Here is a 60,948-nt window from a genome sequence, read left to right on the forward strand (position 1 = left end):
AGGTAGCTTTCCTTCATCTGATGGTAGCCAATGAGCATGAGTGTTTAGAGACCCAATTAGGTGTCATTTTGTTTTGGCAATGAGCCAATCAAATCACAGGATTCAGTTATTGACGTCATGTATTGAAGCTGAGAGGAGGACATTTGTCAGTGTGTTATGTGATCGCTGTCAAGTTGGTTGGGTTTTTTTGTGTTCTTTCATTTAGTGAGCTTGTAAAACGTAATAAAATTAAAGTAATGGTACTGGTCGCCCAGAAAGCGATGTAAAATAGTATTATTAAGTGAACAAGGCTACAGTTATAAAGAAATCAGAAGAAAAATTGGTGGAAACGTAACCAAAGGCGGCATTTCTACTACTTTTCCCAAAAGGTTTCCACAATTTTGGCCACTACTGTACAAATTGCTTTGGAAAGCTGCATTGAAAAATATGGTAACACACTCCCCACCCCCCAATTCTCCCCATTATCTGGGGAGTGGATGAGAAGATACTCTTTTTTTCAGAATGCATTTGGAGAGGTATTATTAATAATGCTAACATCTGGATAGGGACGCGATGGCTCAGTGGGTTAGGACGCTGAGCCTGTTGATCAGAAGGTCGGCAGTTTGGCAGGTCGAATCCCAAGTGCCGCATAACAGAGTGAGCGCCTGTTATTCGTCCCAGCTTCTGCCAACCTAGCAGTTCAAAAGCACGTAAAAATGCAAGTAGAAAAATAGGGACCACTATGGTGGGAAGGTAACAGCGTTCCGTGCGCCTTTGGCATCTAGTCATGCCGGCCACATGACCATGGAGACGTCCTCGGACAAGCGCTGGCTCTTCGGTTTTGAAACGGAGATGAGCACCGGCCCCTAGAGTCGGAAACAACTAGCACACATGTGCAAGGGAACCTTTACCTTTACCTTAACATCTGGATGCTAGCAAGTGAAAATACACAAAAGCTCAAAAGTTTTAAGTCGGAATCTTGTTTGAGTGAAGTAAGGCTCCTGCCGTGTTTCCTCAAAAGTAAGACCTACCCTGAATATAAGCCCTAGCTTGATTTTTTTAAGGGGGGGGCTAATATAAGCCCTACCCCCAAAATAAGCCCTAGCTTTGGGGCAAGGTGCACGTCTAAAAATCTAGGGCAGGGGTGGGGGTGTGGAGCTGCCCCACATGCCCCGCACCCACTTACCTTGCAGCCAGGCCTCTCCTTGCTGGCCCACTTCTTCTCCGGCATCCCCAGCCCTGCATTTCATGGATCCATAACTCAGTTCTCGGTTGCAGCGGCCTTCCGGAAAGGCCTCTGGCTGTGAAATGCAAGCTGGAGCTCCATTCTCAGCTGCAGAATGAAGCTGCTCCTTCAGCCACAGAAGAAGTGGGCCAACTGGGCACAGCGCTCTCAGTTCCGGACGTGACGGAAAATACACCCCCCCCAATCAAAAATAAGACCTGCTACCTCTTTTGGAAGCAAAAAAAAAAAAAAAGACTGAGTCTTATTTTTGGGGAAATGTGTAGTAACTTAACTTCCAAGGTGGCTTTGGTGTTTTAGCTGTCCTTAATGTGTTGGTTTTGCTGGGTTTTTTAATTTTATTTTGTAGGGATTTGTTATTATGTCTTAGGGGGTGTCAGATAATGGATGTATGGTAGAATTTTTTGGAGGGAGGAAGGTGGTAGTTTGCAGTTTGGGTTTGGACGTTGGCCAGCTGCAGGTCCCTCTCCAATGGCACGGGTTGGGCTTACATGGGTCTTCCCTGGGAACTGAGATTTTTGAGTCTGCAGCACAGTTCTTCTGATTCTGGGTGCACTTATCTCTGCTGCTTTGGGGATGGCTGTTGAGTGATGATGGATCCTGGTTGTTAGCTTGGATACTGTTGCTATTGATGACCCACCATTTCGGACCTGCTGGTGATTAAGTGGAGAGAGTGGTCTTCTGGAGTAAAGACTTTGAGTCTAACCAGTGCCTCCAGAAGTTCTGAGTGCTCCAAGAATGGAGGTTTTAAAGAAGAGATTGCACAACCATTTGTCTGAAATGGTATAGACTTTCCTGCCTAAGTGTGTGTGTGTGTTGGGGTGGGGGGTTGGACTGGAAGATCTCAAGATCCCTTCCAACTCTGCTATTCTGCTATTCTAACAAGGCTTGCTCTTTCTTGGGGATATGGGCTTGACTTTGGACTTGAAGGTTCAAGAGAATTGGTTGGTGGGAGTCAGAATGGGAAGACAGAGAAGATGGGTTAGTGCCCCTGGATCATCATGGATGGAGACACTTGTGGAATATCTCAGTTCTCTGGTGGGCAGTTTTGTTTGATCTCTGCTGAGTAACTGGACCAGGAGGTGAACTGGGCAGTGGACATTCCTTCCCCTGAGTGGCCTCCCTTTGATGGTCAATCTAAGGAGGTTCTCGGGAAGATAAAAGTACCAGAAATGATGCCTGGAGTGCTAGATAAAGAAAGTGAAAAATAAACCTGACTGAACATGTCACCATAGTGATAAGGGAGACGAAGCATTCTTGCTGCTTCTTCTCTATATTATATTGGAAGACAATTGTTCAGTGGCCTTGTTTAGGGTTAGAAACTCATTGCTGGGGCTGAGATAATCTTGTAATCTTCTGCTTGCTCCTGGTGACCAGATTTATTTATTTATTAAATTTGTATGTCACCCATCTCTCTTGAGACAACTCTGTGAACGGAGCTGCTTAGATTTGTTATAATCTTGCCTCTCTTCATGGACAGTTGATCAGGGCATTGTCCTAAGCTCTTATCTGGAACTCCTTTTGGCCTGTGATCTCCAGAAGTGGATGGTGGTGTCCTCACTATCTTCTGCCACTTAATGTTTGGACTCCTGCCAATTCTGGCTAGTGTGGTAAACAGGTGGAATAGTGACCGGTGAAATTGTCAGTGCCAAGTGTCAAATTGTGGGAGGGGGAATTACTTGCAGTTTGAAAAGAGTCTGTGGTTCACCCTCTTCTGAAGGATCGTGGAAACTACTGCCTGGTCTCCAGCTTCTCTTTGTAGGGAAGGTTTGTTGATGTGGTAAAAGATGATCAACTTCTCAGCATCATACAAGCAGCAGAATATTTGGACCTTATCAGATCCAGATGTGGATTGGAGACTATACTGGTTATTCTCTTGGAAGATCTGGGTTAAACCCTGGATGGCATATGACCCCCTCCTGATCTTACTGGATCCCTCAGCCACATTTGCTATCACCAGCCATGGTATCTTATTGGACACCCTGCTGGTATTGAGGATAGAAAACAATATTTTATCGTAGCTCTGCTTCTTCTTCAATGTACGACTTTAGTCTGTTGTGGTGGGGGGAGAGAAGACAGCCCGGTTTACCGCAATGTGTGGGGCACTGCAGGGTTCTTAACATCTTTATGAAGCTGTTAGGAAAGGTCATTTGAAGCATTTGGTGAGGAGCATCATTGGTGTGCTGATGATATTTAGTTATACATTGAATTCTGGGCTTTGAGGGGACCTGCTTCAAAGTTCTTCTGTGGTATTGAAACCTGACTCTAGATGGGAGAGAATATATTGAAATTGAACTCTACTCAGTCAGAGTTGCATCAGAGTTCTCTATCACCACTAGAGTTGTTCCTTGGCAAATATGCCCTACCAATCAAAGGGCAAGTTTGAGACCTTTTGCACTTGTGACTCCTGCTTGAACAGCAGGTGGAAGTTGGACCTATGGCAAGTTTCCACTGGTGATTCAGTTGTGATCTTACCTGATGTGGTAGGACCTGGCTACAATCATCCGTGCCCTCATTGCCACCTTGTTAGACTATGGTAGCATGAACTACTTGAGGCTGCCTTTAAAGACCACTCAAAAATTTAAGTTGTCCAAAATACAACCCATGTGCTTTTCAGCTCCTGGCACTGGAAGCATATAATACTGGTTTTGTGGACTCTACATTAGTTGCAGATCAGTTTCCAGGTATAATTTAAATACTGATTTTGCCCAATAAGGCTTTTTATAACCAGGCACCCAAGATACCTACAGAACCATCTACTCCAACTAGTATTAGAATAACTGGAATAATAAATTGCTGCAAATCCCACATTTTGGAGGCTGGTGGTGGCTGAAGTGAGAATGTGATGCTTTTCTTTGGTGGTCCAGTGCTGTGGAACTATTTTTGGTAGACAGGTTGCCCCCTCCTCTCCTTGCTGATCTCCTCAAATGGCTGAAACGTTTAAAATTTCCCGAGAGGTGTCCTTTGAGTGTACAAGTAGCACAAACTTTTCTTTCTCCATTTTATTGCTTTATTTTTATGCAGGTTTGTTGGTTACATGTTAGTTTGTGTTTGTTTTATATATCACCTTCACGGACATTTTGATTTTTTTTCGGTGTATATATTCCATGTGAGCCTCCAAGAGCAATAGGAATGTCTTTAATAAAAATAATAAAAATAACACACTTGATTTTTGACTTTCCATTTTTGGAATCCTGGCAGTTCTCCCATTCAAATAATGACTAGAGTGGGCTGTGCTCATTTATTTATTTGTGCAATTTCTATCTTGTCTTTCTTTCCTGAGGAAATCAGTCAAGAATCTCTGTATTAAGCCATGTAGACCGAGAAGAAATAGGAAAGTGGGGGGGGGGGAGAGAGAGTCTGTTTTTAAGTGCCCTGACTGACATTCTGGCCATAAGGCTGTCACAGGGCAACTAACTTGGTTGCAGGTCCTCCATGAAGTCCATTTGCTGAGGGATGTTTTGATTATTTCTTTGGGATGATTTCTTACTCTGTCTTTCCATTTCTAATTTGACAGAAATGCCTAGAGCTCAAAAACAGCCTGTTGGCCCAGCAAAAAGGGGTTCAATCGTCGCTGGAACACCTCAAAACTCTCATTAGACTGATTCAGAATGAGCAGATGCTTCAGGTTACCATGACAACAACCACCACCTCCTCCCTGCTGACTGTCCCCTGGACAAAACCATCTTCTGCCTCGGCTGCTGCTGCTCCCCAACCCTTGCACTCGACACAGGCCAACAACTGACAGGGGCTTTGCCCCCCCCTCCATCGGTGCGTTCCCCCCCCACACACACACACACTTCTTCAGAAGAGAACCAATCCAACCCACAAGAACACTTTTAAGTGCATGCAGGCATAAGGAGAGAAAAGATGCATCCAGAAAACTAAAAACCTGGGAAAACAAGAAAATGACATTGGTCTTCTTCCGTGCCCTAAAAAAGTGTGTGGGGAAAAAGAAATAGTAATAATAATCCCATCCTCGAGTTCCCTCTCGGCAGCTCAATGTCATTATTTCCTTCTTCTTTCTCCCCCCCCCCCACTTCATTGCTGGGAATCTCAGTGCTTACAATCCTCCCTTCCCTTCGTTTGGTTGCTTTGGCCTTAATGTAATTAATGCAGAAAAGGATGCCGCGTCGCTGGCCAACGGAAGACTGGCGGACTGGCGATGCGGAAGGGGCCTGCCATCTTTTCGGGCCCGCACGCCTTTAGCAGAGGTGCAAAGAAGCTGCCCTTTTGGGGAAGAGATATAGGTTGAAAGGCAAATCCTTCGTGCCCTAGTGCAGCTAAATGCCGGTAGTAAGTCAGGAAAGAATGGAAGATGGTGACTTTTTTCTTTAAAAAAAAAAGAAGAAGAAGAAAGACTACTTTGGAACCTAGCCTGGGTTCCTGATTATGTTTTGTTTTTGTTTTTCTCAAAAGGATCAAGTGTCGTTTTCATTCAGGGCTATAGAGAAAAGTTACATTTGTGGACACTTTCAGAGCCTTCAAAATCAAATCTTTTTCCCCCCCAGTATTATAATTGCAGATATTTAAATAAAAATGTATGAAATTTACCATTTCTAGTGAAATATTGAAGTATTTTCATGCTGAGGCTTCTGTATATGCGTTCTGAAGTATTGAAAGAATTATGCCTGTAAAAACCCTTCATTTTAGCGGGTCCTCTGAACTTATTTTGCTATTGATGTATTTTTCTCATTGGGGGATATTTTGCTGTTGTTCAAGGTTTGACGATAGTAGTGAGAAATATTTTAATCAATTGGATCTTTTTAGTTGGAGGGTTGTTCTTGTCAGGGCTGTCCATACGGTAAGGTCAAAAAAGTCAAGATGGCAGCTGGGACAATGCAATCAGAACTCATCTGTTTTCTGGGGAATGTATTGATTGCTGTTCATGGCTGCCAGTTTGATATTTTTTTTTACCTCATCCTGCAGCAGACATGGCTGATTTTGAACCCCTCTGGGTTTTTTTTTGGTTTTTTTAAGGGATAAAGCAAATAATATTCATTATTGCTGCTTTTTAATTTTATCAAAACAGTACAAATGATATGCCAAAAAACTTAACTCTTTTGTACTGCATTTTTATTGTAAAATAGGAATTGTGAAAAAAAAGTTGGTTTTCCCCCCCGCCCTTACTTGCGGAACTATCTGCTAAAATTTACAAGACAGGAAATAAACTGCCTCAAGTGGTCATTTCTTTTATTGGATATATCAGGAGTTTGGGACGGGGGTATCTGATTGTGAAAACGTTTTTTTTTATTTCTTTTTATAATTTTGTTCATGTGAAACATTAGCTTTAGCTTGAGAAGATGCTAGAAAGTTGCCTATATTTCATTTGACTTTTCACTAGCTAGTCTTCCTGAAGCAACCGAGCTCAGACTGGACCCAGCGTAGGTCAGATAGCCAATGCTGGCCGCTTGAGGCTTAACCTCTCAAATGAGTTTCTTGTCAGTGTGGCTTTTCCATTTTATAGCTCTGTTTCTCCTTTGCTTCCAAAGGATCACTTATTTTAGACTTCAAGGGTTGAAGGGGAAATTTAAAGTTTTCTGAGGGATATAATAAAGATGAAATTGAAAGTAGCAGAGTATTTTAATAGCATTGGTTCAGGTTACTTTTTTTAGCAGAGGGATTGGGGCTGTTTAATTTTTTTTTTAAGGCAGCCTATGGACTCACAGAAAATGGCCAAAAACATAAGTCCTCCTGAGAAGTAATATGGTCATCTTTGGAAGAAGGGCAGTGAGAAAGATGGCGCCCTGAACTCAGTTGTCAGAAGCAAGGCTCTGTCTCTGCATGCCACAGGTGAGGCGTCTCACCTTTGCCTCTCATACGGTGCCGAAAAAGTTTTTTTTGTGTGTTTTTTAATGGATTGGAAGCTGTCAACAGGAGGCAGCACACAAGCCCTTTTAATCCATTTTCACTACTCCGGGAGAAACTGTGCAGTACTATACAAATCTATTTTAATACACTTAACACTCTGTTGAACAAGATTTTTATATTCTTTTATTGATGAACAAAAGTGAACTAGGTAAAACACCGTTGCGATACATTGGTTAGGTATATCAATTTATGCATTTGAACATAGCTTGCAATGTAAATGTTTGGGGATTTTATGTTTTTCTTCTCAGATGAATTTAAGAAAAATAAAGGGTGGGGGGAAGCATAGAAAGTTTTTTTTAAAAAAAAATTGGGAAAACTTTCTGAAAAAGTGCTTTTCTGGGACTCTTAAAAAGTAGTTATTTTGGAAAAGGGACTGTCCCGTGGATAGTGTGCATAGAAAACAAATTGTTTGTCTTAAATATACCAATGTAGTTTACTTCTTTAAGATGAATTAAACTTGACTGACAGATTTAAAACTGGTGTGGTCACTGAGGTGTACTTGTATTTTTCCAGATCTTGCATGTGTTCTCTTGTAATTTAAATAAGAGTTATTTTGTCATGGTTTCTGTTACCACTGTTCTCTACCTTTTTCTTCTTAGGCCTTTAAGACAAAAAAAAAACCTTCTCTCCAACAGTCCTTAAACGAACTTTGCTTTGCACTGTCCTACATTTGCAGGTAGTGGAAGTGACAACAGATGAACTACTATTCAAACAAAAATGAACTTTATAAACCAGGCACTTCAAACATAATAAACAAAATCTATCATGCCTTTTAGTTGTCTTCAATATTTGATTTTTGCTGTTCTCTCTATATGTGTCGTCTTAAAAATACCATGTCTTTCATCTGCAATATTGCAAAGTAAAATTAGGCTTTGTTAAGATTTTGGCACATTAAAAATACAGGTTTTTTTTCTATCATAAGCCAAATCTTTCAAATTCAAAATGCTCTGTTTTTAGATCAAACACTCTTCCAACTTTGTTGGAAATATTTGGACATTATTCCAACACTTAGAAATGTTCCAGGCTTAAAAGGATCACATCTCAAGCCTGGGACATTTCCAAAATGGTTAAAATGGTTCTTTTTATAAGTGATTAAAAGACATCATAAACATTATGAAGTGGAAAATTTGTTAAAAAGAATAGTGGGCTGTACATTAGAAAGATTAAAAACTGATTTTCTGAGATGTCCCAATAAATCTCACATGAACTGAAACTTTTCAAAAGTTCCCAGTGGGTGAAATACTGAATTTTCTACCATAGGATTACGAGCATGGCTGAGTTTACCTATTTATTGGATATTTATTTTTAGTTCAATTTTAGTTGTTGACACCCATTTCAGCATGTTTTTCCCCCGATCATCCAAGTGAGAAGCTGGAGGTGCTAAAAACGGAGCCTACAATAGGACAGATGAGAACAGGTAAAGAGATTACAGATGAATGCAAATGCTGGGGCAGGCTACATGTCTTCTTAATAGAAGGGGAATAGAGGGAATAGAAGAGGCACTCATCAAATTTGCAGATGAGACTAAACTGGCAGGAATAGCCAATATCCCAGAAGATAGGCTCAAGATCCAGATGTATCTTGACAAACTTGTACACTGGGCCCTATCTTAACAAAATGAAATTCATTGGTGAGAACAGTAAGGTTTTATATTTAAATTTAGATTAGGTGAATCCTGGCTCAATAGCAGTAACTGTGAGAAGATTCTTGGAGTCCTAGTAGCCAATCATTTAGATATGAGCGAGCATTGGATGTCAGCCACCATGCATACTAGGCAGCAATAATAATAATAATAATAATAATAATAATAATAATAATAATAATAATAATAATAATAATAATAATAAGAAGAAGAAGAAGAAGAAGAAGAAGAAGAAGAAGAAGAAGAAGAAGAAGAAGAAGAAGAAGAAGAAGAAGAAGTTGGAAGGGACCTTGGAGGTCATCAAGATCACATGAAGTGTTAGTACCACTTTATAATGCCTAGGTAAGGCCTCACTTAGAATACTGCATTCAGTTTGGGTCGCCACAATACGAGGGCAATTCGAAAATAAACCTCCATTTAGTTATCAATTAGAGGCTCGCAGATATAGAACTTTTATTATACACATTAGAAAACTACATTACATTACTTTTTGACATAATCACCATTCAAACTGAGGCACTTGTCATACCGTCTTACAAAGTTTGAAATTCCTTAGTCGCTCAGCACCAAATCTGCTCTCTCTCTCTCTGTGTCTTCTCTCTCTCTCTCTCTCTCTCTCTCTCTCTCTCTCTCTCTCTCTCTCTCTCTCTCTCTTTCTCTCTCTGTGTGTGTATGCTTGTGTATGTGTGTGTGAGAGAGATCAAAAACATCCCAACAGAACTGCTTCAAAAGTTCTTGGGTGGGTTTAGTGCAGGGCTTTTCAACCTTTTCACCCATTGTACCACTTTTAGGATATGGCAACATCCGAGTACCACCAGTTGCCTAGCAAGGTGTCAAAAACTTGATGACAGAAAAGAAAAGAAAAAAGTGATGAAGTACAGGTAGTCCTTGACTTACAACAGTTCGCTTAGTGACTGTTCAAAGTTACAATGGCACTGAAAAAAGTGCCCCCCAAGCCACAGCTGAACAAGACACCTGCCGGCGGGGGTGGGGTGGGGGGTATTTGGTTTTTATTCCCCCCCTTTGCTGGGTGGTTGCATCAGGTTTTGGTCACTTCACATGACCCTGGGACACTGTGACCGTCATAAATATGAATCAGTTGCCAAGCATCTGAATGTAAATCACAAGACCCTGGAGATGCTGCAACATTCCAGCTGTTCGGCGCTTCTTCTGGGCTCAGCAGATGTGCCGGGATCAGCGCCGAGCTCCAGCTGGAGTCTGGTGCTGATCCTGGCACTTCCACTGAGCCCTGACAGCCCCGAAGAAGTGCTGATCCTGGCGCTTCCGCCGAGCCCTGCAGCTCCAGCCGTCTCTCGCTCAGGCTTGTGCGGTGCTGCCACTGGTTCAGATTCTCCTCCCCCGCTACCACTTTTCTAGGATGGTCGTGTACCACCTGCCAGGTGCCAATGTACCACAGGTGGTACCCACTGGTTGAAAAGCCCTGGTTTAGTGAACCAACACCACACCAGAAGTGGTGCCATAGAAAAGCCCGCCAAATGAGAAGTACTGCTAGTGAAGTTCACGGAGCGTGGTTCAACCATCAATTCAGAAGTCTACTGTGAAACATTATGAAAACTCAAAACGAGCCATCCATAACATGCTGACTTCTGGTGTGGTGTTGGTTCACGATAATGGAATTTCAAACCTTGTAAGACATTATGGCAAGTGCCTCAATTTGAATGGCGATTCTGGCCAGAAAAAAATATTGATGCATTTTGGGATAAAGCCATAGCAGTGTATCTGTGCACAGCTGGGAGTTTCAGATTAACTTCAGTCATTTATTTTTCTAGGAGCGGTCTAAGATTTTGTTGTATCTGAGAAATTACAAGACATAACTAGTGTATAAAATCAAACATTTAGACATTATGCTAAGAAAAGCATCCTGAAGTGCGTGTTTTTTCTTCTTTTATTCCATTCAAGAGCACTGCTATCCATTTTGTTACTGTTTTGCTTTCCTGTATCATTTTTTGCATTTAAAAGAAAAATCAGAGGAATTCTATTCGACATATTTTTCCTTTTTTCTCTCTTCAACTGTCAGGACCCTGAGGTAGGAGTCAAATTATACTTCGATTATGTTGATATATGTTGGATTGAGAGTGGTGTACCTTAAAATGCTCCCTATTTATTATATAGTTAATGCAAACCCTACATGAAAATATTATGGCTTATTCCTAGCATGATTTACCAAGTCCATCTGTGCAAACTAAAGCATCCAAGGATGGGCTATTCTTGATCTTGGATAAAATTTAAAGCGATGATAAAGATATTATTTAAAATCTCATGTATTTGAACTGCAACCTCAGGGCTGAAATCTTGGGTGAAATTTGACTTTAGATGTCCTTTTCTATCCCACCGAACAGGACAACCTGTCCCCCAAAAGCCACAATAGGAACAGCATTATGTGATGTGCTGAAGCCAGAAAAGGTGAGTAATTTTGCAGGGAAAAAATAAACCTAAATGAAAAAGCAACAAACTATGCAACAAAGAGAGGCATTATTCCCAATGAAGCTGCAACACGTCAGACAGAAGCCTATTTCTTTTCATCTGCTTCCTTTATTATCCTGATTATAAAATGAAACCTCCGTTTTTAGAGAGCCTCAAAGAGGTGCCATTTCATTCTTCCTGCAATCCAGTTTTCACCATACAAAGATGATTAAAGTTTATATCAACACGGGTCCCAAGGAGTCTCCAAGACTTTGAAGCCACCCGGAAATTCTGATGTAACTGATTCAAATTGGTTTATTTGCACTTTCTTGAGGATATTTTCTCAACCACAGTGAAAATTTAGGAAGGCTTTGATGCCATCATAAAGAAGTTACAATCAAAGTGTCTTCGCTCACTTTTGCCATTTTATCTGTGCATTTAGTGAAACTTTAACCTCTTTGCAGATTTTTACTCAGATTTTTACTTAGGATTGGAGAATGTAAAAGCTGATGTTAGACAAAATAGACCCATATTGTTGCACGTTCAAGTTCTGCTGAATCACAGACGATATATTCTGAGGTTTAATATGCTTCATGTAATGTCCAAGTTATTACTGAGGAAGATATAAACTCTTCTTTGAGTTTATATTTTTTTTTAAAAAAAGCAATGATGTATTTTTAAAATGTAGGAACTAAGCTGTCATAAGAATATTGGGCAAGGTGTTGTACTTAGGCTGTTCTATGAAATAGATGGTCATTTTGTTATAACCTTGGTTAACCTGGTTATAACAAAATTATAACCTGCATGGGATATACAAAACATCTTGTTTAAAGGACAGAACAATCTAGGGAACTCCAATTTTTCTTTGGAGCCCCCTGGAAGGCAATGGGATTAGATCACCTCTGGAACAAACTGAATCATTTCCTGCCCCAAAAGATTTATTTCCAGAAAACTATTTTGATAAGATTAGAATTTTGAGGAAAAAATTGGACTATTCCAATATTTTTGCAAGCCATTTCACTCTAAAATAAAATATGTTGCAGATTCCAACATATATTTTTCTAAGTTTGCCTAGTCCAGGGGTAGGCAACCTTGGGTCTTTTATGACTCGTGGACTTCAACTCCCAGAATTCCTGAGCTAGCCATGCTGAGGGAAAAGGGAGAGGTTTCCAAGCTGAGCCATGTTGGCTCAGGAATTCTGGGAGTTGAAGTCCACAAGTCATAAAAGAGCCAAGGTTGCCTACTCCTGGACTAGTCGTTACAAAGCAGAGAGACTATCATTTTTTCACTCACCCCTTCTTACAGTACCACTTTCACAATCTCACTCCTGGCAGAGAACTTGCAATGAGGGAATCGCCGCTTGCCACTTTTTGCTAGTTCTATGCCATTGATGGGTCTGCTCAAATAAAAACCATACAGATGAACTATCTAAAGAAGTCCTGTTTTTCAGGGCATCTCTAGAACTTTCAGTCTTAGAGTTAGAAGGTATAGAAACATTTCAGCAAGAAGTTCCTTTTGCAGAGAGGTAAATTAAATAGAGAATTAAAATTAGTTTAATCTTGTAGAATTGGGCCTGTGTGAAGCCAGATCTTATGCTCTTGTGGGGGGGGGGTGTCAGTTGACTAGTGATAGTAGACTGGACTGCCAGAAACCACAGGGTCATCTTAGGTTTTATCAAAGGGCAAAAGTTTTACAAGAATGTAAGCAACCACATGACTTCCCATCAGAATCCATTAATCTTCTAAGTTAATGTTCCTCAACCTTGGCAGCCTTAAGATGTTGGACATCAGTTCCCGACTCAACATTCCCTGTTGTTAGTTAGGGCTACAGGTAGTCCTAATTTCTGTTGTAAGTCATGACATTTGTAAGTTAAGACACCCACGTGACCAGACCTGATTTTATAACTGTCTTTGCAATGTTGTTAAACAAACATCATGGCTGTTAAATGAACTCTGTGATTGCTAAGTGAATTCGTGTATTTTCACTGTCCGAAAAGGCTAGTGACCAGCTAAAAACATGGTAAATTGCAATCACATGACTGCAGAATGCTGCAACTGGCCATAAAAGTGAGCCAGTTGCCAAGCAGAACGTCCCCCACGGAACTGTCCCCTTCCCCCCCCACCAGCTGGTCCAAAAAGCTGGAAAGGTTGGGGAACTCTGTCCTAGAGGATAAGGCTGACATTTATATATAGGCTTGAGTTGTTCAAATTATTTCCAAAACAGATACTCTTTTATTCTTTGCTTAAGAAATTTAAATACATTAATTACTGATTTTGTGTTGACTTAAAAATTGTTGACCTAGTCCAGGGGTAGGGAACCTTGGCTCTTTTATGACTTGTGGACTTCAATACCCAGAATTCCTGAACCAGCCACGCTGACTCAGGAATTCTGGGAGTTGAAGTCCACAAGTCATAAAAGAGCCAAGCTTCCCTATCCCTGACCTAATCATTACAACTAAACATATCAGATTATCAAAAACCATTCCTCATACATGCTTTCATTTGTTCACTTTCTTAAACCACAATGTTTCAGCGGAAATGCAGGGGCTGTTTTCCGTAGTCTAATTATCATCAGCCCCTATCTTTCCAGTGACATTTGTTGAATGTTGACATTCATTGAACTCTCCAAGCTAAAATTATCCTGCTTAATAGATGCCATTGATTCAAATGTTTTGATTATCATCCCCTCATTTAACATCCACATCTCCATCAATTTATTTGTTCTAAAATAAGAACCTTAACTCCTTGCTCTTATTCATCACATGCTGTGCCAGGAAAGTAAACCTGCTTCCTGGTTTGGGTTCAGAAAAAGCCACCTTGGTTTTTCCAAAGTGTTTCCAAGAAATATAGATTTTCGTTTGAGCTAGGACAACCATTTCTAGATACTTCTGGCTGGCTCTAGTCTACTTCACATATTCCCAGGGGTGTGTGGAGACCACATGTTCTGCTTGAATGACTGGATTCATTCCATGTCATGGTGATGTTTTGTGAAAAGTACTGGCTCCTTTTCAGATTTTTGGATTATTATTATTATTTTTTTGCGTGTGTGACCAAATGTTATTAAAGCTGTCATAAACATCTGTCAACATCCAACATGCCTTTCAAAGTCATCAAATGTGCAACGTGCCAGAATGGAAAAGCACTGCCACATTAAATTATTATTAGATTATTGGTTGCAACAACTTCAGTTGCAATTAAAGCTACCAACTGCTTCCTGTAACTGATGATAAATCGTATCAGAGGAATGAGGAAGTACTTTGACTCAGCAATATTTCACAGGATCATAGGGCTTGAAGTGACCTTGGGGGTCCAATCCCCTGCCCGTCCCTGACAAATAGCTGTTTTCAAGCCTGAACTGTTCCTTTCTGGTCTTGCTTCAGCATTTCAACTGGGTTTAGGTCTTCTTGACTGTGACACAGACTTCATTCCTTTTCGTTAGACTTGTTTGGATGGCTGGGATCATTTTTTTGTTGGAAGACTCCATTTTCTGAGTCTACAGACACATTCCGGCCAAGGACCACCTACAAATCTTAAGTAAATCCAGACCATGATTTGGGCATTTACTTTGCCTCTTCTCCCTTCTTACAATGTGGGAAATCACCAGCCTGACCACAATAAGCCCATATTCTAGATTTCCCTTCAAAACTCACCAAAAAAATAAATAAATCAGTAACACTTCCGTTTCAGAGAAAAATCAATAAATAACGTATCTTTGTTTGCAAAGGGACTAAGTAATTTATGGAAATATAGCCCACTATCTACCCAATTTGCACATAGAACATAAATATCTTAGGAGAGACCATTCTTTGTTTCTATTTTTTTTTTTTCTAACAGCAGGGACATGTTTAAAAAAGGCACTCTATCGTTTTCCTTGTCAAGTCTGGTGCAGTAAAAGTATTCAATTCCATGGATTCTTTTTGGAAGCTTCTAAAAAAATCAGGCAAATCTTGCAACAATTTTAAAGCCCCTGTGGTTTAACTAAACTGCAATATTTACCTCCATTTATGTGCTGTCAGTCACCAGCTTTCAAAGGCAAAAAAAGGGCAAAGTTTTGATTTTGCATGCTACAATTCCCTTTTTTTTTAAAAAAAATTGTCCTTCGTCCAACTGCAGCATGTCTGTTTCTGCAGATTACCCTGGTAATCACCTTCTTTTCTGCAATGGAAATGGTCTGTAAATTGCTCTTCGATAATCAGGGATGAGTTCGCTGGGGCCTTGCCTCACAAAAGCTAGAATTGTGCAATTATCATTTGTAAAGAGAAACTGTTATCAAAGTCACTGCGGGAGACATCGCCAGGACTTCTGTTAAGAGTTGGGGAAATTTGAAACACATATTTCTCAGACCAGAAATTTTCTTATAAACTCTCTTGAATAATTCATGAGGCTTGATTTAACAGCACATTTAATTCCTGGCATGTGCTGCACGGAAAACATAATTCTCTTAAGGTGTAGCCGTCTGGAACCAAAGGGGCAATGCAGAACCAAATTTCTAAATGTTCTTTGAATGCAATTCAAAACTTTTGTAATACTGTCTGTTTTTCGTGCCCAGAATCAGTCCAATCAGCCACTAGCACTCTGGGGGGAACACAACAGATGCACATTTCAAATCCCTGTCTTATTCCCAGGGAGGCGAAGGAAGTCTGGATTTACCATTCAATCAGTACTCACAGCTCAGGCATTAATGTCCCTGAAAAACAAACCGATTGGTGATTTCATGCATTTTTAAAAGGGCTTACGGAGGAAGGTGGCTCAAAGCAAGAGAATTGTCTGAGCACAGATGCTGAGCTAAGCAAACGAGTGGGAGGTGGATAGCGCAGAAAAAATACCCCAAACAAAATAGAACTCCTACAAAGCTGCTACTGTTTAATAAAAATATAATGGATTGGAAAAGGGGCTGCCGGACTCCTGATTTGTTTTGCTCCCTTAAACCAACATGGCTCTCCTCCTCCGATACTTGCCTTGTAACATGGGAATTCATCCCCCTGCCTTGCATAGAAGAGTGTGGGAAGGAGGGGGAGTGTCCTTACAGTCCCCATTCTTTTGATTCTCAAGGCAAGCATTCGCCAGGCACGTTTCGTGAACTGAAGATTATGGGATAGAAATCGATCAACAACTCAACAAAAAGATTTATAGGCACCAATGTGCTGAAGGATGGCGCACTGTTGGGTGGCCAGATTAAATTCAGGCCAAAGACACAAGCAAGATTAGAACTGGTCATTTTGTTGAAAATAGTTTCCTGTGACACCTGGAGAAAGAAAGACATAGAAATCAGAACATATACAACACATCTAGCAGGTGTTGGGCAGAAAGTATTTAAAAAAAACTCAAGATAATGACCATAACTGCAGCTGATCCCTTTTAAATCTACATTGCATGCACAATGCACCAAAGCCTTTTTTGATTTTTTTTTAAAAAGATCTATTTTTCTATGATTTACACATTTTCCCAACCAATAAAGCTCATGCTTTTCTAAAATCAAAGAAAATGTAACCGTTAAACATACAGGAAGAATATGACTTCTGCAGAATGTCTTGGGAAAAGAACTCTAATAGGATACAGAGGAATAATTCTGTCTGGAAAAAATATATATTTAAAACTGTATTCTTTAAATACTGCATTATATAGTATAAAAATAGTAACAAACTAGTATAATATATGATATGGGGGTCTTCAAACTTGGCCCTTTTATGACTTGTGGACTTCAACTCCCAGAATTCCTCAGCCAGCATGTCTGGCTGAAGAATTCTGGGAGTTGAAGTCCACAAGTCATAAAAGAGCCAAGTTAGAAGACTCCTGATATAGCATATATCTTATATATTTTTTACAATAGTATGAAAAGCAGAGTTACTTTTCAGTGTGAGATGGATGGCATATATATTTAACAAATATGCAAATACTATTATTTGAAAAGGAAGCAGCTTTTATTTATGGTAGAACCAGCCAAATAATGAACTTTGCCAAATAATGAACCAGCCAAATAATGAACTTTGAGGAAGGTGTTCTCTCTTAGTAAAATGACAGGTTAACAACTAGTCTGTAATCGGAAAATGGTCTGCTATTTATTCATCCAGTAATGTTGGTACAAGAACACAGAAGGAATTGCTAACTTTTTGTAGCAGTGAGAGAAACAGGGCCGCAGAATTGGGAATCGGGTCCCTTTTAGTGCAATTGGAGTTTGGCTCTAGTGAGAGAATGCAGAAAACTATTAATATTGTGGAAGATTACAGCTGGCAAGTTTTATGAATGATGGTAGAATTTTGTTAATTTTGCACTTTAGCAGAATCGTGCAGTTTCAGTCCCAAATTCTCCAGGTGGCCCCTGAAGAGAGATATTTCCATAACTGAGCTACTTAGTCACAGTTACAGAAGGAAAAACTCCTAGACCAGGGGTAGGCAACCTCGGCTCTTTAATGACTCATGGACTTCAACTCCCAGAATTCCTGAGTCAGCATAGCTGACTCAGGAATTCTGGGAGTTGAAGTCCATGAGTCATAAAAGAGCCGAGGTTGCCTACCCCTGTCCTAGACAGAGCCCACCTTCTAAAAGCTGCCACATTTTTCATTGAAAACCATTCCTTGGCTACTTGTTATTAAGAACTGTGATCGGGTTGTAAAGTAGTAATAACAATAATTCCAGAAACAGCAAAAGAAAGCAGTAGTTAATCCTAGTTTAAAAAAAAAACATGTTCTTTTTCCTAAAAACTTCAGTGAAGAGGAAAATCGCGACAAGGTTCTTCACCGCAAAGGGAAAATGAGAAAAGTCATCTTTTTTCAACCAAATTTGGCTCCTGGTGACTACATGACGGGTGTGGCTTTTTAACAAAATACTGGCGGCTGGCTATCACTCCATTCCAAAGACTTTTAACTGCCACCATCTAGCAGAGAGCCTGGTATTTTTTGGTGGTTTCCCATCAAAGTCTTAATTGGACCTGATCTTGCTATTACAGTGTGGAAAGCCAGCCCCCACCCCCAACCCCCGCCCAGAGAAGGAAATATTTAAATATTTAAAAATATTAAAAATAAAATATTAAGATTCCTCAAAGGATCTTAAAAGAGGCAGAATAGCCCCAAGTCTCCCTCCCCCAAGCAGAAACCAGCTCTGAAGAAATGCAGATGTGGTAATCCATTCAGGAAGATTGGAGGTCTCCAGCTAGAAGCTTAGGAAGACAAAGACATCTAAAATCTACATACCCCACCCAAACTCTAAGACAGGACATAATAGGATTAACCGATAGATGCCAAAACGGCACACTCATACTCATGTCAAAATACATGACACAGGAAATACAAAGCCTCAGACAGGAACAGGAAACAACCTCAAGAGCCCCAGAGGGTATAAAAACCCACTCCCTACATTTGCTCTCTCTTTTTCTTCCATAAACTGCAACCTTCTTTCTAAAGCAGTTGCCATATTGTTTATTCCTGGCTTGGTCTGAACCATGATGAAAACTTTTCCTTCAACAACAACAGCATTGATTCAATTTTTAATCCCGCCTTCATTTCTCATCAACTGAAGAATACACCTAAAGTCCCCTCCTCCTATTTTTTTTCCCAACAACATTTTTTTCACTATTGGGCTGAGTGAGAAGGACTGGCCCAAAGTCACCTCACTGGCTTCCATACCTAGAAGACTTATGTTCTCTTGGTTTCTTTGACACAATACCAAAGCTCTCCTGATCAGGAGATCAGCCAAGGGATGAAGGATCAAAAAATAAAATAAAATCAAATCTGAAAGAATATGATGCAATTTATTTTCATTTGAGCACCATCTATTTTTCTAAGAAAATGCATTAGGGTTCACTTTTCATGCACAAAAAAAATCCCACAGTCATCCACTGCCTCCCCCCAAATTTTTTATAAAATGAATCTGTGCACCTAGAGATGAATAGAGATGAACTAAGCCATTTTGTGATTAATGGTGTGTGTGTGTGTGTGTGTATCTGTCCCCTGAAATACAGAGATAATAGGTTTGGAAAATATTAATTTTCCGACAGGAGCAATAAAGCTACTGTGTTAAGCAAGGGGAAATCCTATTTCCTTCCTCTTCCCGACATTTCAACTCTAAAGCTCATGGAGCAGGTGGTCTACTGCCCTATGCCAGCTTCTACTGGTTTTTAGGCAGCTGGCCAAAACTCTTTAAGAAATACTTATACATAATTGTGTGGGAGAGAGAGTAGATAGAGAGTGACTGCATGAACTAATTACACATTTCCACTTTACTCCATGTCTGTATTCTACGTTGAAAAGTCTGTTTCAGCATGTATGGGCATGAATAAACTCTCTCTGTTTCTTCCTGCTAGAAGAGGAATGGGCATTTGAAGATTGTAGAGGTAACCTTTGACCTGAAATAGTTAAGGGGTCAATCCGTGTTCCTGGGCAGGTATCCAGGAACACCTTGGAGAAGGATGGCCTAAAGAAGTCAGAGAAATTGCTCTTTGATGGACTTTTTAAAAGAGAGGGGGAGTAAGTTCCATTTTGCTTGTCTTTGTTCTTATTAAGCTGAGGAGGTGGAGGAGGAGGAGGAGGAGGTGGTGGAGGATCCAAATTCAATGTAGCCCCTGGTCCTGCCCATTTTATGAAGCTTTTCCCACCTCATGATGCTGCGGAAAGCCCAGTTGGCTCTTGAATCAAAGGAAGGTGAGGAGGATCGTTGCAGAAAGGTAAGTCACATATAAATTACTCTTTGCAGCAAAACAAGTGACGATTGAAAGTCTCTAGTAATGGATGAGGATTGGTAAATGTATTGATAAAGTTGAGAATAAAAATTTCATCTGGAACCATCAGCCCTTTGAGGCAATCCAAAGAAGCACCAACCTTTATTGTAAACTTACAGTAACTGAATCTTATTTGTCCCTGACTTTTACTCTCCAAAAGTAGGGAGGGTCCCTTCTCAGGCACTTTCTGCACCCTTCCTTTGGACTCAAATTTTGTTTATTGGATTATTATCTAGGCCAGGGGTAGGCAACCTTGGCTCTTTTATGACTCGTGGACTTCAACACCCAGAATTCCTGAGCCAGCATTGCTCAGCTTGGAAACCTCTCCCTTTTCCCTCAGCATGGCTGGCTCAGGAATTCTGGGAGTTGAAGTCCACGAGTCATAAAAGAACCAACGTTGCCTACCCCTGGTCTAGGCTGTGGCTATTCTTCCTATTTCCAAAGGTCATTCCTACATACCATTACAGGTACCTGGTTTTCTGCAGGTTATGGTAAAAAAAAAAGTAAATACTGTATGGTTGCTAGGATGGGGTGCTCATTAATTTGTACCAACCATGTGGAGAAAACACATCAGAAACTTCAGCACCACATAATTGTGCTCAGGAAGTCTGTGTACAATTTCTTTGCATCTGGCCACTCGCAAACTACTTTCCACACCTATAAGAAAAGACAAGGGATTAACCATTTCATTCACCAATTCTAGTTCGATTCTTCTCCTGAAGTGGCTTGGGTGGATGAAACTTCAATAAGGTGAAAATAAATGCTCCCTATGTTCAGTTTGATTCCTTCACAATACGTCCGTGTAATATTTTAGTGCAACAGTAGGAAGAATGAAGCTGAAAAAGACAGGATCAGCAAAATCTGCACACCTACAGTTACAAGAAAGACTACTGGAAAATAACACTATACCCTATCACCCAATTGAAGAAGATGCACTAAGTATTTTTGTACACACATTCATTAATAGCTATATATACTCAGATTAAGAGGGACGCGGTGGCTCAGTGGGTTAGGATGCTGAGCTTGTCGATCAGAAGGTCAGCAGTTTGGCGGGTCAAATCCCGAGTGCCTCGTAACAGAGTGAGTGCCTGTTACTCGTCCCAGCTTCTGCCAACCTAGCAGTTCGAAAGCACGTAAAAATGCAAGTAGAAAAATAGGGACCACTACGGTGGGAAGGTAACAGTGTTCCGTGCGCCTTTGGCATCTAGTCATGCCGGCCACATGACCACGGAGACGTCCTCGGACAAGCGCTGGCTCTTCGGCTTTGAAACGGAGATGAGCACCGGCCCCTAGAGTTGGAAACAACTAGCACGCATGTGCGGGGGAACCTTTACCTTTACCTTTATACTCAGATTAGGAAACATGCTCAGATATTCCTGAATTAGGATGACAATTGCTAAACCAAAAGATTGCTTGATTGCAACTCCACCCCTTTTTATACTGCATTAAGCATGTAAAAGTGGACAGGGCTTCAGACGTGGGTGTGGTCACCATCTGAATTTTTTTGACCTCCCGACACCCCTTGTCCCCAGTCTCTTATTTATTTCAATTACTAAATGTCTCAGACCTACTCATCTTTTCTGAAATAAATCAAGATCAATTCGGTGCACGTCCTACCACAAGGCAGACGGTTCCTCTAGAAGTAATCCTTTCTAGGGTCACTCAATCCATTTGCCTAAGTCTGGACATGAAGCCTAAACAATGGCACTTCAAATTGCTTCCTTCCAAGCAATCCCAGAATTAAAAACCCAGGTTTCTTTCTTCCACCCTTTCCTAGTAATGGAATTGTTGCTGTTCTTTTTCCAATCCAGGATGTGAGAGGCTTCTTCATTGCATTTTCATAATGAACTCCTCTCTCTGGGGTTTTCTGCTCCCATCTTGTCACTGCAACCTCACGCCCAACTCAAATTCAGTCTTCCCTTTTTCTTTTCTTTTTTTCAAATTCTGGAAGATGTGAGAGATGTCTCTGTGTCTTGGCCAACCAAATTATGTAGGCTTTGCACAGGTCTCATGGGGCTCAGAGGAATACATGCAAAATCAGATAATTAAGGTGAAAAGCAAGTTTCCAGCCCAAACAGCTAGAGAGGGTGCACCATGACACGTTAATCTCCTTTGCAGAGATCTACATCTCTGGAAAAAAAAATTCTCTATCTTCACCAGGTTTTGCTATTCAGAAAATATGCTGTTATCAGTCAAAAGTACAGATGAGTCAAAGCCGTATATCTGAGGAAAGTGACTTACCAGTGATTTCAATGATCTGATCGTACATTGGGAAGGTCAATAAAGGTTCGGGGAGTTCTCGGAGAAAAGCCTTCAGGATTACTCCAGGGATGTGAATATCTCCATATTCATCAAAATCAACAAATTTTCCTGCAACAGAAAATGCCCAAGAATACATATAAGAAAATTTAAACCAGAGGATTTAATTCAAACATCTTTCATACCCTTTCCTGGGTCAAGAGTCCCTGCACTCAGTCATTCAAGCCCTGGCCATCTCACCCTTGGACTACTGCAATGCAGTCTACATGGGGCTACCCTTGAAGAGCCTTTGGAAGCTTCGACTGGTGCAGAGTGCATCATCGTGGGCAATCTTTGGGGCCCCTAGAGTAGACTATGTTACATCACTCTTCCATGAGTTGCACTCATTGCTGGGTTTGCTCCTGAGTGCAATTCCAGGTGTTGTTTATTGCTTGTGAAGCCCTGCATGGCATGGATCCTGGTTACCTGAGGAACAGACTTGGCTCTGCCAGTGAGCTTGGGGCTCCAAAGAGGAGGGTGACACTGGAGGCAGTTGATCAGCTAACAGCAGCTTCCATCTCACCCCCACATGCTGTTCTTTTCCTCCCCGTCTTTTAGTCTTAGTTACAATTTGTATTTTATTATGATTTTATTGTGGTTTTACACATTTGTGTGTATATGTGTATGTATACACACACACATACATACATATACATACATACATATATACACATATGGGCGGCTTACAACATCAAAATAAATCTATCATCTATTTCTATCATCTATCCATCTATCCCAGGGGTAGGCAACCTTGGCTCTTTTATGACCCGTGGACTTCAACTCCCAGAATTCCTGAGCGAGCATGGCTCAGCTTGGAAACCTCTCCCTTTTCCCTCAGCATGGCTGGCTCAGGAATTCTGGAAGTTGAAGTCCACCAGTCATAAAGCGGCCTAGGCCAGGGGTAGGCTCTTTTATGACTGGTGGGACTTCAACTCCAGGAATTCCTGAGCCAGCATGGCTCAGCTTGGAAACCTCTCCCTTTTCCCTCAGCATGGCTGGCTCAGGAATTCTGGGAGCTGAAGTCCACGAGTCATAAAAGAGCCAAGGTTGCCTACCTGATCTATCTATCTATCTGTCTGTCTGTCTATCTGTCTTTCTGTCTCTGTCTCTGTCTGTCTGTCTGTCTGTCTGTCTGTCTGTCTGTCTGTCTGCCTGCCTGCCTGCCTGCCTGCCTGCCTGCCTGCCTACCTACCTACCTATCTATCTATCTATCTATCTATCTATCTATCTATCTATCTATCTATCTATCTATCTATCTATCTACAGTATCTATCTATCTAACATCTATCCAGGGCTTTTTTTGTCAAAGAACGCCCAAAATGGAGTTCCGGCACCTTTTTTGGATGGAACCTTGTAGGGTAGGCAAGGCGGGTTGTATGACATGTGTGAGTTCCGGCACCTTTTTTTTTTTTTACAAAAAAAGCACTCTATCTATCTATCTATCTATCTATCTATCTATCTATCTATCTATCTATCTACCTATCCACCTTTTAATGTTATAAGCCTCCTATAGGTGCCCTGAAGTGAGAGCGGCAGCACTCCATTTTGCATACCTACCCAACTACTTCATAAACTCAAGACCCTCCTTGCTACAGCTATAATTTGATCATTATTATAATATTAATATAATATAATATATAATTATATAATATAATTAATATAATATTATCATTATTATCATCATTATTGCTAAGCACATTATTTGTGCTTAGATTGTAAGCCGCCCTGAGTCTTCGGAGAAGGGCGGGATATAAATGGGATTAAAATTAAAATAAAATAAATTATTTTCAGTGGCTCTAAGCTGGCTCAAATGCAGATCTTTTCCACTTAAGATTGAGTTTGTGAAGTTTATCAAGTGCTACATTTATTTTTTTCAAAGTAATCTGATTTTATATCAGATAAGAGATAGAGTAATCTTATGCTGCCTATTCTTTTTTTTCCTTATTGTGGCGACAATGGTATGTTATTATCTAGCAGCAAGATACTTGCGCTATAAAAACATTTCATAAAATGACTCCAGTGCATTTCACAAATGATTTCTTTTGACATCGTATCTACAGGAAAAAGCACTAAAAAAAAATAAAATAAAGCAAAAAGCAGAGGAGGTGATATTGCTGTTTAGAGCAAATCAAGCTATGCGGGATTCAAAATTTGTCATTTCGTAGCTGTTATGAAACCATGAATATAAGCTGGTCACGATTCATTGTTTAAACTGTTTTAAATGCTGGTCCTAGCTTCTTCTTTCTTGATTTAAGGTTACGATGGCATCTCTCCAGTCCCTTAAAGACCTAGTGTGGAGTGGGGAGCTGGTTAAATTAAAAAGAAAATTATCTTACTAGTCTATATTTTGGGGAACCACATTTCTAGTATATTAACTAACCATGGTAATTGGAGGGAATCAGGATATCCTTTCCTCATAAGAATGAAGGGTGGCGTTTGTTTAATAAATCATATATCTAATATTTTCTTTTAATGAGAGACCAGTAACATGCACTAGAAGAGAGATTGAAAGCCAGTGTTTATCAGTGACTAATATAATTAAATCAAGGAAGAGAGACTGCTTGAATCAAGATGGCAGAAAGTGTGTTCCTGAGGTGGCCTTTAATTGCCAGTCTTCCCTTTGTAACCCTCCCCCAAATATTCACAAGCCCAAATTGGGAGCCTTGCTTGCATTTTTTTGATGCTCTGGATAGGTTTTAAGAAAGTAAAACATTTTTCCTTATGCTGTGCAGAAGTCATCTTGACTTTATAACTACCCTCCTCTGGGACCCCTCGCTTGCAGCCAACTCGCTGTGGGACAATTTGCCACGAAACAAGAGTTACACTAACATCGAAGAAATTGTAGAATCATTAAAGAAAGAATGCCAAAGGAGGGACAAAATGAAATGCGAATGACAAAAATTAAAAATAGTTTTAAAATTATTTTAAATTAAATAGTTCTGCAGCAAGTTGCCCATGGCGAGTTGTCCTGTGGTGAATTGGCCATGGTGAGTTGGCTGTGGAGAGTTGCCTCATTCCGCCTCATAGCTGCACTTGCCCAGCTGTGCACAAATTTTTCACTGTGAATGTTTGACCACCTTCCCACCCGCTCTGGAATTAAGGAGAAACTTCCTCACAGTGTGGACAATCAATCAGTGGAACAATTTACCCCCATAAATCGTGGGTGCTCCATCACTGGATATTTTCAAGAAGAAAGTAGACATTCACCAGTCTGAGACAGTATAGGTTCTCCTGCCTAAGCAGAGGGTTGGACTAGAAGACCTCCAAGGTCCCTTCCAGATTCTATTCTATTCTATTCTATTCTATTCTATTCTATTCTATTCTATTCTATTCTATTCTATTCTATTCTATTCTATTCTATTCTATTCTATTCTATTCTATTCTATTCTATTCTATTCTATTCTATTCTATTCTTTACAGGTGCCCTTATCTCTTGCCTATCTAAAATGGCATTTCACTTTTTATAGGGGTTTGTGATTAATCAAACAACTAATGAAAATTAGTCTATGTTTGCATGTCAGGTTTGTGGGGGTTTTTTTTGCTTTTTTTACTTCTTGCTAATAAAAGGGCCACTTACCTTGATTGTAAAGTTTTTGAATCTCCTGAATACTTTTGATGCCAGCTGATCTTCGAAACAGCCCTTCCGTTTTAAGTCCTTGAAGAGGAAAAGACTGAAGTGACTTTTCACCACTTTCTTTTGACCTTCTAAATTAAATACTCAGCATTCTTGATATAGGTACAGTACATACTGGTTCATATTAGCCAATTGTTTTGCTTGTTTCACCAGAAATCAGGTGAAAGTAATTTTTTCTCCACCTTGCTACATTGTTGTGTTTAGTGTTTTAAGGTTTCTGCAGGCAAAGTGTGATCATCACAGCCCAATTCTCTTGCATAACAAAAGCATTTATGCAGAGACCAGACGTTTACTCAAGCAAAGTAGGCATCAGTAGAAATCTAACCTCCAATTTGCATCTCCTGTTTTATGAGCTTGAAAAAACTGAACATGAGTATATTGTTTTGCCTGGTTGTATGTGATGCTGGGGGCATGGAAGAAGCAAAGGGCTCACAAAGACATCTGATCGTTGCTTTCAAAGAGTGAGAAAGTTCCTCAACCTTGGCAACTTGAAGACGTGTGGAATTCAGGGAGCTGAAGTCCACACACCTTCAATTTGTTTGTTAAATTTATTTGCCCTAGCTCAGAGGTCCCCAACATTTTGGGCACCAGGGACGGGCTCCATGGAGAAAGATTTTTCCATGGCTTGGAGCGTGTGTGATTGTGTGTGCTGCCTGCATCCCATGGATGGGGCTTTGCTTTTTTGTGCGGACTGTTTGCTGGCATGCTGCGGCCTGGTACCAGTCCACGGACCGGGGGTTGGGGACCCCTGCCCTAGCCCTTCAATTTGCCAAGGTGAAGAAATACTGGTTTTCTCTTAAAGATACCTCTGGATACTCCTTCACTAGACATACCCAATGGAATTGGGTATGTCTAGTTTAATGAAGAGAAGGATGAGGGGTGACATGATAGCAGTCTTCCAATATCTCAGGAGTTGCCACAAAGAAGAGGGAGTCAAGCTATTCTCCAGAGCACTTGAAGGCAGGACAAGAAGCAACGGATGGAAACTAACCAAAGAGAGAAGTAACCTAGAACTAAGGATAAATTTCCTGACAGTGAGAACAATTAATCAGTGGAACAACTTGCCTCCAGAAGTTCCGAATGCTCCAACACTGGAAGTTTTTAAGAAGAGACTGGACAGCCATTTGTCTGAAATGGTATAGGTTCTCCTGCTTGAGCAGGGGACTGGACTAGAAGACCTCCAAGGTCCCTTCCACTTCTATTCTATTCTAACCTGGGAGAATGGCTATTCATCCTCTCTGCACTAGCAGGACTCTGAGGCCTCCTTTTGCCTTGACCCAAAAGCTTTTAATCCACGACCTGAACAGCACATGTGTATTTCCATGGTTTGATTAACTATTCTTCTAGCAATAGCAATAGCACTTAGACTTATATACCACTTCACAGTGCTTTACAGCCCTCTCTAAGTGGTTTACAGAGTCAGTGTATTGACCTCAACAATCTGGGACCTCATTTTGCTGACCTCCGAAGGATGGAAGTCTGAGCCAACCTTGAGCCTGGGAGAATCGAACTGCTGGCAGTCAGCAGATTTAGCCTGTAATGTGCGTTCTAACCATTGCGCCACCACTGGAGGAACGCAAGATCTTTTTTCAATAAAAAGTCATATTTAGGTACCGTAGTCCTTGACTACTGGGACATGGTTGTTAAATGACTCTAGCTTCACCTACTGTTTGGCAGAAGGTGACTGAAAAGATCACAAATGGTGATCAAGCCACCCTGGGACACACTGCCACTGTTTTAAATAAGAGCCGGCTCCCGAGTGCTTAAATTTTGCTCACGTGACTGTGATGGTCGTAAGTGTGAGGACCAGTCATAAGTCACTTTTTTCAGTATTGTCATACCTTTGGATGGTTGTTAAACGGTCATACGCTGATTAATTCCTGTAATACTTTTGCAGCCGTTATCATACACCAAGCCAGTTCAGTATGTTTCCTTCTAAGTACAATCATCAAAGTACAGGCAGTCCTCAACTTACAGCTACTTATTTAGCAACTATTTGAAGTTACAATTGGTCACGTGGTTAAAATCTGGAGGCTTGAAAACCAGCCTAAACAGTTGCATTGTCTCAGGTCTCGTGATCCCCATTTGCAACTTTCCCAATGGGAAACTTTGCTTGTCAGAAGGTCACAAAAGGGGATCACATGACCCCAGGACACAGCAACAGGCATAGGTAGGAACCAGTTGCCAAGCTTCTGAATTTCGATCACCTGACCATGGGGATACCACAATGGACATAAGCATGAAAAACAGCGGTAAATCGCTTTTTCCCCCACTGCTGTTGTAACTTCCAACAGTCACTAAACAAACTCTTGTACTTTGAGGACTACCTCTGTATCTGGACTGACAAGGATTCTAGCGCTAATAAAAATAAAAGGGAGATTTATTTATTTATTTTTGCTAAATGTATATGCTGCCCATATCCCCAGTCAGGAGACTCTTGAGTGGCTTACAGATCAGAAAAAGATAATCAGGAAAGCAATTTAAATATTTAAACTATGCCAATTAAAACTTTAAAACTGTGCAAAAAAACCCAGAACCAGAGATGGAAGTCATGGGAATGAGGTCTTCGTCTGCTGTGAACCACCTACAGTGGTGAGCGTCCACCTCAGGGCTTCATGCCAATCGGCAAAACCAAGTTTTAGTACCGTTCCAAGAGTGGAAGCAGTTCTCACAAACACAATGTGATATCTCCCTTGGGCGACTCCCCAGATTCCTCCTCAGATGTCAGGGGAGGTTGAGCCCATTCCTGGCACATCAGGAACTGGGTTGATTGATGGCTCTGAACAGTTGTCCAGAAGAGATTTGGAGGAGGCTTCAGCTGAGGAAAGTTTGCAGTGGCAAATGGCCAGTGAGGAGGAACAGCCTTCTGCACCTAATCCAAGAGGGGCAGAGAAAAGGCAGGAGCAGCAGAGGTCAGCCAGAATACTCGAGAGGAAAAAACCCCGCCTGTCTTGATGAGCTGCACCGGAAAGCTGTCTATTTATCACAGCAGACCTATGGAGCCTTTGCTGGGAATGTGTTGGTTTTCTAGCTGTTTGATTGTCATGATTCCTGCTTCACTCTGGATTGACACCATGTTTGAAATTGTGCCTTGGAGACTCTGAACTTTTCTTGCCATGTGAGCCCTCTTGTGAGTGGATTTACAGTAAATGGTTTTGCCTGGTGAAGTTAATTTTGTTTGAGCAACTTTCAATTGCCTTGCGGACTAGTAGGCCATTGCTCTATGGCAGGGGTGTCAAATTCAATTTCATTGAGGGCCGCATCAGTATTGCGGTTGCCCTCAAGGGGCCGGGTGGGTATGGCCAGGGTGGGCGTGGCCTACTGGGTGGGCGTGGCTAGAGTGCGTATGGCCTACTGGGTGGGCATGGTCAGCTCTACATCGTTCGCGTCAAGGGTGCCTATGGGGGCCTGGGCAGGAGTGGGACAGATCTGAGGGTCTCTGGCAGAAGGAGGGTCTCTGGGCCAGGGCCAAGGCAGTGGGGGCCGTTCCCTCACTGTTTCCAGGATGGCTTCACGGGCCGCATGAAACCACTTCGCGGGCCGGATCCGGCCCCCGGGCCTTGTGTTTGACATGTCTGCTCTATGGACTAATCTCGGCCTGCTCGTGGCTGGACTTAATTGGGACAGTTCTGAGCTTTTGCTGAAGGGAATTGCTGGGGAATATTAAAAAGAAGAGCAGAAAAAGCTCTTCTCTTTGATTCTCCTTGAAGACAGGGGTTCCTTGCCTTGCCTTGTTCTCTTCAGCATAGTACATGATAATGAAATCAGACCATTTTTAATCATTTCAGCTTTCTGTTCTTTAGAAATACCCAGTATCCGTGTTAGAAAGTTAGGGCCATAGTCCATTAAAAAAAACAATTTACAAAAACGGCCCTCCCAAGGTCAAGGCTTTTCTCATCAAGAAAAATCATAGATACTTTTTGGTCTTTGGGGTTTATCTTATCAACATGCTTCATGTTATTTCTTATACCTCTCTTCAGGAAAAATATCATCTGGTCAAAATCTACTATATTGTCTCAGTTAAAAAGCCATTTATCCTCTTAGTAAGAATTGCTGTGAAGAGTTTATAATCTACATTCAATAATGTTGTAAGCCTGTATGCTTCAGGACGAGTTGAATCTTTCCTTCTTTATAACTCAAGGAAATTAAAAGACCTTTTTCATTATATTCTTCATATATCTTTCATTACTCTATTAGGGAATTTCTTGAAAACTCTTGTCATGTATTGGAGAAATATCAGGCCCTGCATTTTATTCATTTTTAATTGCTTATTTGCTTCTATCTTCCAATAAAGGTTTGATTAAGAGGTTCCTTTTTTGGCCCGTAAATTTTTAAATTAATATTCCATTCAAATCTTCTTCTGTTTTTGCTAACTGCAAGATTTCATTTTGCTGTATAATTCCAAAAAATAATTATGAATTGGCAAGTAAGGTTTATTGTTTCAGAGTTATTTGATTCCATCCCCAATGCAGATTTCATTCTTTATTCTGTTTCTTCCATAATGGATAAGCTAACAATTTTTGGTTTGTTTTTTTACATTTCTCAATGTAGGATGAGAGTCAATTGTAAGTTTTTAAGTTTCATTAGTTTTGTTTAGTTCCAGTAAATCAAACTGATTCTGTATTGGGGGAATAGCCAACCCTTTAGAAGATAAAGCTCAAGATCCAGAAGAATCTTCGCAGACTTGAACACTGGGCCTTATCAAACAAAATGCAGTTCAGTGCTGAGAAAAGCAAGTTTTTATACTTAGGCAAGAAAAATCAAATGCACAGGTATAGAATAGGTATTACCTGGCTCAGCAGCAGTAACTAGTAGTTACTCTGGTAGTTTCCCATAAAAATATTAGCCAGGCCTAATCTTGTTTAAGGGACGCGGTGGCTCAGTGGGTTAGGACTCTGAGCTTGTCGATCAGAAAGTCGGCAGTTTGGCGGGTCGAATCCCGAGTGCCGCGTAACAGAGTGAGCGCCTGTTACTCATCCCAGCTTCTGCCAACCTAGCAGTTCAAAAGCACGTAAAAATGCAAGTAGAAAAATAGGGACCACTACGGTGGGAAGGTAAAAGCGTTCCGTGCACCTTTGGCGTCTAGTCATGCCGGCCACATGACCACGGAGACGTCCTCGGACAAGCGCTGGCTCCTCGGCTTTGAAACAGAGATGAGCACCGGCCCCTAGAGTTGGAAACGACTAGCACGCATGTGCGGGGGAACCTTTACCTTTACCTTTTAATCTTGTTTAGCTTTCTGAACAGGTAAAACAAACCACGGACAATAATTAAAATAAAGCAACAATGATACATTCATGAAAAAAAGTTTCTGAAGAGCAAAATCAGTTATAAATCAATTCGTTAAATGTCAATCTAATTAAACTGATTAAAGCATCTGATGCAGGAAAGTTCAGGAGTAAACAGATGGGCTCCACAGGGGAGGACACTACAGAGATTAGGACCCATCACTCAAGAGACATAAGAGGATGGTTGTCTCCTGGCTTCAGGACCTGGGATAGGTAGATGCGGATGTTTGATGGTGTTTGAAGGTATCGTCGCAGGATGTAAGCGGAACAGTAGAGTAGAGCTGCCTTTTGCAATTGACTGGTGGTGAATTTGTCAATGCCTTTAAGTGTTCAAGTACTGCTCCAGTTGTTTTGGGTTTACATCCAAGTCACCCATTACTATTGGTACTACCTTTGCTTTCTTTTGCCACAGTTATTAGAATTATCTATTTTTATGATTTTATTACTTTAAAGCAGCCCAGAGTTGCCTGTGATGAAATGGGTAGCAAAATATTTTAATAAATAAAAATAAATAAATATCCCCACTGCAAAAAAAAATCGTCAGGGAAAATACCCACCCCTATTTAGGTCTGTCTTTGCCTCTAGCCCTCTTAATCAAGCCGTTTGTATTTGGATATAATTGTGATTGTGTCTCTCTTCCAAATGCACCCCTGGGGAAAAAAATCTCCTATAGCACCTTCCAGGTGAATTAGGAAAGGGGTCTGCTTATGTAATTCATAGCCATTGATGTCATTGTTCAGACCGAAGAGGAAAAATATGTGTGCGCGCATCATTACTTAGTTTTATGTCAGATTCAGAGCCCTCCCTCTCTCTCTTTCTTCCTTCCAGGCACTCAGAAGTTAAATGGAAAGCTCTCTTTGTTTTTCCAAACCACAATAACAGGGAGAGTCAAGGCTGGACTAACATCAACAAGTCAGTTTCCATGGCTGAAAGGTGACTTTCACCTTTTTTGTGCTGGTTCTGAAGGCTTGTGAAATGGTTTTTACATTCTCGCTACATTGACCTTTGCAATTCTTTGCTTTAAAGTGGAAGGGAATCCTTACCTCTTTTTTTCAAGTAAGCCACTGTGTGATTCATTACAGGTGGGATTAACTCCCCTTTGTTTTTAGCACTGAGGCTGTTGGAGAAAAAGAAAACAAGCTGAAACATGATCTGAACAAAAATCACAGCATTGTAAAAGTTATCTCGATTCTAATCTGTTATCCTGCCTTTCTTTTTTCTTTTCTTTTTTTTTAAATAAAATAAAATATAAGAGTGTCAGAAAAAGAGGGCAATGTTTTGATTTTGATGCCGTGCCTACCATCTTGTAGATTTTGACACAGATCCAGTGGGATTCAGCCGGTTCGCACCACTTCTGTAGAACTGGTATCTAATTTTTTGTTGCCCAGGCCCAGAATGGACTTCTGGAAGCGGCATCCACACAGAGAACCAGTTGTTCACATATTTGAATCCCACCACTGCATAAACCCCCATGCAGAGAAAAAAAAATTATTTGATAGCAAGTTGTTACTTGGAATATCCAGTGTGAAAAGAAAATCAGTCTTGCAGCTCATTCAGCATAACTTCAAAAGAATTCCTTAACAGGGGTAAAAGTGAAATGTGTATCTTCACCTAGAAACAGTTTTTTCAGCCTCGTTTAAGGAAATATGATTTATTTATTTATTCATTCAATCAGTTTCTATAGCTGCCTGTCTCAACCAGTGACTCTGAGCAGCTTACAGTTCTAAAAATATAAAAGCAATTGAGCATTAAAATAAATAAATAAATCAGAGTATCCAAAATAAATACATAGAGCAGCTGAGATAATTAACCAATTAACGGTAAAACCTAGAAACAGGGTCCTTAACATATGCAGAGCCCCAGCCCTGGGAACACAGCCAGGTTTTTAAAGCCTTACAAAAGGCCAATAGGGCTGAGGCCATTCTAATTTCCAAGAGGAGAATATTCCACAAAACAGGGGACCCTGCAGAAAAGGCCCATTTTCTGGTCCCTACCAGCCAACACTTCTTGGCTGACGGGATTTGCAGCATGCCTGATCTGATGGATCAAACTGAATGGGTAGAGGCTCTTGGAAAAAGGCATGTAATCTGGCCTCAAGCCATGTAGATTCGGGATTATATGTTATGATTAATGTTATGATTTCTCATAAAGTTCTTTTCAACAAGGAGATACGATGTTCATAAGTACTTTGTGGTTTGCAAGACTTTGGATCTGATTCCAAAAAGCGGCTTTGAGCAAACACACCTCCTGTCTGCAGCTCTTTAAAACAGTTGAATCATCTCCTGACATTAGATTAGATATTTTATTCCACCTTTATTACTTTATAAATAACTCAAAACAGCAAACTGGCTTAAAACTCCTTCCTATTTTCCCAACAACCCTGTGAGGTGGGTTGAGCTGACAGAGTGTGACTGGATCAAAGTCACCCAGCTGGCTTTCATGCCTAAGGTGGGACTAGAATTCACAATCTCCTGGCTTCTATTCTAGTGCCTTAACCATCTCCAAAGCATATCCTTTCTTCCTTTCTTCCTTTCTTCCTTCCTTCCTTCCTTCCTTCCTTCCTTCCTTCCTTCCTTCCTTCCTTCCTTCCTTCCTCCCTCCCTCCCTCCCTCCCTCCCTTGTTCAACTGTAGAATATCCTGGCATGTCCTGGATCATACTATCATAGGTCAAAATCCTGGAAAAGGGATCACCATGAATACATATTTAGCCAACATCATTCCTGGCATTGATTATCTGAAGCCTCAAAGGTGGGAAGTTGTGTGTTAAAGCCACAGGTCTCCCTCACTTTCTGGAAATTAAGTGCCCAATTTAAGTTCGCACAGGAGAATTCTGTGAGATGACAAGGATAATTACCGAGTCTCAAAGAATTCCATATCCATAAATGGAAAATTCTGTTATTTGAGAAGGGTTTAGTTTTGGTACTTTAGAAATCCACAGAAAGCTCCCACTAACAGTAGCAGGAGTGGTGTGGCCAGTGTGAACATCAGTAGATCTTCAGAAGGACAGTGAGCACTTTTCAAGGCTGTCTGACCAAGGGACCATCCAGTTGATCTTTTTATCCAGAAGATGTCAAGCTTGATGACTCATCTCCTTTAAGGTTAACTCAGCGCTTGGCCAACTTGGGCTCTCAGACTAAGCAGATTCAAGCAGGGTAGCACATGGATTTCTTTATTAACAAGACTTCCACAGTGCTTTAGTCCAAAGAATTTCAGGCAGCATGCAAATTTCTATGATGCATGGGGCACCCTCCCAAAATCCCAATTTCCTAACTCAAGTTGGGACCTAAAATAAAACCAGAAAAAATTGACGATGATGTTCCTGTCAAGAAAACATCTTGAACATCACCTCATCAGGGTTTTTGTTGATCTTGAAAGATAGAAGGCCCCTAGCTGTCTTTGGGCCATTCCCTTTTCCCCTGCCAAATCTAGTCTTCAAGGTTATTTATCAGGTTAAAATGAGGGAGTCCCTCTATTTGTTAAAATAATTTATAAATCTATCTAAACAGATACGAAGTGATAGGGGGTGGGGATGTAACTGAGTTTGGCTGAAATATGAATTCAGCCACTCAGGATTAGCTCCACGACCCATGTGGCTGAGCCCCCACATCATACTTAGAAGCACCAATATAAGGAAAGCTTATAAGTTTGCTTCAGATAGAAAACACAGGACAGCTACACCTTCTCTGATCATTCTTTCACCCCATTTGTCTTAAGCAAAGGAGAAAAGACACCATCGGTAGCTATTAATAACGTGGACAAGCAGAAAGTGTTAGGTTGTATTAGTAGGCACTACAGTGCAAGAAAGAAGCATCCGTGGACCACTCTTTTAAGTTTTACAAAGAATCCCTTCATGCATTCTTTGGATTCTCTTTCTTTCAATCCCCAATTTTTAAAATAAAGGAGAGACAAGCAAGCCAAGCTCATGATTTTTCAATGTCCTGCCCTGTGAAGTACAGATCCGGTCAAAAAAAATGACACAACAGGGATTCCTGGAATGTTTTTATCATTGCTGGGTGGAAGAAGAGAAAACATGATGGTCCGGTTAAGTTTCTCTCTACACTACTCCATCTTCTCCCAAGCAAAAGCAAGGTTGGGGTCACTGTGGGCTCTTTTTCAGGATTCCCTTTTCCTCTGGATCATCTGATGTTATTTACAAGTCCCCCCACTTAAGAGTTTTTTCTCTCCAACCTCATCACCCAAGATGATCTCTACATTCCTTTACAAGCCCAGATGTCTAGCTGACAGTCACGGCATCAAGACATGTAGGATGCCTGAGAGTGGCGTCAAGGAGGACTAGTAAATCTTGTAGAGCAGGGGTGTCATACCAAAACCGTGCCCACCCCATTTCTGGCAAAACCCATGGGCCGGAGGCGTCATGCCAAAACCATGCCCACCCCATTTCCGGCAATGGGGAAAAAGTTGCGATACGTCGCGACACGTCACGTGACGTCACGAGTTTGACACCCATGTTGTAGCGGGTCAGGTTACAGTGAGCAACATGGTCAAATAAAGCAGGGGGACTTACTACTGGAGGCTGACTCCAAACTGCTGTGTTGGAAGAGGAGGCCGTGGTGGAGGACGCTTGGCTGGAGGAAGGGATCTGCTCTTCTGTTTCATCCGAAGATTTTCATCATGTCTGGTGGGGAAAAACAATCTCAACATTCAAGAGATAAAATGTTTGGTTCATTTATATCACTCAGACCAAATTCATTGGTGGAGGAGAAAATGGTGGACAGGAGGTGGAGGAGGGGATTCTGGAAAGGATGCATCAATTAGACTTTGATCTTCACTTATTAGAAACAAAATATAAACAGAATGCAAAGTATGCTATTCTTACAGGTTTTATCTGTTCCTAAGCTACAGTTTATTTTATCTTGTACCTGAGATTTCTGAATGTTTTGTTTTAAGTCACAGCTCTGTTTGTTTTATGTGTTTTTAATTTAGATGCACGTGTTTTAAGAACTACGAAACAAAACTACGTTTAACATTGGACGGAAAAACAAACAAAGCAGTCATCACTGCCATGGATCCTCCCAACCAGGAGAGTGGGAAATCACAAGAGTTCACTTCCCACAGCTGAAACACGGACTTAATTAGGTTTTCTGGATGCTCCATGTAAAAACAGGACAAAAGATTACGTATGCTGGTTAATAATGAGTCTAAGCTTGCTGTTCTTGCTGATATTCCTTTCAGAACAACAGAGGAGATGACTCTGTGAGCACTGCTTCAAGAGTGCCCCTCTTTCTGTTTATTCAACAATCCCGTGGTACCCCATACTAACTGCCAGAAATCCAACATTCAAAGAATGATCAAAAGAGAAAACCCATTGCCTGTAATTTTTCCTACATTATCTTCTGGCTTTGAAGCTCATCACATGGAGAAGGTAATTCCAATGTTCCTCAATCTTGGCAGTTTTCAGATGTGTGGACTTCAGCTCCCAGAATACCCCTCCCAGCTATCTGGCTGAGGAATTCTAGGAATCGAAGTCCACATAGCTTAAAGTTGAGAAACATTGCTCGAGAAGACCGCAGGTCCTCTCTTAGACAACTTTAAAATTGCCAAGGATGAGAAAAACATTGGGATAATCTGTGTGTGCTTCCAGGTATGTCTTCCTGCTTGGATGATGCCAAGTATTTCAATCAGAATACAGCTGGAAAGGTCCTTGGAGGTCTTCAAGTCCAACTCCCTCCTCAAGCAGGAGACCCTATACCAGGGGTAGGCAACCTCGGCTCTTTTATGACTCATGGACTTCAACTCCCAGAATTCCTGAGCCAGCCATGCTGGCTCAGGAATTCTGGGAGTTGAAGTCCATGAGTCATAAAAGAGCCAAGGTTGCCTACCCCTGCCCTATACTATTTCAGACAAGTGGCTGTCCAGTTTCTTCTTAAAGACTTCCAGCGATGACGCATCCACAACTGTTGAAGGCAAGCTCTTCCACTTGTTAATTGTTCTCACTGTTAGAAAGTTTCTCCTTAATCCAGGTTGCTTCTCTCCTTGATTAGTTTCCATCCATTGTTTCTTGTCAAATCATGTACCAATTACAAATCATGGCAGCTTGTTATGACACACCAAACCCACTGACTGATGGCTACAGTCAGAGTGCAGGTTTTGCTTTCCTCCAGTGTCTCAGATGTACAATCTCACTGGAAGGACCATCCAAGCATTTTCATGCACACTAAGCATTCTGTTGCAGGCCTACTACGGACAACGACACCACAACACTCCAGGAAGCCGCTTCAGAGACTCATGTCGGTGATGATAGAAAGTGCCCAGCTCTATAAAGTGCAGCCTAATCTAAATCAGTCATATCAAAATCTGTGCAGGCCTCTGAGACAAATAAAAATGGCTGTAAATATCTGCCCTTAAAGTAAGAAGAAAAATCACATACCGAATCACTTCTTCGGGGATACTCAAATGTTCGTATTTCAGGTGGTCTTTCAAGTCACTTAAGTAATTCAAATAGAACACCTTTTTTCCAAACTTGTGACTGAAAACACAGAAGAAGTTCTATCAATATCAAAATCTGGAGCAGGAGGAACACCTGAACTGCTCATTAGGAAGAACCAGTATGGCACAAAATGGAAGCAGCCATTTTCATATGATTCGCACACCATGCTTGTGATCAGTCTGATAAGAATGATTGTCTTTCAGGGCAGAACTTCTAGCTGCACTGATTGGAAACTATTATTTCAAGAACTCGACAAAAACCTCATCCTTCTGTTGCTATTGCTAGTGCTATTATGATAAAGTTCAATAAAATAATATTTTCAAAAAAATCAAAACGGTACCTAGTTCTGCTCAATTAAACCCTGCCCCATTTTCCCATGCAAAGTCAGCACAGCAATAGCAACAGCACTTAGACTTATATACCGCTTCACAGGGCTTTACAGCCCTCTCTAAGCGGTTTACAGAGTCAGCAAATTGCCTCCAACAATCTGGGTCCTCATTTTACTGACCTTGGAAGGAGGGAAGGCTGAGTCAACCTTGAGCCGGTGAGAATCAAACTGCTGGCAGTCGGCAGAATTAGCCTGCAATATTGCATTCTAACCACTGCACCACCATGGCTCATGGACAAGATGCAATTCCACAATGTCCTTCAACATGTTATCTATAGCAGGACCAGGAGCAATGTAATAAAACACCAATCATCTTGGATAGTCTGGCACGTAACTGCGCATAATCCCATTGCTTTTTCCAAAAGATATGTTAAAACCATGGACTCATAATATTGCCAAAGAATCAAAGAAAGTTGATGGTGACAAAGAAACTCTTTGAATGGTGTGGGAGTATAAATGGATTTCCAGAAAACATTGCAGACTACAGGAACCATTTGCGCTTCAGTTTGAGGTGCAGACAACACAGACTCATCCCCAACAGCCTGTGCCTGTCCTCAACAGTGAAGGGACACAGGGCAGAAAACATCCTGCAGCCAAGAAGGCTACACACCCATTTGCAATACTCAGGTGACCCTGAGGACACAGATAAACCTCCAAGTAGCCTCAACGACTTGCTAAAAGAATGCAAATGACCAGCTGTCTGCGAGGAATATAAATCTTTCCATTCCCCACCATCCAGTCAGAGCTGAAGAAGCTTCTTGGATGAGAAGCGAAACGTCTTTAAAGGAAAACAAGAAAGTCCAGTGGCCTCCTGAAAAAAAGCACCTTTGGGAAAAGCTTCTACTTGTTTCAAGTTAACACGCCCATTTTCAGAACATTATTCTTAATTTTACTAGTAAAAGTAACCTTTTAAATAGATTTTTTTTTAAAAAAAACTCAGTCATTTTATTTTGCCCTACAATATCAGTTATATCAGAAAAGCCATAACCTGGAATTAAAATGGGCTTTAAACATTGCTGACTTTTCTGGAAATTATTCTGCAAAACACTTATCAAGAAGATAGAGCAGAAAATTCATATATTCAAGCTCCCTCTACTGGAAGGTAGCACGAATTAAATAAAATTCATTCTTTAATGAGAAGGGAATAACTAACCCAAAGGGAAGGTTTATGCTAGAAAGAAGCGCTTTTTTAGAATTCATTTTCTTGATTTTCAGTGTTTTTAATCCTATGTAGGCCTCCCAAGATATATTTCTAGCCAATTAGTTCTCCTATGACTAAAATGGGCTGATCCTTAGAGATCTTACTACTGTGTTTCTCCAAAAAATAAGACCGGGTCTTATATTATTTTTTGCTAAAAAAGACGCATTAGGGCTTATTTTCCTGGTTAGGTCTTATTTTTGGGGAAATACGGTACTAAGTGCATCTGTCTGGCTGACTATCTTAACTGAGGCTTACTTTGGGGGTAGGGCTTATATTACAAGCATCCTGAAAAATCATGCTAGGGCTTACAGGAACCATTTGCGCAATTGGGTCTTATTTTTGGGGAAACATGGTAAGTGTCATTGATCAGAATAACAGAGTTGGAATCAGGAGACCCTATACATTCCAGGCAAACGGCTGTCCAATCAACCAAATGCGATGCAGAGAATTTGTTATTCATCCTGGAAGTGCTTTTATGTTCTGCCAAACATTAATGCCTAGGAAATCTCACATGGATATCCAGGTAAGGATGGACAAGTTAGAAGAGGTTCACAGGGTAATTAAAAAAAATGATATAGAGAATTGAACATGTGCTGTCTGAGAACAGGCTGAAGATGTCGGGACGTTCAACTGGGAGAAAAGAACATGGGGAGGAGAAATAACATCAGTATTCTGGTAGCAAGAGGATGCCACAGGGAAGATGGTCAGGACACCTTTCTATTGTCACAGAAACTAGGTTAATATTGACTTTTTCAACCATACCCTGTGGGCAACCCTGGATGTGAGGTAGTTCATGTAGCATGTTTCCTGAGTCCATCTTGAAGTACACATTCTGCATGTCTCTGTTTTGGATGGCAAACCTCAGACAGGGACTGCAAAGGATGTGTACAGAGTGGGCTTGAGATAACATGCAAGAAACAAGATCTTAAAATTAGAAAGATAAGCTTATGGAATGCAGGAAACTGGATCATATATTAATCCTTGTGTTAATTGAAAGGGATAAGCAATAGATAAGGAAAAGCAACCAATTTTGGGATGGCATGCAAACTGTTAATGTTTAACTGCTAAAGCTATTGTTTAAGACATACATATATGAGTGAATGTTAACCAATAAAGAACACACAGCTGCTCAAGATTCGTGTGAGTCTCCTTTCATACTACAAGCTCATGCCCGTGGATTTACTCAAAGGCAAGAAGAAGCTTGATTGGTTCTGACCTCCAGTCCTATCGCTCTGCACACATCAACCATAAACCGTGGCTTCGACGATGGACAGAATCTGAGATCTTTGGGGTTCCTCTGCCCTTCCTACTCTTCTGAAGTGGAGGTAGAAGGCATCAGGTGGGACAACCAGCCAAGGGAATTCTTGAGGACTGACACTTCATTACAACCCTTGATGTAAAAGCCACAGAAGAACAGCAGTAACAGCACCCTGTGGTCCTCACGGTGGCAACACAATGCAGTAAACCCATTTGCTGGCTCAATTCGTTGCACAAAGACCCTTGCTAATTCTTTTCCTCCATAATTACAACACACTTTTTCAGGTGAATCTCAGTGGCCTCTAGAGAACCTCAGAGCTACCATACTGAAAAAACAGAACTGGTGCTTCCATTGTTCAAATGGTTTCTGGGGATAATCCCATTCATAATTGCCAGGAAGCAAAAGCCAAATGAAATTGGTGTGATCTAGCAAGGCTCAGGCAATCCAAACAGGGGAAGAAATGTAGTCTAAACAGGTTTAATTGGAAACTTGAACGAAAAACCACAAGGAGCCCATCCATCTCTATCATTTAAAGATTACTGACTCCCCCCCCAACTTTTTCAATTTTCTTTTTCCATAGTAGATGTTTCTAGACGTCCCCTGAAGAACGGTAAAAGAGAAAGGATTTAGCTCTCCTTCTGCTAAAAAGAAAGCAGACTGTACCTCATCAGAGGTTTGAAAATGTTCCAAATTATCCTGATGAAGTTGGTGGGGTGTACAATGTAGAGTGCTTTCAAATTTTTCTTGTATCTGCAGGGGAAAAAAAAATAAATGGTTAGGGGGCTTTCGAATGCTGTGGCGCAAAGCAGCTGCAAGTGAATGAAAGTAAAAGTTTTCATTCCTGGGATATCTTATGCACTTGCCTTCCAAGTATGTCTAATTTAAAGGGAATTGAATGCGAAACAAAAAAGAGGAAATGGTCAGTTTCAGATGGAATTCAAGCAGGTGAAAATTGTACAGCTATCACATTACAAACCACTACCTAAATTGTTTGGTGTGAATAATGAAGACGGAGGGGAAAATAAATCTCTCCAAATGATAAGAGCAAAAAGCGTCTGAAATGGAGAAAGAAAAAGAAAGGAAGAGCAGAGAGGATCTTTAGAAATGCAGCTAAAAGAAAACACACACACGCACACTGTTTGATTTAATGTTTATCCTTCAGTGTTTTGCATTCCTAAAGAGAGCTGGAAGAGAAAATGAACCAGGATGATAAAAAAAGAACACTGTTTGGCACAAGTAAACTGATTTATTTATTTATTTTTCATTTTAATTCCATTTATATCCCGCCCTTCTCCGAAGACTCAGGGCGGCTTACAATCTAAGCACAAATCAAATGTGCTTAGCAATAGCCTTCATTCTATGTATATGCCTGCTTATTAGGGCTTCCCCCCCCCCCAAAGCGGCATTTTTACAAAGTCAGCTTAATTGCCCCCAACAATCTGGGTCCTCATTTTACCTACCTCGGAAGGATGGAAGGCTGAGTCAACCTTGAGCCTGGTGGGACTCGAACCTGCACTAATGGCAGGCAGCTGGTGTTACTTAAGGAGGCATTAGCCCACTGCTCCACCAAGGCTCAATGATCCCCAAACAGTCTTGTTTCTGAAAAGAGATTTAAAATCTGCAAGACAGCTGGCAAGGTGATATCCCTGCCATCTTGCAGGTTTTGACTCCCCCACCCTCCGTATGTCCCTAAACCATGTCTTTATAAATAAATGAGATATTTGCATTGTCAGTCCAGCAGCAACATTTTGGAACCAGTAACAAACAAGGCACGGCAGTTTTTCTATGATATTTCTGTCCCCCCCCCCCAGTATATTTGTAGATAAGTCCATTCAGGATCATTTCAGCTAAATGATGTGCTTCCTGATGGCTGGCACCACCTAAGTCTGCTGAATAACTGGGAACTGCTTTCCCAGTGTGACTGTTGTTTGTTTGTTGTTGTTGTTTTGTAGCATCTGACATCTGAAAGTGTGAAAACTAGGATGTCTTTTCCAAGTTCAAGATAGGGAGTCCAAGTCATAGGTGTAAGATATCCTTGTTTAGAATTAGTTGTGGAAGTCACTCTTTACCACTTTTCTACACCCACGCAGGAGGGCAAGGAAATGGATGTCATGCAGAAAACATTGCGGGGAGGGGTGGGGAAAGCTCAGCTGCTGGTATTCCAAGTGCCAGGAGCTCTAGGAAGATTGTTCCTTCAAGTTCCATGGAGAACAACCCTATAAATTAAACATTGTTCTGATAATATCAATAGGAGAACTGAAAAAGCGTACGTGACAAGGTTGAATGGCAGGATTGTGTACTTATTCTCTTATTCATGAGATTTATATCCTGTCTTCCCTCAGGAGCCTAATGCAATAAAATAACATTTCTTCCACAAGTTTTGTGTTTTGAGGTCTCAATTCTGGGGCTCGAAGGCAACAGGAAATTCTGGGAGTTGAAATCCACGCATCTTAAAAGTTGCTGAGGTTAAGCAACCCAGCATTAGGTGATGAGAGATACAAATGATATAGTTCCTGTGTTCTTTAAACTACATGTGATGTCATTGTGGCTTGTAACAGATGCTTCAGCCTAACCACAAGAATACTGGAATCTGGATTGTAACCATTATCTCTCAGCATCTCCTTCACTCACAAGGATGTTGAGACGATCTCAAGAGGCACCTCACGTTGGAGGGCAGAAAGGTTAAAGTTCAATATTCAGTAAAAATTAAAATCTTTCAGTTTGGCTGAACTGTGCTTTCACAAGTAAGGCACCCCATTTGCAAACACTTACTTCCGCTCAAATTCTTTGTAGGCATTTTGCAACCAGCTCAGAGATGGCTTGTTTCGACTGTTTAATCCATAGTGAAAGTAGACAAGTGTGTAATCGCTTTCCACATATTGTTCCAGTGTGTACTTCAAATATCTAGAAAGAGAATTTTGGAAGAGAAGAAAATAATATATAACATTAATAGATGCACTATAGGTTTAGAATGGGAGAAAACAATGTATCTAAGAAAGAAAAGGAATATGCTTGATCAATATCCTGAATATTTACCACTTTCACACACTTGTGCAGATAAATCTCAGCAAATGCCAAATGACATGCACCCCGTCTTAGCAGAGGAGACTTGAGAACATAAGAACCCTCAATTCAGAGACCTCTGAATTGTGTGGGATGAGATGAGGAAGTGTCAAAACCTGCAAGATGACAGCTGTAGTATTTTGACTGAAGCTCCATTCCTTTTAGGTGTGCATGTTCAAATGGGGTGGACTTTTATTATGACACCACATCTAACACTCCTCTTGCAGATGTTGACTTTCCCCAGGAGATGCCCTTCAAATTCTTACAATTTCTCCTAGAATAATTTGGATTTCTCTTCTTCTAGACCAGGGGTAGGCAACCTCGGCTCTTTTATGACTCAGGAATTCTGGGAGTTGAAGTCCATGAGTCATAAAAGAGCCGAGGTTGCCTACCCCTGTTCTAGACTAAAATCTCCACAAAACCAATATGTACATGAGAAACTTTTCTGAGAAAATGTACACCATCAGCGCTTGAAATGCAAATATAACAAAGAACAACATCAAAGAAATGTCTATGGAGATTCTCAGTCATCCAGGTCATAGTTATCCCAAGGATGCTTTTTCATGAGGCAACAGGAGTATAAATCTTTCCATTCCCCACCATCCATGTGGAGCTGAAGAAGCTTCTTGGGTGAGAAGCAAAACATCTTCAAAGAAAAACAAGAAAGTACAGTTGCCTCGTGATAACATCTTTGGGATAACATCAAAGAAACTGGCATTAAAAATGGCTTTTGTGGACACTGACATTAACACATCAATTCAGGAACAGATGCAAAAGCTCCAGCCAATACAACACACTACCTATAAACAAAAATGAAGAAATTGGGGGTGGGGGTTACCATTATTTTAAAAAAATATAAAAACTTGCAGACAACAAAGCAGATGGGATGTGTTCTGTACATTCCTATGTTACTGATTTCTAGTTGACTTGAAGCTGATACTGATGCATAGATAAAAATGAAAGAGAGAAGTCACATTGGCAAACCAAGTTGCATACTGGAGTTGTGCAGTAGGAACAAGCAGAGAGGACCAGAAAGCAAAGAATAAATGGACTTACTCCAATAATTGGCGGTGGTTGATCTGGTGAGAAGCAGGCAGGCGGCATGAACTGAAGGCAATCACTTTTCTCCCCAAAGAGTCATCACCTGCAGAATCAACAAAGGTATCCAGGTGATATTGTGGTTAGAAGTTCAGGTGTTCTGCTCAGGTGAGTCTTAAGCCTAACGCAGGGGTAGGCAACCTCGGCTCTTTTATGACTCATGGACTTCAACTCCCAGAATTCCTGAGCCAGCTGGCTCAGGAATTCTGGGAGTTGAAGTCCATGAGTCATAAAAGAGCCGAGGTTGCCTACCCCTGGCCTAACGTTTTTCAACCCTAGCAACCTGAAGATGTGTGGATTTCAACTCCTAGAATTCCCCAGCCAGCCATTTTCAAGTTGCCAAAATTGAAAAACGCCGGTTTAAAGCCGCAGCTCTGCGGAGTTCAAAACAGAGAGCATATAAAGTCAGCTTTACACTTCATTAAAGTTGTGCTTGTTGTTAGCAGTGGAAGCAACAGCAGAGGCATTTGCAGGGTGTGGTCCCAAAAAATCAAGATGATGGTCGCAAACAGGCAAGCTCTGCCTAGATGCAGATAATAAATGGGTAGGGCTTCAATTGCAGCTAAGCAATGAGTCGTAGGTCAAAGACTATTAGATAAAATATTAAAAAGGGAGATTTTGATTATGCAGTGGCAGCCACTGTCCTGATATTTTACACCCTAAAATAGTTGGGGTGACCAACTATCTGATTCCACACTTTGGCAGCAAAGCAATCTGAGAATGTATGGGCTTGAGTCGACTTCTCTAAGCAGCCCTAATTGTTTCTCAATTCAGGCAACTAAACACAACACAAAGCATTGGGGATATTGATTGTATTGTATTGAAGGGTTTTGCTTAAACCTGAACATTTCATTGATTGTTTTCACAGGGGCCTGGAAGTGTCACAGACAGCTTTCGATCACATAACTTTTCAAAGATCTTTATATCAATGGCCAGGAGGTGTCATTTAATAGTTCTCAATCACGAGCTGTCTGGATACCTGCAGATACGGAAACATTTGCAGATCTTCAAACTCCTCCTCTGAAATTTTATGAGAATAAAGTATAGAGGAGGAAACAGTCTTGCTCAGGCCCAATTAAGGAGAAAAAATTGTTTTATGGTGGGTGGTCAGTGCTATTGATCTGAATGCAACACTCGTTTTCTGCTAGTTTGGCTTTAAACAATCAGAGGTTTTCTTGCTTTACTGAAGATGTTTAATATAATCTATTAGTAACTACTCACTTAATAACGGTTGTTAGAGAATTTCTGCTTGAGTTGACAGTGAACATTTGCATTTCTATCACTTTCTCTAGTTTTAGCAGAACTTCCCTGCTTTCACATGCCTTTATTTTTTATTTTTTTAATTCCATTTATATCCCGCCCTTCTCCGAAGACTCAGGGCGGCTTACAAGCTTAGCTTTATTGGTTTGTTGGCAAAATTTCATCTTGGTTAAAATATTTTGTTTTCACCTTCTTCAATATTCTTTGATGCTTCTTGGTCCTAGTTCCGTTCTTCATTCCTTACTCTTCAAATGAAGGATGCAACTGCAAAGATCCTGCTGGCTATGGTGTAGGTAACTGAGTTCTCTTCAGATTTCAGACAAGGATCTGAATTTTCATTTTAGTTTTAGACCAGAGGTCTTCAAATTTGGCCCTTTTATGACTTGTGGACTTCAACTCCCAGAATTCCTCAACCAGGCATGCTGGCTGAGGAATTCTGGGAGTTGAAGTCCACAAGTCATAAAAGGGCCAGGTTTGAAGACCCCTGTTTTAGACACTAGGCAGGTAAATGTGATCTGCCCAGTTCTAAAACTAAAAGGAAAACTCTGGCATTTGATTGAACTAGTTGGTCACTGAGATAGTCCAGGAAGCCTTCCTACATGTGTGAATTGGAAACCACAGGCTTCAAATTTCTTCTCATTGAAATTCAGGAAACAAATGTAACACCTCTTGGGTACATGTTAAAACTCACATATTCATCCCGAACTTTCCTGGTATGAATATTTAAAAAACAGGTTTCCCCCCTAATATCCTGTTTTTAATGAACATGCTGCATTTTACAGCTGTTTTTATTACAAAGCATATCAAGATGCTTCAGCATTGGAAGCATTATGCAAATAAATTAAATCAACATTAAATAATCTGCATGGTGGAAAAAAAAATAGTCCACAACTATATCAGTACACATCAAAGGGCATATAGCTTCAGTCATGGTATCACACCTGCCATGTTGCAGATTTCTGGGTTTTTTTAAAAAAATGTTTTATTAATTTTTTAACATAATCACCTTAATATTTTGTATTAATGTGTTGTCTGGGTTTACATTTAAGAAACATTCACTCACAGTTGATTTCTATAATCTATAATCCACGTAATAACTTTACTTGATTTCCTCTTTTTCCCATAATGTTCTCTTTTACCAACCTTAAGTTAATACAGTTCTTGTGGTTTTAATGATGACTGAGTATAAAAGTTTTCTAATATTTCTACAGATAATAATCACATCAATATAATATTCCTTCTCTATCTAGTCATTCTGGTTGTCTCATCATAGATCCTGTTTACAGTTCTTGTTGACATTTGTTTTTCCCACAATGTTCAAAACATTCTTACTGGTTAAGATTTTCTCAAAGTTAATTACATTTAAATATTTAAGTCTATTTTTTCTCATGTAAGCGAACCCAGTACTTTCACCTTTCTTAAGGAATAAATAAGACTAAAAAAAGAAAAAAAAGAATAAGAATTAAAAAAAATAAAAAGTATGCTACTTAAAATCCCTATTTCGTATAAGCTAATACATATTTCCAAAACAAATTTGTTCTTTTTTATCATAATTAAAAATATATTTAATCTTTAAATATTCCATTTAATAAATCTAGTCCTCTAGTCTTTTAACTCTTGTTCAAAACATTTTTTAATCCATTGTCATTTTCTTAAAGTCAATCACCTTTAGATATCTAAAACATTTCCTTTATATGAGCCATTTCAACTCTTTTATATTACTCATATCAAGAAATAAAATAAAAAAGAAGAAAAAAAGTACTATGTTACTTGAGGGGCTCTTCCCTCTTAAAATTCACATCCAAAATTTTTCTATTTATTTAACCATATTCGAACAGGTGTTGCAGATTTCATTCCCAACTCCCACTCCTTGCTCAGCTGGAAAAATGAAGATGCAAGAAAGGATATAAAAAACCTGCAAGAAAGCTAGTTATGCAGGTGTACCTGCAAGGTGAATAATGCCATGTCGAGCCACATCATAGTATGGGTGATTGATGCTTATTCCAAATTCTCGGTTTGACTGTGCGGCAGAAAAACTCCCAATTTCTCCCACTGTTCTATTTTCAGCTTCATCCTTCTGCAGTTCTGAAGCACACCAAAATTGAAAAACGTTTTTGGAAACAGAACAAAAAAAATAATACTGTTAATCCAATAACCTGCAGTTGTCCATTAAATAAAATATTTTAGCATACTTTTCTACTTCCTTATAGCTGTGGGCAAGGCAAGATTACTAGATTATTCAATTATCTTTTTCAGTGAGAAAATAACCACAATTTCAACTCCCCCCTCCTGTTACAATTTGAAATGATAAATTGTGCTGTTTTAAACTAACTTTTCTTTTCTATTTTTGACGTGGAAGGGGGAGGGGAATTTTTTTTAAAAAAATAATAATAATAGTTTTTAAAATAGACCTTTGCTGGTAATGCAAAGGTCTTGCCTAAACCTTTACTTACAGTTAAGAAATTTCATGTGGTTATAAGTGCATAAAAGGTGTGGATTTCTGTTATCCTGGATGCCTGTTAATATCATGTTTATCCTAAGTATGAGAGTTGTGCCAGTGAGGACAATATCTTGGCTTTTAAAATCTTATATTTAACTTACACCTCCTGCACAATTTTATAGTGTTGCAAATGAGTGTATTTGAGCTGGGTTCATTTTGGTATCACTAATTGTGAAGATTTAATATTTAAATCTGGTACAGGATAATTTGGGACCACTTTTTCCCCACTGTCTCTTCTTGCCTGACCATATCTAGCATGCTTTGGGCCTCCTCTGTCATGCCATCTGGTTGGACCCTGAAGTTGTGCTATTTCAGTGGCTGCACCTATTCCAGGGGTGTCAAACTCAATTTCATTGAGGGCCGCATCAGCATTGCGGTTGCCCTCAGGGGGCCAGGTGGGTGTGGCCTGGGTGGGCGTGGCCTACTGGGTGGGCATGGCTAGAGTGCGTATGGCCTACTGGGTGGGCGTGGCCAGCTCTACATCATTCGCATCAAGGGTGCCTATGGGGGCCTGGGCAGGAGTGGGACAGATCTGAGGGTCTCTGGCAGGAGGAGGGTCTCTGGGCCAGGGCCAAGGCAGTGGGGGCCGTTCCCTCACTGTTTCCAGGATGGCTTTGCGGGCCACATGAAACCATTTTGCAGGCCGGATCCGGCCCCCAGACCTTGTGTTTGACATGTCTGACCTATTCTAAGCCACAGCATCCCCCGGTGAGTTGGATGGTCTCAGCTGACGACTCTGTTGCTTCCCAAGGCTTTGGGCTAAGAGGTTAGTTGAGGTCTGTTATTATTGATTTGTTTTCGTTTTGTGATTGGAGTTATTATTTTATGCCCAGGTACCAGGAGCTATATATTGTAGTTTTGTTTTTTAATTCTTGCATGCTGCCCAGGGGCACCTATTGAACTGGGGGCATATAAGTCATATAAATAAACTAGTAATGATGATAACACATCATCAAATCATTGTCAACTCTAGTGACCACCTTGATATTCTGCATTATGATTATACCTAACATGGTCTTTCAGCTCTTTCAAGAGTGCCCGCTTTGCCTTTGTAACTAGTGGTGGGATTCAGCCAGTTCACACCACTTTGGTAGAACCGCTAGCTAATCTTTTGTTGCCCAGGCCCAGAATGGACTTCCGGAAGCAACATCCACACAGAGAACCAGTTGTTCACATATTTGAATCCCACAACTGGTTGTAAATGAGTCTATCAACCTTGATGATGGTTGTCTTCTTCTTCTCTCTTTCCACCTTTCCCACTATTGGGGCCTTCTCCAGAGACCTAGATCTTCGCATAATGTGTTCCAGATGCAACTTCAGTCTGGTAATCTGTGTAGTGAATGGGAAATCTGGATTGATTTGTTCAATGATCCATTGCTTTGTTTTCTTGTTTGTCCATGGTATTCACAGAGTCTTCTCCAACACCAAAGGTCAAAAGCATCGATATTTTGCCTATACTGCTTCTTCAAAGTCCAACTTTTGCTTCCATAGAGAGTTTCAGGGAATACAACTGCCTGCATTATTCTGATCTTTCTAGGTATAAACTTTGGAATTCACCCTTGCTCATTTTTTCGTGCTTGTATTTTTAAATTTTCAATAACACTTTTTTTAGAAGTCAAAAGTCTGCATTATTATATATTAATAGCAATTTTTCAAAACAATGGGCCATTCAGCGTGCTAAATTCACCCTAATGCCATCCAAAGAAAATTGAGAAAGTGGCATTTCCAGCTTTCTAGAGTTCCTGTTTAAAGTTATTATTCCATTTTCACCATAATTTAGGATGAGAGCCAATATTATCTCCTACAATTTCACAGACATGCATGCCAATTACTTGTATACATTCTGCACCTTAAACTAAACTTCAGACTAAATAGCTTTCGATAATATGGCCACAGCACTTTGTTAACTGAAATATAATACACAATTCCATAAATCTTTTTTTTTGATGTTCAAAATCACCCAGAAAATACCACTCGATCGCCCAAAATATATAGAAATATTGGTATATTTACCTATTTCTGCTAACTTTTCAAAATCAGTTGCAGACATCCTTCAGGTGAACAAAATCCGTTTACCAGGTCAGTATTTGACTGATGCTTCAATAATGCGCAGTCAGACCTAAATACAGACAAAAGTGAGTATCTAAATTTCAGAAAGTCTCTTGCTATTATATGAATCATGCCATGCCTTTTCTTTTCTAGCTGTGCTAAGAGATTCCTTGTGGAATTTAATTTGAGTCTGGCTTTTCAGAAGCCCAGCTTAAAGGAACAGAAATAAATGGTTTTATGGCACCTTGGCGGCTGCTAATATTCTATGACCTGATAATAAAGCATCTTTCCAATTTCACTAGCAAGTTAATTCACACACTATTACTTGTGCAGGTATATCCACTATCCAGAAGTGGTCTGTATGGAAGCACAAAACCTTCATTTTTGCAACCGTAAAGTCAGAGGCTGTATAGCAGTGAGGATCTTTCTCCTTACATTGTTTGAGATGCAAGTTCAGCTGATAAAGATTGTCTGATGCTGAGTTCAAGAGGCAATTATTTGAAGAGAGGACACTAAGGGCAGAAGATTCCTACTGAGCTGTATTGCATGAAAACCTATGATGTCGTCATCCAGTAGCAAAAGAAAAAACCAATTTAGAATGAGCACTGTTTTACGTCAAGATTGTCCTCAAAACTTTTAGGTTGTGTTGCCAACTGACAGCTGGTTTGGAAGGACAGCTAAGGAAAACAGCAGAAATAGATGAATATGAGTGGTAGACTTCCAGAAGATCAAAATGAAAACAGGAGTATTTGTCAACCTTGGAAACAATGCAGGTGAGTCAAGCATGGTCCTAGATAATAAGAATCCTGATTAGACATCACAGAGGAATTTATGGTTAGGAAAGGGGGAACCTCTGCAGTTTCTGCAGGGATGAAATGCACCTCCACTTTCAGAAACTTGCACGGATTGTACCAGACCTTTACTTGATTGGAAAAAAGGGGAGTCCACATGGAGGGGTCAAAACAATCAAGATAGTGACTACAAGCCCTTTTAGATGAGGAATGTGTGCACATCTTGATTTTTTAGACTCCCCATCATGGTTTGATCGATGAGACACATATATAGCACTCTTATGGATGTCCTTTTGAGGAAGAATAATCATTAAGAAAACCAAGATCATGGCATCTGGCCCTCTCAATTCCTGGCAAAGAGATGGGGAAGAAATGGAGGTAGTGACAGATTTTATTTTCCTGGGCTCCAAGATCACTGCAGACAGGGACTGCAGCCAAGAAATTAAAAGACGCTTGCTCCTGGAGAGGAAAGCCATGGCAAATCTAGACAGCACACTAAAAAGCAGAGACATCACCCTGCCAACAAAAGTGCATATAGTCAAGGCTATGGTCTTCTCAGTTGCAATGTATGGCTGTGAAAGTTGGATCATAAGAAAGGCTCAGCGCCAAAGAATTGAGGCCTTTGAACTATGATGCTGGAGAAGACTCCTGCGAGTCCCTTGGACTGCAAGGTGATCAAACTGGAGATCAACACTGACTGCTCTCTAGAAGGCCAAAGCCTGAAGTTGAAACTCAAATACTTTGGCCACCTAATGAGAAGGAAGGACTCACTGGAGAAGAGCCTAATGCTGGGAAAGGTGGAGGGCAGTAGAAGGGGACAACAGAGAATGAGGTGGCTGGATGGAGTCACTGAAGCAGTAGGCATGAGCCTAAATAGACTCCAGAAGATGGTAGAGGACAGGAAGGCCTGGAGGAACGTTGTCCATGGGGTTGTGATGGGTCAGACACAACTTCGCAACTAGCTACAACAACAAATCAGGAAAGATCTTCAGTCACAAGAGTCAGTCTGGTTTTTGAGAAGTAAATAGGTCGAAGAATTGTTTCAAGAGAAATTTGTGCTTTGAGCAAAGAGTAGGATATTTCCCAATCACTTTTTCTGAACCGTATCAGTACATTTAGCAAGACTGTAGTGATATGCTCCTTTATGGGTACTGTAGTGACCATTTTACAGGTCTAAGTTGGTCTGTTAGAAATAGACCTCCTTTACAGACTGTTTCAAATTCTGCCCGGCTAGGTTTATGCCTCTACTAAGAATTGGCTCCCCAGACTGGAAGAGATGAGTTTTGGTTTTTTTCCTCAACTCAGCAACTGAACCTCAAGGCTTGGCACATTTGCCACTATTGCAAACTGGGCGATGTTTCCAGGCTAACCAGAATCTGGAGCAAAACAGTTGCTGTGATTAGAGGAGACAACAACTAACCCCACAATGCAGAGTTTCAATCCCACAGATCCTACTTTCGCATTCAGGTTTTAATGCAAGCTGTTGAATTACTAACATACAGGTATCATGGAGATGAAAGGCTAACATTGTGCATCTCAAGGTTACTGTGGTGAAGTGTCAGTGCTTTTTACAATTGCATTATTTATCTATATGACGGAAAGAAGTTGCAGCGTAACAAGCTTTAAAGTTTTATATTCTGAGATCTTGAAAGCGAAGGAAACTTGGTATCTTTTACATTAACTATGGAAAGAGAGAGAGAGAGAGATGGAGGTATAGCTATAACACCGCCCCCCCAATGAAAACACCATTAATTTTGCAAGGTTCAGGTGTTCTAGTGTAGTCTTCTCAACTTCAGTAACTTTTAAGATGAATGAAATTCAATTTCCAGAATTCCCTAGCCAGCATGCTGGGGAAGTCTACCGCATATCATTGCCGAGGTTAAGAAACACCGCTCCAGCGTACAGTACACAAAATATTTAGAGCTATGTGTCTGCATAAGAAGCTATAACAAGGTAGACAAGAGCTGACAGCACAATTGTGGATTTAATTATTCCCACAATTAGATACACTTAACTTTCATTCATTGCAAAAGATCTGACAGCAGATTTACTTTGACAAAATTAATTCTAATTGTCAGCCAAACTCAACATTACTAAGTCATAGATTAAACAGTTCCGTGTGGAAAGAAATTAGGTAAATACATGCCATGTATCTCATTGTAAACTATCCTGATTAGTTTCTTTTTGAGAAAGATGACAAATAAGATCACATCTAATCACTATAAAGGAACTGTCTTAAAACAGTGTTTTTCAAACTTGGCAACTTTAAGATATATTTACTACAACTCCCTGAGCACGCTCGTGTAGGGAATGCTGACAGTTGAAGTCCACTTACCTTAAAGTTGCCAACTTTGAAAAACATCAATCTAAACACTTGAAAAACACTCATCTAAACACACACAGAAATTGTTTGGTGCAGTCAGATCTCATCCTGCTGTCTCCCTTGGAACAGTCAGTCAAGGCTGGAGAATGCACGAATCAAATTTTACCTCCAAGGAGGAGGCTAATTGTACTTACAATACAGGTGGTCCTTGAGTTATGACCACAATTTCTGTTGCTTAGTGAGGCATTTGTTAAGTGAAGTTTGCCCCATTTTACAGTCTTTCTTGCCACAGTTTTCAATTGCGTTGTTGCAGTTGTTGAATTAGCAACGCGGTTGTTAAGCAAATCTGGCTTCTCCATTAACTTTGCTTATCAAAAGGTGATCGTATGACCCTGGAACCAGTGGTGGGATTCAGCCGGTTCGCACCACTTCGGCAGAACCGGTAGCTATTTTTTTGTTGCCCAGGCCCAGAATGGACTTCCGGAAGCGGCATCCACACAGACAACCAGTTGTTCACATATTTGAATCCCACCACTGCCTGGAACCCTGCAACCGTCATAAATATGAGTCAACTGCCAAGCATCTGAATTTTGATCACAAGACCCTGGGGATGCTACATGTGAAAAACGGCCATAAGTCAAGTCAAAGACTACTTGTACATCCTCTTGATAATTGTTATCTTGATCGGGGTGTGTGTGTGATTTTTATTGTTCATTTCAGGGTTTCCCAATCTTGGCAATTTTAAAATTTGTAGACTTAACTCCCAGAATTCCTCAGTTAGCCATACTGATAACACACACACACACACACACACACACACACACACACACCCATGTCCATTTCTTCTTGCTCTGCCTTATTTTACAAACATCTGTTTTTAATCCTAGGCTCCACCACAAACTTCATCTTTGTCTAGTGTGTTATGTGAAGGGAATTCCTTTGTAAGATCTAATTATAAATTACAAAACAAACACAATCAATATTCAGAGCAGATAAGAACCCTTGTGCCTATGGAATAAACTCATGCTGGCTCTAATAAATGCTGGCTTTTCAATTCAGCTTCTTGATGTGAGTTTTTACTCTCAGTTTGTATTTTGATGTTCTTTGAATATATCTTTAGTTTTTAATATGACCTGGAAGTAAGTGCGGCCAATGTTTTTATGTGATTTCATGATTTGTGAGTCTGCCAATAGGTCAACTACAATTAGAAATGTATATATATTTATTGCTGATTGGAAAACTTTATGGACTCTTTGTAGGGACTTTTTCTATAAAACTAAACAAATGAATTTAGAATTGATTGCTTTGATGGTTAGAGAAGCTAGATTATAGAGAGAGTCCCAATGTAACTTCAGAGAAAGAGATAAATTTACAATTGTTCCTATAACCGTAGCCTCTTCATCATTTTTCTTTCTTTTCTATTTTTTTGTACATTTCTTTTTACACTTCACCTCTTTTACTTATTCCTTTTTCTTTTTTCCTTCTTACTCTCTTTAAGTTAATTCTTACTCTTATTTTTTTAATTTTCAATAAAATTGTATTTTTTTAAAAAAAACTACAGACCAATCTGGAGACACATCTAATATAGCCTTTACTAACTGGAGGTCCTTCAGATGTGTTCAAACTTCAACTTCCAAAAATCCCCAATCCTTCAAAATACATGAAGAGCTTTGCCTCTGTTTCACATGCATTGCCGCACATTAATGTTTGGTTAAGATTGAGATTACCATCTTGACTTTTCTGACCCTGGGGGGGTGGGGGGAGGGCGGCGGTGGGGGGGAAGATAGGCAAACCAGCACGTGATCCACAATCCTGCTAAGGGAGAGAGATCATTTTTTCTATTGGCTGCAAAGCCAAAGACAGAGGGGTACACTCACCACTCAGAATATCTTTTACCGGTCTACTATAGAGAGCATCCTCTCGTATGGTATTGTGGTTTGGTATGCTGGTCTGACAGCCGCGGATAGGAAGGCATTACAGAGGGTGGTGAGCACAGCACAAGACATTGTGGGCTGTCCCCTGACACCACTGGATGACCTCGCCAGGGCTCGCTGCCTTGGAAGAGTGAGGAAGATTCTCAGGGATGACTCACACCCTGGACGATATCTCTTTACTCTCCTACCATCGGGTAGGAGATATAGGAGTATAGCCAGCCATACCAACAGGCTGAAGAACAGCTTTTATCCATGGGCTGTTAGGTTTTGGAACGGGAAATAATTTTTTATAAACTTTATGCATAATTGACTTGCGAGGCCGGTGTGTTGTGCAATTAGTTCACATGGTATAATAAGATGGAGGGTTTGTGTCACTGTAAGCTGGGGGGTGAGGGCATGAAGGGAGGCTCAGCCAATCTCAATGTATACATGGTTGTACTTTGACAATAAAGGTTCATTCATTCATTCATTCATTCAATATCAAATCCCCCTCCCCTAATTTGTCAGGGCGTGGCTACAGAGGCAGGGGCGGACTTGGCAAATCGTCAGCCAATCAGCTGTGTGTGTGAGGGGGATGGCTTATGTAGAAATCAGGACAATGCGACCCCTGCAAAGTAGTTTCCGTTGTTAAGCGAGCCATTTGCTAAGTGAGTTTTGCTCCGTTTGACGACTTTTCTTGCCACTCTTGTTAAGTGAATCGTGGCAGCTGATTTAAGTTAGCAACCCTTTACAATGTTAGCAATATCACTTTACAATGCTTTGGTAAGGCCATACCTGGAATACTGCATCCAGTTTTGGTCACCACAATGTAAAAAAGATGTCGAGACTCTAGAAAGGGTACAGAGAAGAGCAACCAAGATGATCGGGGGGCTGGAAGCTAAAACATATAGGGAACGGTTGCTGGAATTGGGTATGTGTAGTTTAACGAAGAGAAAGGTGAGAGGTGACATGATAGCAGTGTTCCAATATCTCGGGGGTGGCCGCAAAGAAGAGGGAGTCAAGTTATTCTCCAAAGCACCTGAAGGCAGGACAAGAAGCAACGGATGGAAACTAGTCAAGGAGAGAAGCAACCTAGAACTAAGGAGAAACTTCCTGACAGAACAATTAACTAGTGGAACAACTGCCTCCAGAAGTGGTGAATGCTCCAACACTGGAGGTTTTTAAGAAGAGACTGGACAGCCATTTGCCTGAAATGGTATAGGGTTTCCTGCCTGAGCAGGGGGTTGGACTAGATGACCTCCAAGGTCCCTTCCTCCTCCTCCTCCTCCTCCTCCTTCTTCTTCTTCTTATTATTATTATTATTAACATTATTATTATTAACCCGGTTGTTAAACAGATCAGGTTCCCCCCCCAATTGACTTTGTCGGAAAGTCGCAAAAAAGGGGATCGCGTGACTTTGGGACACAGCCACCGTCGTAGATTCGAACCCAGTCGCCCAGCCTCTGGCTTTCGATCACGTGACCTCGGGGACGCCGCAAAGGTCGTAAGTGTGGAAAAAAAGTCACATTTTTTCCCCCCAGTCCCGTTGTAACTTCGAACGGTCCCTAAACGTTTGAAGCCGAGGACTACCTTGTATTCGAACCAGTCTAGAGACTAGGATACAAGAGCAGCAGATTCCGGAAAGCCGGAGAGACTCCGGGCTCGCTAACCACCAGTTTCTTTCTCCCTGCGACCTCTGCGGACTCGCCTTGGCTTTCGCTCTTGGTTGGCGCCGCCCAGCTTCTTCTGGCCACCTTCCCGGGCCCAGGGAGGGAGGCTTTAAGGTCCCCCGGGAAAGGGGGCCTGTTCCTGGGATCTCCCTCTCCCTTCTTGCGCGGAGCCCCCGATTCCCAAAAAGGCCAGCGCCGGGCCGAGAGAAGGCGGCGTGAAAGGCCCTCGGGCGGCAGGGTCCGCTCCGGCCGCGCTCGCCTCCGCATCCCCCGCCGCCAAAGACACCCGCAGGCCGGCTTCGTCTGCGGGGGGAGCGAGGAGCCTCCCCGGCTAGGAAAGGCGCCGCCCGCGCTCGGCCCGCCGTCCCGCCGCCTTCCCTTTCCCTTACCTGCCCGGCCCGCGGAGAGAGGAGGAAAGCAGGGCCGCCGGCCAGGTGGGCTCCGCGGGAAGGCCCCGCTCGCGTGGAAGGGAGAGGCTGGCGGAGGGAGGCGGGACGGCGCTGGCCCTGCCTTGGCTGACCAGGTCAGGTGCGCCCCGCACCTGTTTCACCTGGAGAGCCCACCTGCCCAGGTGAGCTGGGTAGCCGCTGCTCTGCCTTACCAGCCTTCCTTGGCAGGAGCCCGAGCTCAGTTTCCAGGAAAGTAGCCTCGAGGTCCAAAGGTGAGCTTGAGCTTCCCTTGCCCAGCTCAGGTGACAACACCTAGCTCGGGCAAGCTTAGCAGGATCAGACACCGACCAGGGCTTGAATGGGAGACCACGAGGAAACCTTCAGGCTGGCAGGCTGCACTGGCCAACCCCAAACCAGCCTGGGAGAAGATTGGTACCCGCTCTTTGGGGCCAAGAGAAGCCGGTCAAGAAAGCCAGGGGAACCCTTATTTTTGTTTCTACTTGGAAACCGCTCCTGGTCTTTGGGCTTGAGGTGGGGGAAAAAAAATGACGTCATGATTTTGGTTTTGCCAATTAGACTTGATATGCCGATACAGAAAATGGCTAGTCGCAGGGGTAGGCAACCTTGGCTCTTTGATGACTCGTGGACTTCAACTCCCAGAATTCCTGAGCCAGCCATGCTGAGGGGAAAGGGAGAGGTTTCCAAACTGGGCCGTGCTGGCTCAGGAATTCTGGGAGTTGAAGTCCACGAGTCATCAAAGAGCCAAGGTTGCCGACCCCTGGCCTAGGCCTATGCTGCTTTATGACTTGTGGACTTCAACTCCCAGAATTCCTGAGCCAGCCATGCTGAGGGAAAAGGGAGAGGTTTCAAACTGAGCCATGCTGGCTCAGGAATTCTGGGAGTTGAAGTCCATAAGTCATAAAAGAGCCAAGGTTGCCTACCCCTGGGCTAGTGCATGCTGTTATAGAACAGTAAAAAGTTGAGATCTGATTTTTACTGCAACAGAGTCAGTGCCTTTTGTTTCTCCCCTCCCCCTTTCTTCACACCTTTTTTGTTTTCCCTTTTTCTACTGTTGTCCCCCTCTATTTGCTTTTGTATTTTCACATTTTATGTTATAAATGAATAAAACTTAATTTTAAAAAAAAGAGTCCAGGGAGCCATAATGGTGTGATTAAAGATTTGTGCTTCCCATCCATGATTAATTTACCCGTGGCACATACAACTGGATTTTCTTGGCCCTACATGCATACTGGACCCTTAATCTGATGATCTGGATTTGTAATACATACAACCTTCTCTGCTCAAACCTGGTTGAGAATTTGTGGCTTGATTGATTGCACAAGGTGAAAGTAACTGAGTCCATTTCAGCTCCTGGTGACTTCTGAGCCATCCATTCTTGGTCAAGAATGGATGGATTTTTCTATTGTCATCCTCGTTTTTCCCAATTTGACCTAAAATGTTAGCATTTCCTGATGGTCTTCCATTCAGTTACTACAGACAGGCTTGTCTGCTGAGCTTCAATGCCCAAATAAGCTAGGCAGATGTACCACCTGTTAAGGTTTTGCCAAGTACAAATAGAGCCATAAATATCCTTTTTCTTCATCTTTTTGGGAATGACGCTGAGATCAGTTTCTTATTTTTATGCTAGTCAGAGAGGATTGGCAAAGATTAGCTTGTCAGAGAACCAGAAAAACTCTTTAAGATTGCCTTAAAGTCAAACATGGATGGTGAGGTACAATTTCCATGAAATCTTAGAGCAGGACTCTTCATACTTGGCCCTTTTATGACTTGTAAACTTCAACTCCCAGAATTCCTCAGCCAGGCATGCTGGGAATTGAAGTCCACAAGTCATAAAAGGGCCAAGTTTGAAGACCCCTGTCTTATACTCAGTATAAGAATATAAGAGGTTGCACGGACCTTAGAGAGCATCTAGTCCAAACTTTTTCCAGGATGCGAGACTCTTATCACTCAAACATTTTGGGGTACCAAGAGTCAGTTCAGGGTTGGGATGTAGCTTCAGTCCGATGCTTCATTTCATTGAATCTCCATGTTTGTTTTCCAGAATGTTGGACTGATGACTTTAGAGCAGTGTTTCTCAACTTTAGCAACCTACTTGTGACGGGTCCAAGTCACTCTCGGAGTGCTGTTGTAACTTAGAATGGTCGCTAAACAAATGGTTGTAAATTGAGGATTTCCTCAATGGTGGGATTCAGCCAGTTTGCACCACTTCGGCAGCATCAGTAAGCTAATTTTTTGTTGCCCAGGCCCAGAATAGACTTCCAAAAGCGGCATCCACACAGAGAACTGGTTGTTCACATATTTGAATTGCACCACTGGATTTAATTTTATACTTGGTTAGCTAGCCAGAGTTGCTAGGTCAGCAGCTATAGAAATCAAATAAATAAGCTAAATTAATATTCACCTTGGAATGATAGAGTTCCATATGCTTTACCCATCAAATAGCAAATTATTTACCTTAACTCTTACTGTTCTGTGACATCATTTCTTCAGAGGCACCCAAAGGAGTGAAATGTGTGTGTATGTATGTATGTGTGTGTGTGTGTATACTGTATATATATAAATATATAAATATAAATAAATGGTGGCTGCCACCTTGATTTTTTTTGACACATAGCCCACCCACATCGTGAAAACCATTTTGCTTATTTTTATTTACATGAATGATGTAAATGAAATGTATTATTCCTTTCTTAGCTGTGTCTTAAATGCCAATGACTTGGTGTGCACAATGTCATATTGCTGTTTTGCAATAGAGAGGAATTTTGCTAATCCTAGGTTTCCCAATTTTGACAACTTTAAGAAACATGGGCTTCAACTCCCAGAATTCCCTAGCGAGGCATGCAATGCTAATTTGGGAATTCTGAGAGTTGAAGTCTTTTAAAGTTGCCAAGATTGGGAAACTCTGCTCTAATTAGTCATAATTTTTGAACTTGTTAATGATGGCCATGCAAGCTTTTTGTGTTAGATCCTTGATCCACAGGGAACCTTGTCGCATCTCATTTCTCCATCCATTATTTCTATTTTCCTTTTATCCATTTTTGCACATTAACAGCACAACGGAAAATATATATATGGATTTTCAATTCCCTCCCAATGGATCTAGAATTAATTCTTTAACTTAATTTGAAACTGGGGTGCTTAACCTAGGGTCCAAGTATCCAGAAAGGATAAATTTCAGGAGATCTGTGAACATAGATGGGGAAAAATAATTCACCTTTATTTTAACTAATCTCGAACTGAATGTCACATTTCATTCAAAAAAGAATTGGTCAGTAACATAATTTATGGCTACTAGACTCCAAAAATATTTTTAATTTCAAGAAATCTCATTATTATAACTTGTAAAAGGCATGTTACTTATTTCATGGATTAATAAAGAAGCATATGAATTACAATTCCAATATGAATCATAAGCACACACATTTATGAATTATTGTTTTAACCATTTATTAAACAGAAAATAACTCCATTTTATGGAGGCAAAT

At 41.0% G+C, this 60,948-nt stretch overlaps 2 protein-coding genes across 2 annotated transcripts in view; one reads left to right on the forward strand and one right to left on the reverse strand.

Moving 5' to 3' along the window:
• The window catches only part of PHF21B (PHD finger protein 21B), a gene marked incomplete at both ends in the record, with an annotated part of 202,938 nt that extends 197,971 nt beyond the window's left edge, over positions 1-4,967 (forward strand). Inside the window, one exon of the mRNA XM_083366542.1 lies at positions 4,740-4,967. Coding sequence (XP_083222668.1) covers positions 4,740-4,967 — 228 coding nt within the window. The remainder of the gene's footprint in view (positions 1-4,739) is intronic.
• An 11,238-nt stretch (positions 4,968-16,205) lies between these two features.
• On the reverse strand, positions 16,206-57,498 carry LOC310642539 (rho GTPase-activating protein 8-like; the record flags this gene model as incomplete). The annotated part of the gene is made up of 13 exons (XM_083366332.1): positions 57,443-57,498; positions 50,321-50,426; positions 47,752-47,892; positions 44,506-44,593; positions 43,159-43,290; positions 41,050-41,136; positions 37,480-37,578; positions 35,617-35,727; positions 32,134-32,207; positions 25,746-25,823; positions 22,112-22,240; positions 20,424-20,527; positions 16,206-16,403 (listed from the first exon to the last, which is right to left on the reverse strand). The coding sequence occupies exons 2-13, from the start codon at positions 50,355-50,357 to the stop codon at positions 16,206-16,208; spliced, it is 1,278 nt and encodes a 425-aa protein (XP_083222458.1). The 5' UTR covers positions 50,358-50,426; positions 57,443-57,498.
• Between the last annotated feature and the right edge of the window lie 3,450 nt (positions 57,499-60,948).

Source organism: Vipera ursinii (genome assembly GCF_947247035.1).
Source record: "Vipera ursinii genome assembly, chromosome: 6".
NCBI classification, from domain to species: domain Eukaryota; kingdom Metazoa; phylum Chordata; class Lepidosauria; order Squamata; family Viperidae; genus Vipera; species Vipera ursinii.